Consider the following 72,089-nt stretch of genomic DNA (forward strand, 5'->3'; position numbering starts at 1 on the left):
AGTTATTTCGGTATTTATGAAAAAGGTTTGAATCTTATTCTTTTTATATAAATCATCTAATAGAATTATAGCAACAAATCTAACATTAACACATTAATTTTCATAGGTTCCACTTCCGGAACAAATCATCACTCAAAACCTGATGCAGGTTGATTCTAAATTTAAATTCTTTACAAATTAATTTCTTTGCTTAACTTTCTAAATAACAAAATTATATCTTCCACTTCATAGAAAATTGTAGTTCGCGAATATGGAAGGCTTCTAACAAAAAAACTGACGGCATTCCAACTCAACCTGCTATCTTACCACTACAAAGACCTTGCAACTTCTGTGGTGCGAAAAAGTTTTACCTTGAGCCTAATAGCTTTTGTTGTATGGGTGGACAAGTCTCTTTGGTTTCCAGTAACTGTCCTCCAGAACTTGACTGGTTATATACTTCTAACTCTGAGGAAGCAAAAGAATTTCGTACGTATGTTCGAACATATAACAATTGCTTTGCTTTCACATCTTTTGGAGTCAAATATGACAAGGAATTGTGTCGGAGAAATAAAGGAATCTATACATTCAGGATACAAGGTCAAGTTTATCACTTCATTAATGAGCTTACATCTTCTGATGAAAATCTTAGTCATCTACAGCTCTACTTTTATGACACTGATCATGAAATCCAAAACAGAATGAAATCTTCCGAAAAGCTAAATCCTGTTATTCTTGAAAGGCTCATAAAGATTTCACATCTGAATCCATATTCAATCTTCTTCAAGAGATTAGAACACATAGATCCTTTGAACTCTGTACAAATTATTATTAGATCTGATGTATCATTAGATCAGAGAGTCTAGAATCAACCTTCAACCTCACAAGTGGCAGCAATTTGGTCTGAAAATGATGTCTTAACCAAAGAAATCTCAAGAGATATTGTTGTTCATCAAATTTCTGGTCATTGTGAAAAAGTTCAATGGTATTTTGGATGTTATGACCCATTACAATATCCATTGTTATTTCCATATGGTGAATCTGGATGGCATTATGGTATTGAGAGAGTTGACAAAAACCAAACAAAAATCACATGCCATCAACAAACTATTCTTAGTGTTCATCAAGCTACTACTGCTTCAGACCTTCTCATAAAAAAAGCCCAAGGTAAATAAATCCTCTCCTTATCAATTAAATAGTATTAAAAATTATTTACTCCTAACTAAAAAAAATTTATTTCAATGTTTCAGAAACAAAAGAATAAGAAAACTACCATTTCTTGTCGTGAATACTACTGCTACAAGCTTCAAATACGACCCAATGATTCTTCAATCTTACTCCGCTCTGGTCGTCTCTTTCAGCAGTATTGTGTTGATATGTATGTCAAGATTGAAACATCTAGACTTCAATTCTTTTGAAACAAACAAAGAGAAATTAGGGCTGATTTGTATCAAGGAATCATAGACAGTGTCACAACGGGTGAAGGTAGAGGTTCAAAGATTGGTCACAGGGTTATACTACCACCGTCATTCATAGGTAGTCCAAGAGATCTTAGACGTCGATATGTTGATGCAATGGCTTTGGTCCAACGATTTGGCAAACCTGATATCTTTCTTACAATGACTTGTAATCCAACATGGCCAGAGATTAAAGCTGAGTTAAGACCTAATGAAGAAGCTCAAAATAGACCAGATTTAACCTCTCGCATTTTTAGAGCAAAAATGGAACAACTGAAGGATGACATCATAAAACATCAAATCTTTGGGAAAGTCATTGCATATGTTTACGTCATTGAATTTCAAAAGAGAGGTCTTCCACATATGCATCTATTGTTAATTCTAGCACCTGAACAAAAGCCTTTATCTCCTGATACTTATGATTCAATCGTATCTGCTGAACTTCCTGATCAAAAAAAACATCCTCATTTGTTTTCTATGGTGGTGAAACACATGATGCATGGACCTTGTGGTGAAATGAATCCAAACAACATTTGCATGAAGAATGGAAAATGCAAAAATCATTATCCCAAAAATTTTGAACCTATAACAAGATCTTCCAAAGACTCATACCCAATATACAAGCGTCGTGCTGATGGTAATCAAGTGAAAATCAGAGGGCAAATTTTGGATAACCGTTGGGTAGTTCCGTACAATCCATATCTTCTTGCCAAATATGATTGCCACATTAATGTGGAAATTTGTTCAACAATCAAAGCTGTCAAATATTTGTACAAGTATATTTACAAAGGCCATGATAAAATTGCATTCCATATTGTTCAAGAAAATCAATCAGAAATCATAGATGAAATCCAACAATTTCAATCCGCAAGATGGATTTCACCTCCAGAGGCAATGTGGAGAATTTATGCATTCTCTTTGAATGACATATACCCATCAGTAATCCATCTTCAAATCCACCTTGAACACCAACAATTTGTTACTTTCAATCCTTCAGATGACCTAAATTCTGTGTTAAATGATCCCATCCGTTCGAAAACAATGTTGACTAAATTCTTTTTAATGAACAAGTCAAATGAGAAGGCGAAGCTTGGAAAATATTTATATAAGGAATTCCCTGAACATTTTGTTTGGTGGCAACAAGATAGAATGTGGACTAAGCGAAAAAAGGGCAATGTTATTGGGCGCATTGTCACAGCACATCCTGCACAAGGTGAAAGATATTACCTTAGGTTACTTCTAAACAACATCAGAGGCCCTACATCATTTGAATCCTTGAGAACCATAAATGGAAGAAAAGCAAAAACTTTTCGAGAAGCTGCCCTTCTCTATGGTCTTTTACAATCAGACAACAATCTTGAACAATGCTTGGAGGAAGCAATCTCTTACCAAATGCCTTACTCTCTAAGAAGATTGTTTGCAACCATTCTCATTCATTGTGCTCCTAATAATCCAAAGCAGTTGTGGGAAAAATTCAAAGACTACATGGCAGAGGATTATGCCAAAACAACAAATCTTTCAAAACAAGAAATTTTCAAAAAAGTTCTACAGAGCATCAATTCAACTCTTCAATCAATGGGCAAAGATATCAAAGATTTCAATATTTGCTCTGACAACATGCTCTCATCTGATAATCAAGAGACTTGTCGTGAAATTGAAGAAGAAATGAACATTGTTGTTTCTGAAGCTGATTACCAGTCTATCTCTCTATTATCCTTGGAACAAAAAGTAGCATTTGACAAAATCTTAAATAGGGTCTTCTCAGGAAATCAAGGGTGTTTTTTCATAGATGGTCCTGGAGGCACTGGTAAGACCTTTTTATACAAGGCATTGTTGGCAGCAATTAGATCCAAGAATTACATTGCTCTTGCAACAGCAACATCTGGAGTAGCAGCTTCTATTCTCCCAGGAGGCCGCACAGCCCATTCTCGTTTCAAAATACCTATAGATGTTGATACATATAAATCTTGCAACATAGGTAAACAAACTGGGCTTGCAAATCTTTTGAGAACTGCAAAACTAATCATTTGGGATGAGGCACCTATGGCCAAGAGGCAAAACATTGAGGCATTAAATGATATGCTGAAGGATATCAATGAGTCAGAGTTACTCTTTGGAGGCAAAGTTGTAGTTTTGGGTGGTGATTTTTGACAAATACCACCAGTCATTCCCAAAGGAACAAAATATGATTCAATTGATGCTAGCTTGGTCAATTCAAAATTATGGAAATCTGTTGAGAAAATAAAGTTGACTGAAAATATGCGAGCAAGGCATGATCCTTGTTTCAGTAATTACTTATTGCGCATTGGCAATGGATCTGAATCGGTCAATGATCAAAACAAAATCAAAATACCAGCATCTATGATAATTTCTAACAATTTTTCAAATGCTGAAAATTCTATCAAAGACTTGATTCAAACTGTCTTTCCAAATCTCAAGAACTACTCAGAAGATCCAATTTCAATGATTAATTCTGTTGTGCTCACTCCAAAAAATGATTGTGTACAAGAAATAAATGCTTTGTTGATCAAACAATTTCCAACAAAAGGTAGATTATATACAAGCATCGACAAGACAATCGATCCAAATGATCAAGGACAATATGAAGACTTCTTGAATTCTCTTGAACCAAATGGTCTCCCACCTCATCATTTAGAATTGAAAATCAATAGTCCGATCATGACTTTAAGAAACATAGATCCTTCAATAGGCTTGTGCAATGGAACGCGACTTATTTGTTGAGATCTCAAAGATTTCATCATTTGTGCTGAAATTGCTGTTGGGGATCGGAAAGGGCAAATGGTTTTCATACCACGAATACCATTGCAACCCTCAGATCATCAAAAATACCCAGTTCAGTTTACTAGAACACAATTCCCAGTAAAGTTATGTTTTGCCATGACAATAAATAAAGCGCAAGGCCAAACATTACAAAAAGTAGGTCTTTACCTACGAGAGCCAGTATTCTCCCATGGACAACTTTATGTTGCTCTATCACGAGCTACAACTGCTGCAGATGTTAAAGTTCTCATTCCGCCAACAAATCAACATGCTTTGGATAACAATACCACAAAAAATGTTGTTTATGAAGAACTACTAACACTTGCAGGCTGTATATAATTCATTTTTTTGTTGTAAATTTTTGGTAAATTTCCTCTTATGTAGTGTAATTTTAATTTTATTTGTATTTATTATAATTATCTATTATCGTTGTATTAAGTTCTTGTTAAATTGTTTCTTACAACAAATTTTGCAGGATGAATGAAGAAATAACACCTATCAAGAAAATAACTAGCACAACTAAACAATGGACAGCAAAGATTCGTGTTTTGGAAAAGTGGAATCCACGAATCCTAAAAACAGGCTCAACAAGATATCAAAGGCTCATTTTGGCTGATGCAGAGGTTACACTTTCAAATTCTTGTTTTATAATACATACCATATTTACCATATTCATTTTTTACGTTCTTAACAATAACATTTTTCATTGAATTCATAATTACATAATTCATTGCCTCATTAACTTCTGTTTTACATACCACTTGTATAGGGTACACAAGTTCAAGCTATACTTTATGAAAATCAAATAGAACAATTCCAAGATACCTTCAAAGTTTTTAACTCATACTATGTCTCAAATGCTGTTGTCAAGTTGCTACAAGAAAAATACCGTATCACACCACAATCATGGCAATGGCAATGGACAATCACTGCTAGCACACTTATTCGAGATGTTGAAAACAGTAATGAAGATAACAATGCCCCAACATATCACTTTGTACCATTCAATGAATTCTCTGACCATCTTGGCAATGAAACATCATCCATAGGTAATTTTCTTAGATCAACATAAATAATTATCAAGTTACTTTTTCATTAGATACTCTTATTGTTTTTGTATCTATAACAGATATTCTTGCAGCAGTTATTCAAATTAAGCCACCAAAAACAATCACAACAGAAAATGGAACCACAACTGCACAAGAAATTGTACTCATTAATGAAGAGTAAGTATTTTGTATACCTGCGTTTAGTATAACTTGATTTCAATACTAACAAATTCTCTTAATTGTAGCAAGTTAATGCCAATAGTTTTAACTTTGTGGGGTCAATTTGTCACTAATGAAGGAGAGAGATTGCAAGCCATTGCTCAATCATTCCCAACTCTAATTGCAATCAGGTTTAAAGTCTCATCGTTTCGCGGTAATTATAATCTTACCACATTATACTAAATATTAAAAATATATAAAACATATTTTTTTTAATTTATTTTTTACAGGACAATCATTATCAACAAAACCAACATCAGCTTTTGTGCTCAACCCCAACTTCAAAGCTGCACACCAACTTCACAATTGGTACCATCTAATTCAAATACTTTAACTCAAATAATAATTTCTCACAAACACTAATATCAAAATAAATTGATGCAGGTGCATCCAAAATGAAGAAGTCATTAGAACTTTACCTTCTCCACTTGAAACTCATGTTCGAAACATCACAACTCCAAGTCCTAAAGTAGATAAAATCATTTCCATCAGCAGCATTCCATCTTCTCCAGATGCGGTAAGCTTCATACATATTCTTCTACTCTTTAAGCATCTTAAATATATCATTAGTAACCATTGCTAATCACCTGTTACTAGAAAATGTACTGGGTCAAAGCAACTATGTCCATCACCTCACTTGATCAATCTTTTTGGTACATGAGCTGCAACAATTGTTACAAATCCATAAATGCAAAATATCAAACTATTTTCAACTGTTTCCACTGTAAAAAAAAAGAGGTCATTGCAGAACCGAGGTAACAACAAACTAACCCTACACCTTTTAATATAACTAATGTTTTATATTTAATAAAACTAACATATAACTTACTACAAACAAACAGAGTCAAATTCCAAGTTGAACTCAAAGATAATTCAGGTTCAATAATGGCAACAATATTCCAGGATCATGCAGAAAAGTTCTTTTCAATTTCATCTACTAACCTAATGAAGCATACAACACAGGTCAAATAAATTAACATGCTTCATCTTCAAATTCACTATTTTTCTTCCCAATTTTAAAAATATTCTACATATATTATGCAGGATGGAAAAGTTTCAAATGAGGCCCTTCCAAAATTAAATGTGCCAGAATATCACATTATTCAACTAAAGCCTCGCCAATATCAGTTTCGTGGACAAGTAATGCTTCAACATGTCATCACATCAGTGAACAATGATGATGCAGAACCCTCTATCATAACTCTTGCTTCAAAACCACATCAACAATCTATCCAAATAGAACCCAAGGCAAAGAAAGAACTATTTCCATCAACTGTTGGTACAAATGTTGCTTCTGATATTTCAACTGCTGCTGTTGGTACAAATTCTGCTTCTGATATATCTGCCGCAACAAGTGTACCCTCTACAAAATCTCTCTAGAAAAAACACTCTAGACTATAATATTTTTGTAATAGGTTACTACAATGTGACATATTTTTGGTTTGATTTGGTATGGCTCAAGTGGTTTGGTTTGTAACATATTTTTGTTGTTGCCTGTTTGCAACTACAATGTGCTAGACACAACTCAATATTACTTTTGGTTTGGTTTGGTTCTTACTGCTCATGAAAGTAAATTATCCAATATTACTTATAATGGGTACTAACCCACTTACTACTACAACTTTTATTCTCTTCCTGCATGAATAGTTTGAACTTAATTTTTATAGTACTATTTTGAAAATCAAAAAAATATGATGTGTGTTGATTCTTATGATGTGTGGAGATAATAATATGATGTGTGTGATGTAGACCTCAATGCATGCTAAGTCCTTGTCTTCCTCCCATATCTACAGATTTATACAAATAAGTAACATGAATGCAAGATTCCCCTCATTTGTTGTCACATTTAATAGTCCATAATGTTTTTTATTTAATTCCATTTCATTTTTTCCATCTGTGGTTCATCCATTCATCCAAAATACCAAATTTATTAACAAAATTATATTATTATCTCCTTTTATTAATGGGCATTTTAATGGGCATCAGTTAGCGTGCTTTGCACGCAACCCCCTCACTAGTATATATATGTGTGTGTGTGTGTTGTGTAAAATCCAACACGACTCAAACAAAGCCCTAGGGCTACCCTTCTAATTTATTTATTTAATAAAAAATGCAAATTGTATCCAAATTATGATGTTGCCCACACACCATAATCCATGAACTATAAGACAAGACTAATATAAAGAGAGAGGGAGAACCATAAAATGCTGCAACATTACCACATGCAACTGCAAGAACAAGAAAAACCCATACCCTAACCAAACCCAGTAGTGTGTTTCCCTGTAAATGGCAAATCTCTTTCGTCCTCTTTGAAAACATACATGCCCGAACCAACACCAGAGCCAGAGCAGGAGGGAGAAGAAGCATAGAGAGAGAGAGAGCGAGTCTCCTCCTTCTGGGTCCCGCCGTTGTTGGCTAACCAATTCGAACATCAAGATGGCATTGATAATGAGATCCGAAATGATTGTGTTCGAACGTCCGCCAACGGAGAGACCCGATCCGAAATGAGATTCGAAATAATAATGAGATCTTCCCGTTTCTGTTTGTTTCCAGGGAAAAAAAATGTCATTGATGTTTGGAAGAATGGAACAAATGAGGCAAAGAGAATCCCAAGACAAATTTAGTTCTCTTCTCTGTGATGCTTAATGTTAAATTTTTTATTTTGTGTTTATATATATGCAGGGAAGGTAAATGTAATTTATGCTGAAGGGTAGTATTGGAATTTGTAGAATAATTATGGATGACATCAACAAAATTTATTTGATTTTGGACGGATGGGTAAAAAAATGTCTTTGTATATTAGTTTCAAAAATAGGGAGATCAGTATTATTTTTGAAACTACAAGAGAGTTACCTGTAATTAAGGTAAATCTCTGGAGAGGTCAGTGTAATTTACCCAATTATTAATAAAAACAATAAACATTAAATTTTAAAATAAAATATTTTTTTTTTCTCATAATGCACTCAAATCACTTATATGTTTTCTTTATATTCAATTTTTTTTTTTCTTTTCCAAATTTCAATTATTTTATCTTCATCTTTATCATTACTCCAAAACTCTAATTCACTTCACCAAACTCATAATACTGCCTTGCCACAAGATGTGCAACCTTATTTTGGCCTATTTTGGCAAGTTGGTAAACCTCTGGGGAGGTCAGTGTCATTTACCCAATTATTAATAAAAACAGTACACATTAAATTTTAAAATAAAATATTTTTTTCTCATAATACACTCAAATCACTTATACGTTTTCTTTATATTCAATTTTTTTTATTTTCTTTTTCAAATTCCAATTATTTTATCTTTATCTTTACCATTACTCCAAAACTTCAATTCACTCCACCAAAACTCATAACACTGCCTTATTATGTCCTATTTTGGCAAGTTGGTTAAAAGCAACTTCTTAATTTTTTTAATTTTTTCAAGTCACATAACTTCTTTACTTTTTTATATATATATTTTTTTAAAAAAATTAAAATAAAAAAACTAAAAAACTAATTTTTAACGATTTTTCCAAATTGTAATGACCAAACAGTTGCTTCAGTTCCAAAATGTCTGAAGCGAGCAGCGCTATCCGACGATAAATCATCCGCTCACCAGTAAGCATTGCAATCCAACTTTAATAATATTTATTTGACATTATTATATATTAGTATTATCATATTGAAAGAGAATGAGGAGATAGAAATGAAAAGAGACGTGTGTTTTGTCATCCTTCTTCGTGGTTCTCCTTTGTCAATACCATCGTTCTCTCTGTTTGTGAATAAAAGAAATAATTGCAATGAGAAATTTGTTTAAAATTTTTTTAAAAACTGTAATTTGATATTTTTGATTTGTTTATTATTTACTTGTACCTTGAAAGGTAATTTGAAAAAAAAATAAATAAATAAAATAAGATATATTGAAAGTAGTCTATAATTCTAAATAACTTATTAGAGTGCATTAAAAAATTAATGGTACTTAATAAAAATAATATATATATATATATATATATTTTGGTAATGTAAATAGAATCACCGGTGAGACTATGTTGATTGGTGGACTAGGGTCCCAAACTATTCTCATCTATGGGATAAGCTTCCTTTATACCTCATTTTTTCATACCTTTCCATGCCTTTTTTTTCTTTTCTTTTCTTTTTTCTTTTTTTTTTTGTTAGTAGGTTTCAATGTGAACCCCGTCTATCTCATAGGTTTCATAATAAAAGTTATCTATACAAAAAATCAATTTCATCAGAAAATTATAAATATAAAAATAAAGAGAAAATTGTTGAAAAGTCCAATATAACATTTGTTTAAGGCATTAGGTCCAGGAGATACTTTTTGTTAGTGAGAAATCTACCTTTTGTGAAATAATTTGATTAGAAATCTTTTTGTTGTTTTGAAGGACATTTGATTTCTAATTTTGCCCCTTAACTTATTCAAATATTTTTTATCTGTTAAATTTTTTTAAATCTATATGTTCAAATATTTTTATCTGTTGAATTTTTTAAACTTATTTTTCCTTATCTGTTGAATTTTTTTAACCTATATGTTGAAATATTTTTTTATTTGTTAATTTTTTCAATCTATTTTCTTATCTATTCAACAAAACAATCATAATCTTCAATTTTTTTTATCTGTTGAAATAAAGTCTGGTCTGTTACAAATTTTTATCTGTACAAATTGATTTCAAAACCCACTTTTCTCTCTCTATTTGTTTGTCTCTCTTTTTATCTGTTGGTATCTCTCTCTCTCTCTATCTCTTTTATTTATTGTCACGGGTTGCATTTCCAATCAACTTCAACACCTAGAAACAAATAAAACAAAATATTTTAGAGAGAGAGTGTGTGTTTTTCAATTCAACTGCTAAAAAAGTAGAGGAAAATGGGAAACCAAGAAAATTTCTCAATAACTATTGTTGAAACTTCTCAATAACCAGTAGAAAATAGAGGAAATACAAGAACATCATAGGCTATGTTTGGTACAGCTCTAGAACTAACATTCTAGAGCTTAATTTGAACACAGCGTTTGTTTACGAATTTCAAAACTTAATTCTAAGTTCACTTTTGCAAATGCGGTCGAAAGCGAAAAAATTTGGACTAACCAGATGTCCCATCGGTCGTCCGACTGGTTGACCTGAACAGTACAATTTTTTTTTTAATTTTTTTAATTTTTATTTTTTTGCAATTGACATATGTTAATTTTTATATATTCGAAAAAAATATTTTCTGAATTTTTAATTTTTTTTATGTGTTTTAATATAATTTTGAGTTGTATGTTTGGTTATGAGTTGTAAGTTTTTGTATCAAATATCATATGTCACATCAAAAATTTCTCACTCTTTTCAAAACTCTTTCACCAAACAAATTTTCCACACTCAAATCATAATTCCAAAACTCACAAACTCAAAATATAACTCCTACTCTCAAATTATAGTTAGAAAGCTCTACCAAACACAACCTATGTTTTTTTTTTCAAATTAATCAAACATAACTAACACAAGCAAGTATTCAAAAGTGTAAATCGATAATCCCCCAAAATTCAACACAAATTACCAATAACAAAAAACCAAATGCCTCAAACAAAACTCTAAGTCTTAATAAAAAACAAAATAGATAAATCTAACCAAATCAAAACACAGATCTAAACCAAATAGTTATATATGATCATGTATATATATGTATACACACAAATAGATAGAAGAGGAGAAGAGAAGATAGATAGAAGAGAGAAAAGAGAAGAGAGAAGAGAGAGACGGATTAGAGATGTGTGAGGTGAAGAAAGGGGCGGCGGTGATAGTGTAAAACTCACTAGGGTTAGGGTTCTCACGACGAACTTCCAAGCGCCTCAGTCCATGCTGGGGGCAAAGGTGCCAAAGGTATGATAGGGACATTGAAGGTAGAGAAGATGTGGCGAGTCTAGCCGACTTGAGAAAGAGAGAGAGAGAGAAAGAGATTGATTTTGAGTAGAGAGAGAGTGTCTAAGTCAGAAATAAAACACATATAGTGGTAAAGGATATTTTGATCATTTTATGATAACTTTGTCGTCCTTATGGACATAACAAATGAACGCCTTTGAACAAGGAAAATTAAAAAATTGAATTTTTCACTCAGGCACCCAAAAATAAATTGTATTTTATTTTATTAAATAGATAGTAAATATAATTAAATTTAAACTATTTATTTCATACAACAAAATATAATTTGTTTCCATGCTTATGATTGTCGGATTCTAATTTTTTGCATAAAATTTAGTCTACAAAATACACAATTCAAATTATTATTACAAATCCAAATTAAAATCATAAAAATGGTATGATAAGATATGAAAAAGATGAGATGAGGTATGCTCATCCACCGTTGATCTTTCAGAATTCAGAGTTAAAAAAAAAAAAAAAAACTGAAGGGGGGTCAATGTCAAGGAGAAACAAAACACACATTGTTATCAACGTTTCAGTAACATCCCCTTTTCCGCCATCCTCCTCTCCAACCCCAACCTACCCAACAGATCTCCCCATTACTCTCTCTCTCTCTCTCTCTCTCTCTCTCTCTGTGTGAAAATGGCAGAAGATAGAGAATCCACGTCTACTGCAGGGGGTGGTCAAGATGACCCTGTCAACGATCCCGAAGATCCTGCTAAGTCCCCTCCTAATTCCCCCAATTCTTCCACTCGCAAGGTCAATTAAACCTACTCTCTCTCTCTCTATATATATATATATATATACACACACACACACACACACACACACTCAAACGAAAGCCCCGACTTTCGTGGATCTGTTTTGTTTTCAATACTCTGATTATCAAGAACTTGTCTTCTTTCAATTCGGTTAAGAATTATGCATATTTTTGCAATTTTTTTCATGTCGGAGTTTGTTACTTTGCATTTTACTCTTTTACGATGTTGGTGTTCACTCTAATTACGTTAATTGCTAACGTGGCATGGCTTAACGAGTTCATTCATATTGTTGAATCGATTAAATTTCCAATTAAATTATTGAATTTTGGGAGTTACGACAAATTCTAGAGTTATTAGGTTTATCAATTTGATATTTTTTGAATTCATTATGTTGCATGAAAGCTCAGTGGGACTGTAGAGTCGGTTGAAAGGGTTTAGGAAATTGCTGATTTATTGTATTTACTATTATTACATGGTCATTTTAAAGGGAAACCCTTTGTGAACCGTATGCACATTGTTTTTCATTTTTGTCGTACATGTTACGTATTTTTCTGGTGGAATTATGATAATTTGTGGTTCAAAAACGAAGTTATGCACTTTGGAGTAATGTTATGCATTTTTTTTTTCTAAAATTTTTTTACCACAAAATAGGTAACATTATCCAAAAATATGTAACACTACCACAATGATGTGTAACTTCATTTCTAACTCGCAAATTGTCGTAACATTTGTCACAAAAATACATAACATGTACTACAAAAATGCAGTTGAGGTGATTTCTCATTTCCCTGAGAATAGTGAATTAGAGTGGAGTCGTAGAGAAAGGTGAGCAATGAATGTTAGAGACTCTCAACCTATTGGTCTTGTTAGGGATGTGTATACATTGTTGCTTAAATGCTAGGTTGAAATTATGGAAGGTGATGGCCTGTCCACCCTGGAGATTAGTCAGGTTTTGATCCGGAAACCCCAGTACCATTCAAAAAAAAAAAAAAAAAAAAAAATTATGAAAGGTGATGACAAATTTATAGGGTGTCCTTTTTGAGAAATTTGTGCACTCTATATTCATTTATTTAGTTTTGGTTGATAGGAATGTGCAATTCACTAGTAGCAGGTAAGGCAACCCACAAAAAATGTTGTGTAAGTAGAAAGAACAAGCATACTACCTACATAAAACCAGAGTCTTATTCCTTCAGAAAATTGGCAAAAGAATTGTTGCATATTGAGGATTTATGTATTACCCAAAATGTGGTCAGATAGACCTTTATATTCTTTAATTTGGGAAAACATGCACCCCCCCCCCCCCCCCCCACACACACACACACACACAAAAAAAAAAAAAAAACCGAAGAAGAAAAAAAAGAAAAAAAGAAAAGAAAAGGATGAATTGGTCAAATCCAAAAAACCTTTAAAGAAATTAAAAGTTTGGAGACAAACATAATTTATGCCTAGAGAGGATGAATAGGTCAAATCCATACAAATAATGCCAATTAAAATTAAACCAGCATGTATATATATCCATCAACTAATCAAATTAACCACACAAATCGCATAAAAAAAGATATGAGTGCGCCATTTATGAGAAAACTCTTGCAGACAGCAATCTGTAATGTAAAACCACGGGCATCTCATCAGTCAAAGACAAAACATTAAATCAAGGGTTTAGAATAGGACTCAAGTAAAGCGAATTGCAACAAACTTGGATGCACTTTTAAACTTACATCTTGTTTTCAAAGAACACTTCTTTGTTTTTCACTCCACCCATAGATTCAACTTTTGTTGGCCCTCTCTTAAATATGGTTTGTTCTTTCATGAATTGCTCTGATCTTCGAAATGAGGCTCCAACCACACCAACAAGAATCAATCTCCACATAAACACCCCAATCTCTGCTAGACGAGGTTTCGATTGCAATCTACCACTGAATCAATGATATTGCAAGGATGCAGTGTGATTATGTAGGGTTTTGCAGAGCACAAAAAAGAGACTAGTTTTGAAAACAATATATCAAATCAGAACAACTTCTTTGAATTTTCTATGGTCAAGAACTTGCAATTAAGTAGAATTTTGAGCAGGCTAAGGTACCAAACCAGTCTCTATGCATATCTTAAAAAAACATTAGGGTTGCCTGATTAATCCAAAAGCCGCCCAAGCAGCCTTCAGACTTCTAGTAGATGTTTTTTTGATAACCAACTTAGGGGCCACTTGTGTGTCCATTGGATGCCCTTCAAGTAGGGCTTTCATATTGTATGTTTCGGAATGCTTTCAAGCCATTAAGTACCAAATACTTAAAGAACTAAAATGTGGGAAAACCTAGATGAATTAAACCAAGAAAAAAATCTTGTAGACTAATGCAATGTCTTCAATAAAAAATATACCTTTAGCATGTGGAGCGAAGATTGCACAACCTCAAGATCTTCAATCAACGACTCATGGATGCAATGACAATGTTTTCCTAGACAACCTACCCTAAGTTTTGCCTATGAAAATTGTCAACATACATTTTGTAATGGAAACTAAAAAGACTCCCCTTCTGAAAAGTCATCCTTCCCCCTCGCTCAAAATAAGAGAGAGGAGAGAGAAAGATAAAAGAAAAGACGAGAAATATGGTATAAGCATAAATCATACAAAAGATAAAATCTATCATTTGTATTGCCTCTCATAACACCTTTTCAAGACTGGTTCATACCACCCCAATCCTCTCAATAGAAATATCTCTCTATGAGTTGTTTGTTTCATGTGGCCATCATCTTGACTAGGGTATTATTGTGGGACCTATCTGGATCTTGTATAATACTAAAATTAGGATGGTCATATGCATGTGATCGGGTAGTTGGAAATCTTCTTGCTTTGGCTAGGGCTGCTAAGGAGCAGTGTGGTAGCAGCTTGAGCTCAACTTGACTCCGCACAATTAATTGAGTGAGCTCGAACTCGAAAAGAAGTGGAGTTGTAATACGAGTTTGTAACCTAAAATATGCACATCAAGAGAGAGAAGCAAAGGTTGTGGACAATAGAATAAAAGAATGTTTATGTTATTATTAAAACTCCATTATTCAAATACATAAATTTGTAATTTTGACAGAAAGCTAAACACCAAAAAATATAAAAATGAATGAATCTGAAAAGTGCACGAGTACGATGACAGTATCAATTCAAGGTAAGAATAAGCCACTAAAGGAGCCAACCTGATTAACTGAACCCAAACCCTTTCTCGTTTTTTAAGGTGCTATTTCAGCTATACATTCAGGAGACTATGGTTAATAAAACATTATAATTTTATTTTTTACACTGTTGTGTTCCTGGACAACCAAATAAAAGATTAATACCTACAGTGCAAGAGATTATTTTCCCACCAAACCCTTCCATCAACATTCTCATAAGAAGAATCATAATGATATTTTATGCAATAGTGCAGAAGTTCTAATTATAGATAATCAGAAGAGCTCACTTTAACAAATGATATGGCAAGCCAACCAATACTATTCAGAATGGTTTGCTAGCCTGCTGCCATCAGTGACGGCAATTTAACAGGAGAGTGTCTTTTTGAGCAGATCTGTGACTGATGCAGACATAACCTGTGAAATGGCTGTGCCTTCACCCACCCCTTCTTTTGTCTTGCTTTTTTCATTCTTGTGTAACTACAACGTTAATGGACAAATACTTTATATTCATACACTATTAGTAGTACAACAAAAAATTATTAGGTGATCGATTTGGTTTATTTGCATGTAGTATGTCCTGTACGGAATCCACTTTTATTCATGTCATATGGTATTGACTATAGTATTTGATCAGGCTTGCTATGCTGTTCTCCAAAGTTGGGTTTCAAAGAAGTTCATGACTGGATGGTAATCAGCTTTAGCAATGATTAAGTGATTTTTTCTTTAATTTAATTTAGTTTAATTTTTTTATTGTAAACTTTGTTTTATACTGTGAAATGGCAGTGTGGTTCTCTTTCCTGTAGCTGTGACATTTCTTGTCACATGGTGGTTTATTCAGTTTGTTGATGGTTTCTTCAGTCCCATATATGAAAGGCTTGGCATTAATATATTTGGTAAGTCATTAAATCCATGTAAATTGTTCTTCATTTTATGATCTTTGCTGGGCCAACATACTTTTACGTCTTGTTCTCAACTAGAAATTGTGCGTCTAGTAGAATGACCTAAAAACAAAATGAATTGCTACACAAGTATGAGTACCAAAGAAAGTCTATGATGCGGGCATTCTTTAGAAGTTTTAATGTGTTTGAGTCGGTAAATTTACCTTCAATGGAAGGGTTGAGTAAGAGGCTAAGAAACATGATACGGATACGGGACATGAATGTGACACAATATGAGCACGTTGACATAACAATTTTCTATGGCAACTAATGAATATATGGTTTTATATGTGTACATGAAAATAATAACTATTATTATTTTTGGTTACAAATACTTTAAAATTATTGATCAAAATAGTAAGAATCTTTTCTTCTTTTTTTTTGTCTTTTTCGCATATTGGAAAAGAAGTGTAAACAAAAAGTCCTAGTATCTAATTTAGAAAGCTCTATTTATGCATAAATTGAAAGTTTGGGGCTTTATAATTCTTAAAATTAAGAAGTTTAAAGAATAAGAGATTAATGGTAAAAGTCAACATTTTTTTTTCCATTAGATTCCAAATTATTTCCTTCTATGTTACATGGACTTAGGTATAGGTGTTGGGGTGCAGGTATGTGTCCAAGTGTTAGATTCATCTAATTTTTTTGTTCAAGAACACAGGGATATGACAAATATTTATTTCTTAGTGATCTTATTTTATTTTAACCTCCCTTAAGGTTTGGAAAAAATTACATCAAGTTCCACAAGTTTGACATAATTACACTTTGTTCCCTTGATGTTTAAATTCACATAAAACTTTCCTCTCTTACTATCAGTCATCAGTTACTAGTTAGTCATATGAATGAAAAATTATTCTGTCATCTCTTTTAAAATGAAATATATATGTTACAATTGATTGTCCTTGTGTTTCCCTACCATCTGCTTTATTTCATTTGCTTCACTATTACTAAAAAGGAGGTTAGTGTAATTACGCTACGCTTGTGGGGCTTGTATTTTTTTCAAACCTCAAGCAAGGTCAGTGTAGTTTACGCTTTTATTTTAAAGGATAAAATGGGGTTTGCAAGGTGTCATGAAGAATTTCCAAGCATAATATTGGTGTTTTATGCATAGCTATATGGAAAACTCAAAACTATTAGACAAATTTGTTGGTTGAATGTCCAAATACACATGTCGGACACATATCTCATATCCTGATCAAAATATCAAGTGTCCAACATGGGTACTTTAGAAAAGTCCATGTAATACAGATTTTCTTCTGTGTTACATGGACTCTTCTATTTCCCCCACAATACCCGTGTCCACCGGATATGACATGGATAAGGGTGTGAGATATGTGTCCGACGCTCGCACCCAATTTAGACACTCAGATCCTTTAATTTGTAACAATACATGAAGAAAAAAGAAACTTGCATTTGTTAGTAAAACAATATTTTTAGGCTCCCACGTGAATTAGATATAGAAATTTCATATTTTTTTCTAAATCATATTTAATTTCTAATATATTTCTACATAATTTAAATCATCTCATCCGAGAATATTATATAATATGCAATATATATATGCATATGACGTGTCCCCGTATCCATATCCAATTTTGGATACATACCCCAAGATCCTAAGATTTAAATTTATGAAGGTCTGACGCTTGGATACACACCCGCACCCGACACTCATACCCGAGTCCATGTAACATAGATTTTCTTTACACTTGTAATGTGTTTTATGTGTCTATAATTAATGGACACGTGTATACCTAAGTGTTCGAAGCGTGTTTGGTTCTAAAACTAATTAAAGAAAATAATAGGATACATTTGATTCGTGTCCAACTCAAAACGTGTTGGTCTTTGACACTGACACAACACTTACTTTGAAGTGTCCGTGCTTCTTTTGTCGGAGGACAAATATTACTAGGGTAAAACGGAAAAGGGTAACTGTAGGGTTAAACTTGAATTATGTAACACATGAATTTCTCATTAACTCGTCAGCATTATTATTTGAAGAGCTAGGTTCAAAGGTTCTATGTGAAAATTATGAAGCATAGTCTAGATCATGAATATGTAGCATGGGTTCTTTTCCTTTATATTTGTAACTAATTACATATTTTTGGTTGCACTCTCAACCATAATAGCTTAAAAAATTCAAATGGTCTATTATTAGATTTGAAATCAAATCAGCTAGGTTATGGTGTGGTGTTTGTTAAAATTTTAGGTCTGCTCTTTTGTCTATGTATCCTCACATAGGATATCATTGAGTGAAAGTTAGCACATGCCATCAGATAAGTTGCACTGCAGACCTTTTATGCGGTACCTTCCATTTGTGAAATAGATTGCTCTGTGTCCAAGGGCTTGGCTGTTACAACTGCTGCTGTTGATGTCGAGTTTTGTTTCTCTGTTTACTTAAGAGCATATATCCATGATGTTCATCTAATCCTTCTTTAGTCAGTTTGAAGGTTTTCCTATTTTAAAGGCCCATTGGGTTCTGCACTATGGAATGCTATTTCTCTAAATGGTATTTCGAGTTAGACTACTGGGTACTCTGGTTTCTGAAATTCATTTGGGGGGACTCTAAACTTCTGATTGACTGATTGATCAATCTGACAATGTGAAGTGTTCAAATGTTTTGACTGAAAACTTGCAAGTTTGTTAATGGCTAGCAGTTGAATGCAGAGTATTCTGAAATAAATTAAAGAGGTTGGGATAATGCATTTTGGAATCTTCTGGACTATGTAATATGACTTTCCGATTTTCATAAGAAATGATTTGCTATCTACAGGGATGGTTTAGTCACTATATACTTTCATGGATTATTTATCATTTTAACCTTTCCATTTTTTTTATTCTTATAATCTTGCCTTTCCTGGTGCAGGCCTTGGATTTGTAACATCATTAGTTGTTGTATTCTTTATTGGTATATTTGCCTCATCATGGGTGGGTGGCACTGTTTTCTGGGTCGGTGAATGGTTTATAAAGCGAATGCCCTTGGTAAAACACATATACTCGGCCTCCAAGCAAATTAGTGCTGCTATTTCTCCAGGTAGTGTTTTCTGCCTTTGATTTCATAATCCAATGATTACCTAACACTTACATGTTTGATACAATTTAGGAAAGCCACATGCAGTTGCATGCAGGTCACTTACGGTATCCATTTTTCTACATTATAATCACTAATCAAGGTAGCAATAATGTCCTTATGTAAAGTGCTATCACAGGAGAAATAGATGGATTTCTGTTAAATTTACACCAACAATGTAAAATGGTGATGTTTTTTACCTGTTAATTTATGGTTGGTTTTTGTCAGCATCATTATTCATTTCTGTTCAACATGTTTGTGCTTATCACTTGTTTTTAGTTTTAAAATCAACATCCTCATCTTGGATATGTTCATTTCTGATTATTATTATTACTTAAATTAATTATTGATTTAAATATTGAGAGATGGTTTTTCATTAGTAAGGGGCAGGTCAATCTGGAACATTGAGAATGTCACAACATATAAATAAGGAGGTTCTGAAGAAACAGAGGGAAGTAAAGTGTTTTAAATATCTTGAATCATTTTTATTTATTTATTTTTAAATATTAGGATGTTGGGTTGTTTAGATGTTTGGTCTTGAAGTGATGGCATTACACTGGAAAAAGAAACTACTTGCCGTAGACTTAACTCCGCAGGGCCTTCCTCCACCCAAGGAATTGTGGGACCTTTTCTGGAGGCACCTGGAAAGTGGTTATGTTCTGGTATTGAAGGTCATCTTGTTTTAGTTCATCTTCAAACACAATTTCTGGGTCATCTGTCTGAGATCATTTGGATGGTATTTGGGTAGCAAAGGGGAGAAATTCAATTCTACTATATTAATATCAGTGAACTTGTGTTACTGATCGAAATCAAAGAAAATGAATGAACAAGTATTAAACAAATAAGTATCATCCAGAGATTGCTTAGTCAAAGGAGTCAACATAGGAACTCATGTTTGGATAGTTCTAAAAGGACGTCTCTCTTTAAATTTGTAATGTAGTTCAAATATTAAGAAATATATAAACACTGTCATGAGATTCATATCTGTATGTGTGTGTGTTTCACACTTTCAAGTCAAAATGAATTCTGAAACTTGTTCTTTTCTTAGAGTTCCTAGATTTCAAGCATTGTTCCTGGCTAGGCATTACTTGTTTTAAACATTGAAAAAACTTTTCTGTATGCTAGTTGACTCAGTAATGGGTGCCCTCTTTTTTGTTACAGACCAAAATACCACAGCTTTTAAAGAGGTTGCAATCATCCGCCATCCTCGTATTGGTGAATATGCATTTGGTTTTATCACATCATCAGTTGTTCTTCAGGTATCTGAAATTTTATTCCTAGAACATTGTTTCAATTTATTGGCCATGTGAAGCATTTTTTTTTTTTTGGTTTGTGTGGGTGTGGGTGTGGGTGTGGGTGGGGTGTAGGGGGGGGTACATGTCAAGAGTTCTATAATTAGTCTCTCTTGCCATCTGATTATATAGGGTAAAAGAGAGTGATTTGGTCATCATTCTCTGAACTGGCGTTGTGCTAAGGTCATGGAGTCATTAATCTCCTTCTCTTGCATTGGCATGCTTTGGTGTTATGTTTCATGTTATCGTTGCTCTTTGTGATCTCTAGTTTGGTGCTAGAGGCATTCTGAAGTTGGTTACAGGTGTACAAGAAATGGGCAAGCTGCTGCTACTGACTGCCTATTTTCTTATGTAGAGTCTGAGTGTATGATATTAGAAGGTCCTTTAAAGCATCTAGCTTGGCTTTACTAGTAAAAGATGTGTCCTGTTATTTAGTTATCAGTTAGATCATTCTTTCCTTCCAAATCCTTTTGTAGATTTCCTAGGATAGTTTGGGGGCTCGGTTTTTGTCTGTTCTGGTGCACAGTGCATGTTTTCTACCCCATTTTGGTAGTCTATGATGGATTCCTTGCTCATCCAATATTAACCCTAGACTCAAAATCTTTTGTTTAATTTGGTCCTTACATTCAAATTGGACATTAGAATTCACGACTTTTTAACACACATCAATCATATGAGTATATAGAAAAAATTTACGGTAATTTGAACCTTAGTAGCAGGAATCGTCTCAGATGGTAACGACTCTGAGGAAGAAGCACAATTTTGCACTTCTGAGGAAGAATCGCAGCAGAATCGCGAATCTAAGGAGAGGGAAACACGAATCTGGTGCGAGAAGGAAACACTCTTGAGATGGCAAGGAGAGAACCCGGTCGCTGGCTTAAATCCTCTGTTCGACAACTTCAATCTCGTGCCCTTTGATTTCCCCTTCGAAGCCCTAGTCTTCGTCCCTCTCTTTGAAGCCCTAGGTTGTCGTCTCTCTCTCTTCTCTCACTCTCGATCTCCTCTTCGTCTCTGTTTGCTTCTCTCTCTCTTCGTCTGTTTGCTTCCCTTGCTTCTCTCTCGATCTATTTTCTTCTCTCTCCCTCCCTCTCCGTTTTCATATTTGACTTTGTTTTATATAATATAATTTATCACATATATATAATATAATTTATTATAAACAATATAATTTTTATGTCTAAAATAAAAAATTATTTATTTTATCATATATAATATAATTTTTATTTATTATTTCTTTTTTATTTTTTTAACAGAATTTATTATTTCTTAACTTTTTAACATATAATAAATAAAATAAATCATCTAATTGTTTAAAAGAAATCTATTTAAATCATATATAATAAAAAAATTATAAAATAAAACATCTAATTTTTATTTTTTTATTTATTTTAACATTATTTATTATTCCTTATTTATTATAATAAATAAAATATAATTAATAAAAATAATACATAAGCACTCCTAATCTACGACTCCTCTAAGTGGTCACGTTCCCCCGCTCCCGCTTTGTGCAACTAAGATTTGAACGGAAGGATTAAATTGGAACTAAACTTAAAGTCTAGGGTTAACATAGTCTAAATTGAAATAATAAGGACCAAAGTGAAATATGTGCCAAAATATAGTGGTGAAAAGTGATAATTAAACCAAGTAAGGAAGTATATCCCCCCCCCCCCCCCCGGGACTCTTTACTGTAGAAATGTGCTGCACTTGTCTCATTACGAAGATATCTGTTAATAATTAGCATTTGACATTGTTTTTGCTCGTCTTTGTTGTGATTGTCAATTGTTCAAATGCAGGGAAATAATGGGGATGAAGAATTATGCAGTGTTTATGTCCCAACAAATCATTTATACATTGGCGACATATTTCTTGTTAATTCCAGGGAGATCATAAGACCAAATTTGTCCATTGGAGAAGGCATAGGTCAGTTGCTGCTTAGCCTACACTTACTATGCTTGCCTATATGTCTGCTGTTGCCCAAGATGCCTTCTTTTAAAATGTCGTACCTTTGTCAGTTTAAAATTTGATGGTCTGCTAGATCAGCTACTTTATGATGCATTTGAGCCACATGAAAATTTTATTTTATACCAAGTTAGATGTATAATTCTTTATCGTGTTCTTGTGATATTTTATTGACATTTTCTTTCTCCTTTTTTTCCCCCGCTTGCAATCCAGAGATCATTGTTTCTGTGGGGATGACAATGCCTCAGATGATTGCTCCAATTGAAAGGATTCCTCGTCAGAATGATCAGATACCTCTAAACAGAATGATGTAAAGAGGAGACTTTGTTTAGCACGTGCAGTGAAATTTCTTTGATTTCGCATCCAGTTGATCACATTCTTGTAGATTTTGAAGACATACATTTGGAAAGAATGGTTGGTTGAAAGGGTGTAGTTAGTTGTGAGGCTTTGTGTAGTTCTAATATGGTTGAAGCATATTACTTATTTGGGGAATATAGTTCTCTCTCTTCAGCAACAACTTTATTTTAGTCACACTGCCTTATGTATGTTCATGTAATCACTTTTGTAGAAGGAAGTGCAGATATTGTAGAATCATATTCAATATTCAATGTTCTACTGCTCTCTCTCTCTGCGGAAAGTGCTTGTTCATCCGGTTTGAAACCAGTTGGTTCCCCAGTTTTAGAATTCTGGTGATTGCCATCGAATGGCATTTTTCAGATAAGCCAACTACTTCGTTCTTGGAATGGTTTTTCACATGTAGATAAAACAGATGCTAAGATTCAGATCCCATCACTAATCAGGAGGGATACAGAAAAACTGGGTTATAGGCACACCAGACACTCAGAGCAACACCCAAGTGTTTCCTTTAAGGCATGTTTGATATCGTTTTTCATATTTTCAAAAACAAAAAAACATCACCCATCTTAAAAACAAAACAAAACCGAGAAACGTCAGAGAGTTCAAAAATAGCTATCGTTTCCATTTTTGTTCATAAACTATTTTTCAAAATTTTAAAGGCAGTTTTTTGTGTGTTCACTAAAAAGTGGGTTATCAAAAGAAATAATTTTTAGAAACAGTTCACGAGACAAGTTATACAGGTTGTATAGAAAACGAAGACAAAAACGGAAAAACCAAAATGTTTTAGCTACACATGGGATGCTTTGATACATGGTTAGTGGTCTTCAGGAACTGTCATCATGTATTGTTTTCTAAGACAAAATGAACTATTTTTGTATTGGGCAAATTACAAACACCCCCTCGAGATTTGGTAAAAATACAAATTTCCCCCTGAGATTTGAGAAATTACAAATTGTCCTCGAAGGATCAAATTTTCATAACAAATTAGGAGAAATTAGGGGGGAATCTGTATGAAAATAAAAACTTCAGGGGACAATTTGTTATGAAAATATAAACCTCAAGAGGCGGGATGTAATTTCTCAAACCTCAAGGGAAAATCTATATTTTCACCAAATCTCGAGGGGCTATTTGTAATTTGCCCTTTTTAGGTTTTAATTAATTTGTTTTCTCAAATTGAAAACAAATGGCTGGAGTATCTTAGATGGCTAGATCGTGCGGCTGTTTACGACAAGGTCAAAATTTCAAGCCCTTCCTCTAGCGTCTATCAAAATAATTTTTATTTTTTGACATTGGGTACAATAAAAAATAAGAGTCTAAAAGAAAAAATTTCTATAATCAACCGAAAACAAGTTTATTTTGGTTGAAAACGGAAGCAGATGTGGAATTTGCAACTTCCAGCATATATTTTGGATACATTTTGTGTAGGAAATGCCTCAATGATACTCTCTAATGTTCCTACTTGAATAGCCAATTTGGCTTTGCAGTCTGAGTTTTGGCAAAAGGCCTAGCAGCTATGGTGTAATTAAGTTGACTATGTATGCTGCTTTTCTTTTCTAATGAAAGTCATAACTTCTAATAAAAATAAAAATAAAAAACAAAACGACCAAAATATGTTAAATGAAAGTATTTTAGTATCAGATTGTTCCACATTAACAATTAATGATTCTTTTTTTTGGCAAAGAGAGAAATTAATTGATAGAGATAAAAATTACAAGAGTTAAGCGTTCATACAAAATCAAACAACCCCAAAAGAAAATTACCCAAGTAGTAATACAAACAAAAGCTAAATAAAATTGCTAAGCTTCCACAGCTAAAAGCCTCTTCATCCATTATCAAAAGGGAAGTAAGTATTGCTTTCCGTATGATTTCTTGAAAAAACAGCAAAACTAGCCAAACGGAGGAGTTTGCAAGATCAACCAGCTACTATCTAGCAACATTATGCAGATATTAAAAGAGCGAACTAAAATGCAGAAATCAAAAAACGTAGGGGCTGCAATAGCTTGCAATTCTTTACTATTCTCCAGCTGTTGAAAGAAAGATTGAGAGTTAATAGTGATATTAACATTTACAAAAGACTGCTCTTGGGCCCATTTGAGTCTCATGTTGTTACCTATTCTCCCTTGTAATTATTCATATACATTCCAGTGTGTTCCGAGGTGTCATTTTGTATCTTTGGGTGTTGGAGTGAATTCGGGAATAGTGGGAATGCTTTAAGGTTGTTTTGTCTCACTTTTAAGTTGAGACCGCTCGAGCGGTTCTTTTGCCGCTCAAGCGGTAACGTCGACCTTCCAGTATCTCATTTTGCAGTTTGAATTTCTACGAGTTTGTATTCTTCACTCGAGCGAAGGTTTCGTTGCTCGGGTAGTCTTTTGCAGGGAGGAGAGAGATTCTAGGAGTTTGAATTGTTCACTCGAGCACAGGTTTGATTGCTCAAGCAGTCTGTCCGCAGTCTGCTCCGAAAAATGTGTCCAATCACTTAAAAGTTGGACCCTTACACCATTTTCTTTCACTCTTCACTCTCTCTCCCTCTACATTTCACTTTTCCTCTTTTCTCTCATCTCTCTCTAGAAACCCTTCCACCTATAGCGATCCCAGTTTTGACCCCACTCTTGTGGTATTCTGGACTCGGGTTTAATGCTCTCATATTGTTGTTTACCTTTTTCCTCCCTTGTATCTCTTTGAAATCGGACTTTGGGTTGTTGTGGTTGTGTTTGGAACAGGTTGGTTGATTGTTTTTCCCAAACCTTGTTGTCTAGATTTTTGGTCATCCGCTCGAGCAGCCATTCTTGCGCTCGAGCAGGCTCTGTATATTTTGGTCCTCCACTCGAGTGGCCTTTCTTGCACTCGAGTGGGATGTGCAAACTCTCAATACTTTACACGTCTACAAAAGTACTGTAGGGATGTTTTTTACGCTCGTGCAGTATTTCCTACGCTCGAGCGGGTGGACGCTCGAGCGGGTGGACGCTCGAGCGGCCTTTCTTTCGCTCGAACGGGTTGTCTGTTGTTTGCATAAATATTGGATGTGTGTATTCTGTGCTCAAGCGGGCCACTTTTGTGCTCAAGCGGGCCACTTTTGTGCTCAAGCGGAACCAAACTTTGTATCTGACACTGGAGCATCAACTCTCCCGCTTGAGTAGACTGCGCATATATCAGATCGCGAAAAGCACTTTTTACATTACTTTTTCAGATCTATTTGCTCCAAAATCCTAAAGTGAGACCTTCTCTCTCCCTCTCTCTACATTTTCATCTAGTTCTACTAATTTCCTCTCCCTAATCTCTTTGTTAAAAAGTAGGGCATCTCAAGATCTACATTTTGAACCGAATAAAGTTGGGTTTGAACGTCTTTGGAGTTCCACCTTTGCTTTGCCCGTCTTCTCTTCTTGAGGTAGGGATTTTTTACACTTTGTTATGGGTTTTAACTTAGTTATTTGTGATTGTGTAACAATGGTAGTATTTGGGAGTAAATTGAGGAAACCTAGGGTTTGGGTGAAATGTAAAATAGGGATTTTTGGTGGAAATGAAACAAATGAACATGGGGTTTGAAAATGAAGTCTTGTTGTGTCAAAATGGGTGATTTTGATACTTGGGTCAATATTTTGAAAAGGTGGATTTTTTCCCTAAAAGGACTATCATACTTATTTTCTATAAATAGTTGAAATTGGTGTTATAAACATGGAATTGAGTGAGTATTGGAATTGATGGTGGAATTGACTATGAAATGCCTCACATCCTTGGAAATTTTGATTAAATTATCTGCTTTGAGATTGCATATCTATTTAGAAATATCTATATTGGACTATCGGTAGAGGATAGTTTTGATTGTTGTAGAAATTACTTGTAGATTAGGTAAATTGAAACTAGTCCATGGTTGATTATCATTGAATATGATCACGTTGTGAATATATTGTATATGTATGATTATTTGGGAGGAGAAAGAGGATGTACTCCCTATGTGTGATTATGTGCCTAAATATATTGCATATGTATGATTGTTTGGGAGAAGAAAGGGGATGGACTCCATTATAATTAAGTTGGCCAAAGTGTCCTGAGTGAAAGTCCCGAAATTTATACATGGGTGCCGATCCCGCAGACGAAATATCCGTAAAATGGTAGTTGAAAGTGTTTGTGTGTTAATTGTGAAATTGGTGAACCTTTGAGTTGTAGTCTCATTTGGGTTATTGAGAAATGATGAAATTGGCTCATGTATTTAAATGAATTGATGGAAAATGAAATGGAATATGAATTTGATGTTTTTACGAATATATATATAAGATTGTAAATGTTTTACCCTCAACATTGTATATGCACATTGCACTTATATCTTTGTTAAATTTCACATATTGTGTTAGATTATTCCCATTGGGTTGTGGCTCACCTTATTTGGGAAAAATATTTTCAGGAAATGATGGTATACCTCCGCCAAGGCAACAACATTGGAGAAATTTTTGGGAAGCAAGAGCTTTTTATTTTGTTATATTTTTTGTATAGCCTAGAGCTAAATTTGTATGAGCTAGTCTCTTTTGTTGTAACCAAGCCAAGACTTAGAAATGTGTAAGGGCATTTATTTATGTTAAACTCTTTTGTATTATCATCTTCATATAATGAGAAAACTTTACACTCTGATTGATGTAATTGTTAGTTATGCTTTGGATCATATTTACTGTATTATTTTGGGGGCATTACACCACCCACCTCATTTATTTCTTTGATCTACCCAAATCCATTGGGTTTTTGACCCTAGTGCCTTCATTATTATTGGAGAGCTTATCAAGAGCAATATTATGTGCGATGGAGATCACATTTCGACGCCGTTGATTTTAAAGTCTTTCTCACATTTTCATCCCAAATCTTGAGATATGGAATTCTTTGAGTTATATATATGATTTTAGCATGTCTAGTCTATTTTTTCCATGGCTTTGAATGTAGGGTTTGGGTTTTGTAGTGTGGGTTTCGAAAATGTTGAAGAAAATTACTTTCTTGTGAGAATGTTCAAATTAAAAATGTTTTATGAACTTGTAAAACTCTTGGAAGTACCTTGTGAGGAAATTCTATGAAGAATGAAAGAAAAACCTTTTTGGATCAAACCCTAGTTTTGACGAAATTTGGGAAAAAGTGGATTTTGTGAGATATCCATGAAATTGTTGTTAAATTCCTCATGAAATTGATAGAAACCTCCTTATGTTGATTGTGTAGTTGAGATATCCATGGGATGGAAAAATGTTGTTGAAAAATGTTGATATTCTTGAAATAGTATAAGTTGGACTATGAAATGAATATTGATTGTGAACATGAAATGACATAAATGTCACATGGGTTTGTATTTTGTCATGATTTGGAGAACTATTGAACAATAGAAGTTCACTTTGAATAAGTGTTGAGAATCATGAAAATATTGCACAAATGAGATACATATATGTAATTACCTTGCATTTCACTCGTTTGCATCGTTTTGAATATTGTTCATTTACTACTATGGCTTGGAAATTAATTCATTTTTTGAGAAAACAACTGTTGGAATTGAATTGTTTTGGGATGAATACGTTTGGTAAGTCCGAATAGGGGGGTGTAGTTGGTATTGTTCAAGTTGGGCTTTAGTATCTAGGGTGAAAAACCGCAAACACAGGCGGATGAGGTACCACATGCCTTCCAGTTAGGAGCTGGAAAAGTAGGGGACTGGTAGTGCTTGTTATGTCTACATGCAAACACCAGTCTAGAGATTACCTGAGTCGTATTTACCACTCCATTGTTATTATTTAAATTTCATGGAGAAAATGAACTTTTCGAAAGAAACATTACATGTGATTCCAAAGAAAATAGAAAATTTTGACATTTGAACATGACATGGCATTGCATTCATGCATATGAGACTACTTAAATATATATACATTGTTAAGATATCTCTATTGGGCTTTGTGCTCACCCCTAGTTGATTTGTACATGAAAAGATGTGGTGATTCTACCTATTTGAAGGTGTGGAACGTCTTGAGAGCAAGAGGCTCTCTTCCTTTTTTGATCTTATGGCAAGCCAAGAGCTTAGTGTGTATGGGTTTGACAACCTTTTGTGTAACCAAGCTTAAGCCTTGAAACTTGTAGGCCTTGGGCATTTACTTTGTTGTTATTTCTTTTACTTTTATATTGTTACACATGTTATGGATTCATCCTTTTAGGAGATTGAATATTTATTGCACATGAACACTTTTGTATGTCTCTCTTATGAATGAAATACATATTGAGAGAATTGATTAATCATAGTAGGATTTGTTTACTGGAAGGAATCATCATATCTATTTTATGTCTATTATTTGGGGGCGTCACAATAATTCTTCTCTATGTAGAGGTTTTCTCCTCCTTGCATAGAGTTTATTTTTCTTACTATGTGGAGATTCATATCCTCTCTGCGTGGAGGGTCTCTTTATCCCTTTAGGAATCTGTTTTGTACTTTGATGTATTTTAATTGATGACTTATTGTCAGATGTGCAATATTTTAAACCTCATGTTTCCTCTCCCCCCCCCCCTCCCTCCCAAAAAAAAAAAAAAAAAAAAAAAAAAACATAAGGTTTATGAGAACACTCACCTCTATCACTATCTACACACTTCAAAACCCTTAATACCTACACATCCGTAAAACCTTCAAAACACTCTAGCAGCTAGTCTTTCAGCGGCTTCTAGCGGGCGACAACTCTTCGACAGTACACAATTTTTTGACAATTGTAATAAATAAAAGCTTTTCTACAATTCCAATACCATGAGATGAATAGACCATCACAATGTAAGCTCATAGGAGGTTCAAAGTTTAGATGATGCTCGTAGCTTGAAGGAGTTAACCTTATAATGATAAGTTTTTAAAAATATATATATATATATATATATTAAATAGTGAACATGGTTCCACTTATTTTTAGTATTAAACTCCTGAATATATGCCAAAAATATGTCAACAAAGGGCCGAATTAAAGGTATTGGTTCGGCAATGTCTAACTAAACATTATTCATATGTTCGGCACTTTGGATTCGAACGTTTTTATTCATATGTTGAACAATTTGGATGTGACCTTAATGCATACTTTTGTTTTGATTATGCGACGAACTTTAAATTTATTTGTTAATTAAACTAGTTGATGTATACTATATTTGTTTGTAAAACTTTGATGGGTTAAACTTGTTCACAGACACATAACTTTTCATTTTTATAATGTTCGGTAACTCAAGTCCAAAAATGTATAAATTGTTCGGTAACGCAGGTCCAGACATGGATAATTTGTTTGGCAACACAGGTCCAAACATGAGCAATTTGTTTAGCAACATAGGTTCAAACATGGCGGCGGAGGAATCGACGGCGGCGAAAGGTCGACGATGAGAGATTAGCTGTGACAAAGATCGACAGCGCAGCTCGATCGACAGTGAGAGGAGGATTGGTGAGTTCAACTGTTAAGAATTCTCTAACAAATATTTAACAAATGACTAGGATCACGAGGACCGCAATATTTGTGTTCTAAAGAATTCTCTAACAAATACTGATGATTTGTAAGTTTGGACTGTTGTAATCAATGGATCTTGGAAAGCTCACGATTGTAGTGCTGGTGTGGCCTGGATTTGCTATAATGAAGAACAAGTAAAAGTAGTGCAAAATGCATTTCTCTAAACATTCCGATAACCTCCTTCCATCGGCCAAAATTACATAGGCCTTTTTTGGGGTAACTAAAATTACATAGGCCATGAATCAAAGATGTATAAGTGACAACATTTTGACAAATGCTTTGTTCTTTCATCTTAGAAAAGAGTTTGAGAACATCGTCCACCATTCTATCCTTGCAAAGATTATCAATAATCATGGTATACACTACGATATCATATTTACAACTTCCCATTCCCATTATCCGAAGTAGAGTAGTTGCCCTGCTAGCGTTCCCCGTTCTGAGAGCCCATTAACAACAGTTCCATGCATAGTCACGTTGGGTTCAATTTCTCTCATTCTCATTAATTTCCTAAATAATTCCACAACTTCAGGAGTATTATCTCCCAAAATAAGTCCATTGACGAGAGTTGTGAAGGTAAGGTAATTGCCTTAGGCATAAAACTACATTTAAAGAGGGAACCAAAAAGAGAACGTGAAATGGACTCGATTAAGGCAGAGTAACAATTGAAAGTGAAGAGATCGACCCCTAAAAAATGCAACTTGCCAATAATAAGAGAAACAGTGAAGCCATAATGATCATACCTATATTTCACCTAGTTTCATACACTTTTTCCTTTTTCCTTTCCAAATCCCTCCTTAAATCCCCCAACCAAACACAACATAAAGCTTTGTTGAAGTGAGAAATGGGAGGGAAATGTTGCATTTAGAGCATGCAATTGAAGAAATGAACAGCATCATGGAGTCGTTTATTGGGTATTATAGAAGAAGCAAGAGGAGAAATGGGGCTAGTAGAGAGAGAAGGAAGCAAAAGAAATATGGATGGAGGATTCCAACATACTAGGTGGGTGTGTGCCGATCCTATAACAAGGAGATACACAATCAATTTGTCTAAAATGTAAGAGAAAAAGTCAAAAAAAACAAAAAAGAAAAAAAAACTAATTACCCAACCCCATACACTTGCAAGAACAGACCACGTAAAATATACGTCAGGCCTAAACCTACAAGATAATTTATGCATAAGAAAAGTATAATAACGTTGAACACATCACCACCTAATATTAACACGAACCTCCACCTAAAGTTGAACTTCACCACCTGCCTAAACACCAAACCGACCAACTGACAAAAACAAACACTACATTTAGCAAACATATATATACATCCATAGCTCTGGCACAGGGCCACGCAATGCAATTCTTTGTTCAAAACTCAACAAGCCCACTCACAACCCAGGTTCAGTCCTGGATGCCCAGCCCAGACCACAAGCTAAAGCAAAATTTAGAAGGGGCTGCACTGCAGAAGGGCAAGTAAACATCAGTGACCCATCTATAACCTAGCAAAAATGGTCCACACAGCACACAAACATGTGTATCACAGAGAGAGAGAGAGAGAGAGAGAGTCATAACCCATCCACAGGTAACCAGGACAAAGAGGGAGGGAGGGAAGAATAGAGTGAAGAAAAAGAGAAACTAGGAGAACAAAAGGTTGAGATATAACAAGCAAAGAACTGTGAATACTTCACAAATTCATTGATTGAACAAGCTAATGTTGGATTTACGAAGAGAATACATGTAATTTAACCGACACTACAACATACATACAACAATGACACTGCATTGGATCTCTCAATGACAAGAAAATACTCCCTCTCCCCCCTCCACCTCTAAAAATCTACCGTATCTGCAAACAACAGATTCCCTTAGACATCAAAAGCAAACTTGGGACTGAATGGTACAAAGCACATAAAGACGAGAAGAGTCCAAGATTAAGTACAAAACCAAAGAGCATTCCACCAATACAAAAGCAATAAAACCAGGTTACAAGAAAATGCAATATTAAAAACGATCACAACTGGAACATAAATAAAATTCCCTTTTTCCCCACTTGTTACTCGTTACTTCCCTTTTTTTTCTGATACGAGGGTCCGTCCTAAATGGTCTGCAATTGGGAAAAGGAGATCCGGATCATTGAACCGTCAAGTGAGCTGGCATGTTTGCACACAAGGGCTTCAGTGGCCTGCTCTTCATTTTCGAATAGGACAAGGGCCTGCTTTTTACCATTCATCTCAAAGAGCTTGGTATTGACAATGGTGCCATGCTCTTCTAGGTGGGCCACAATCTCCTCCTCGGTGACATCTTGGGGGAGGGTGGACAGGTGGATCATTTTGGTTGGGGAGCAGCAGTAACGATAATTCTTTGCGGCATTGCGGTTGAAGCGATTGAGATTTGAGTTCGAGTACTCATGTGTATCCACACCAGTTGTAATGTTTGGATGCTTTGAAAAGTTTACCTCCAATCGTTTTCCAAACAGCATGGCTCCCTATGAAAGAATTTAGATTAATTTTATTACCGTCCAATGAAAAGGAAAGTTCCACAAAAGTATTTCAAGTTCAAATTATCGAATAACAGGTCAACTCCGCTCAATAAAGCCTATCACAGTAAATAAGCAATCAAGCACACTTAGATCTTAAAGAATATTGTTTGATCAAGAAATAACACCTTCAAGTCTAGTGTGTTCAAACACAAACCAACATAATGAAACAAGCCTGAGCTAGTCAATAACACAAGCCAAATTCTAACATGCCATCACAGTCTAGTTACAAAACTGAATTATATCCCACAAAATCAAGCATCATGACTGCAACTATAAACTAGGAGGGAAACTGAAAAAAAAAAAATTAAATGAATGTTAAGAGGAGCCAACCTTCAAGAAGTGTACTGCTAATTCAGCCTGGAAGCCATCACCCATCTGAACTAGCGCATGATCTGGTTTATTGCGGAGAAGTTTAATTCTTACAATGTTTCCATAAATGGAGAACAGATTGAAAAGTTTATCCTCGTCTATGCTCTGAAATGAAAATTACAAAAGATTAAATAAAATAATTAATATGTTACCAACATTAACGGTGGGGCAGAACCAAACCATTGAGATCAGAGAATTGGCTGCGCCCATTGAATGCAAAAAGAAAAGGAAAAGGAGAAGTTTGTGGAGAGAGAGAGAGAGAGCTTACATCAGGATTTAGGTTAGATACAAGAACAGTGCACCTGTCATTTGTCCCGCTTATTCCAGGAGGCAAGCCTCCTCCAAAAGCAGCTGCAATGGCAGCAGCAGAATTGCCCATCTACATGAGGAACAAAATAAAATCAAGTTACATGACACATCCAATGAACAAGATAAAAGCTAACGATTATTTGAAGTTAATTATGATTGATTAAGACAAAAATAGAACATCCCAAGCAGAAAAGGGAAGGGGGGGGGGGGGGGGGGGGGGGTTGGAGGGAAATGGAAGAAGATGAAGAAAACCCAAATCAGTGCCACCATCCAACAAGCCTCGTGCACTAAAAATCTCCTAGTAAAATATCCCAGTCCACCCATTTTTATTTATTTTTTAATCAAACTCCTTGCTGCAATTTGACAATGAATACCATCAAATAGAGCTAAATGCAGGCAGGAGATTAACGTCGGAAGTGTGAAATAGTTATCCCAAACTAGGCAATCATAACAAATGCTGTATGATGCAACTCTTTGAAATGCAGGGTTTGTAACAAAGAAGAGAAGTCAGCCTGTAGATGTCCAAATAATCCCCGAAAGATGCAAAAAGAAAACAAATTTCCCAAACTTCACAGAAGGGGCCAACAACATGAGAGCAATCAGTACCCACCTGCTGAAATCCAACTGAAACACAGAAGGAAATATACAGATTAGAATGTGGTTAAACATCACAAAGAAATATTTAAATAGAGGCAGCAGATAATTGTTCAACTGCCAAATTAAGTACCTGCCCTGGCTCCAGGAAACATGCTTCCTGCATCTCCATACCCAGGCTGGTCCTCCATGCAGTAAACATAAATTTTAATATCCGAGGTCAAAGTAGAGTATAAGACATACTACATCATCCATGATTCATTAAAAAAAAACCAAAAACATAGGCACTTACTTGTGAGGATCTTCCCTTCTGTTCTGAAGGCAGAGATGGGTTTGTAAAATCCCTAAACAAAATCAACATCATTATTACAATAATGCAATTAGAATAAATGAATTCAAAAGAAAAACCTTAAGGCCCCGTTTGATTGTTCGGATTGGATATAAGGGTTTGAGGAGGATATGTAATACCTAAGGATAATGATGGGATATAACATGTTGTAGGATATGAGCTGGATTATATATATTGTGGGGTCACTTATATTATGTTTGATTAAGATAAGATGTAGGATGGGATAATGGAGAGTAATTATTTTTGACATTTGGATGAAAGATTCCCTATATCCGATGGTGGGAGATATACAATACCATGGGGTGTTGGTATTGCATATCCCCCCATTTTGCATCATATACTATCCAGACTCCCTATATCCGGAGCAACCAAACAAGGGATATAGGGAGACAATAAAATATGTGGGACCCACCTCATATTATATCCGGTCCCACCCTCATATCTACCACTTATATACAGTAAACAAATGGGGCCTAAGTAAAAGAAAACTGAAAAATCATGCAGCTAATAACACACCTTGAACGTTCATTATTGTAGTTCACTTGTAACTCATCGAGGCTGAATAATAAAAGTGAATGATAAATACAATATCCACCATAACATATAGAAAAGGAGGAAAACCCAAGCAATTATGCATATGCACATGCCCCCAAGAAATAAAAAATAAGTTTTGAAGGTTTGAAGCCTACTTCGAAAACTGAATGTCCAGCTGACAGCAACCATCATAAATATTGCGCCCCTACAAAGCAGTTCCTAGAGTCAAAAACTTTTGCGAAGAAGCTGAACCAGCAAACAGAGCTAAAACAATCTGTCCACTTCGAATAAACTTGCAGAATACAGTATGTACTACAGACCTGAAGAGAGTTTCTTGCCAAGACAGCACTTTGGCGTAATTGATACTGTATAAGGGCTTGAAAACCTACACAATTTGCACATAAAAGGATAAAAATAGCTGACAAATAAAATATAAACGGTTTATGAAACATTTTGGGGGATGGATGGCATCTTGAATTATTTTAAGGTACATATGATATACAATGAAATACTCTCATAATTTTAGCCCAAAAAAGTATTCAAAGGTAACGAACTAGAGCCATTGCACATGCAAATATTAGTGAAGTTTCCTGACAGAAATAAATGTCATATCTCATACCCTCATAGGTTGTTAAAAAAGAATTGAAATTAAGCAAAAAGAGAGAAGAGAGAGAAAGAAAACTTGAAGAATCTGACCAGCTGACTTCTGAAATGTGACGATCTTCTCCACAAATCCATGAGGAGAAAACACTTGATGCAGAACTTCCACGGTTATAGGATATAGCATGTGATGAATTGTAACTAAGAGAATTCGATTAGGCTGTGTATCCAAAATGTGCGCGACAGCAGACCAGCATAGAGACAGGAGAGAGAGAAAGAGAGAAGAGAATGAATAGAGAAGAATAGATGGAGAAAAGGAGAAAGAACTACTGATATAATAAAAAAGTAATTTCCCACAAACAAATAGAAACCACTAAAACAAAATATAGACAAACAGAAAAAGAAAAAGAAAACTTTATACAGATATATATGGGAGAGAACAAGAAAGAAATTTATTTAGTAGTCAATTGGTAATCTGCTTTTATGGTTAGCCACATGTGACACCACTAAATTATTATCATCAAAATATATGCATACCTACCATCTAATATTGCAGCCCAAATCTAGATCTGCCCATTCTTCCTGAACTCTATATTTTAGAATTCTGCTGGACCATATGAGAGCATTTGGAGAAAACAACTACCAATGCTTACAATTAAATAAATGTATTGTTGAACTTCTACGAGCTCTGTGTATGTGGGTCCATCAATATAATAAATTAGTTTAGCACATAATTTCCAAAGAAACATATCTCAAGTTGTTAAGAAATGTCACCCAATACACATGGAGCCGGGAAAAGATTTGACATCACAGTGACAGATACATAAGAAGCAGGTAACTTATAAGAACCACATTGTTTTGTGATGGGATAGTGGTGTTGACAGCCATCTCATTATTGATGATGCATATGCACCGGATTTGATGCAGGACACATGATAAGATGATGACTATTTACATCATTTGGTGCCACATTGACACTACAAGATTATATATTATCCTGTTATGATATTATTCATTTGAATAAAGAATGGTCCTAATAATCAAATTTGAATCGTACTAATTTACCATGATGGTAGGATAGGTTTACAAGGTATATAAGTAAGTTTTTGTGGTTTACTTATTCAAATAAAAAAACAATCATGGCTGAAACAGTCCTAAGCCTCAAAGATGAATAAAAGATTCAAGAAAAATTGAAAGAGGCAAAGTGCACTCTTCAGTTTTGTCTAACTTCCTCTATCAATATCTCTGTCTCTTTTATTCTCCTCTCATATTTCTCTCTCCCAAATATTTTTCTCGTCTCTTCTTGTTGTCTCGTCACATATCTCCCTTATCTCATTTATTCATTTTCCCTCACCACTTATCTATCTCTCTCTCTCTCTCTCTCTCTCTCTCTCTCTCTCTCTCTCTCATATCCATTTTCAGAGCATGAAATTTAAATTAACAGAAATATACAGGCATAACCAGATAGTAAAGTATATTGAATGAAAATAATTTCAGTCCAACCAAATGATGCAAAAGGTTGTTAGTATGGACAAGGGGATTTCAAAAGAATCAGGACACATGCACATGGGGATATGGCAAAATATAATTTTTATATTTTTTTTTTTACTTGCTATGTATATAAATATTACATCCATAAACAATCAAAATTAGTAAAAACTAACACTAATTTAACACACACACACACAAAAAATAAATAAATAAATAAATTTAAATTTAAAATTACCCAGAGCCTAGATGAATGTATTGTGTTAGGGCTCTAACCTTTAGGGATTGTTAGAAGCCAGTCTCTCTCAACTTCATAATTATGGTTAGATTTGTGTTGGTTTGATATGAGTTATATATATATTTTTTTAAATCCAACCCTCATGTTTCCAACTATTATAATATGACCTCCGAAAGTAGCTTGGGAAAATTAAATTTAGAGTCCATAGTGTCCCAAAGCGAGTCCCCACCATGTCCGGTGAAAAAATATTTATTAAAAAAATGACACCACGTGGCATGTCAGACATGTATCCCTACCGTTTTATGTCTCATATGTGTCCGACACGACTACGGCACCTATTTGGAAGTGCCGATGCTTCACAGATGTTAGTTGATGGTTGTATTTTTTTTTATTTTTTATTTTTTGCCAAGTACATCATATAAAGAGTACACCAAAAGGGGTGGGGCATAACCTTAGTAAAAAATTGTACAGAATCTATAAAAGTTCAACACAAAAAGCTCTCCAATAAAATCTACAAGAGCAAAAGAGGATTCATGAAAAATATGACACCAAAGATTATGCAATAACAATGCTTGAGCTTTTGCACCCATAACTCCATTGCTTCAAAATTAAGTGTGTTCCTTACTCTCCACAAGAACCACATGATACACAAAGGTGCCACCATCCATGTTTTCTTCTTCCTCTTCATCCTGCATCCACCTTCCCAACACTCCAATGGCCCCGTTTGGTAGAGCAGTGGGAGAGTGATTATAACTTATAGCCTAATAGCTTATAACTTATAACTGTGAACATAAACTGATTTTTTACTTATAAATTAATCTTCTCCTCTCCCACTCAAAGAATAAGTTGATTTTTGACTTACAAAAAGCTATAAGGTGTATTGTTAAGCTGAACCAAACACATCAAAATAGCTTAAATTAAGCTAAAAGCTGAAATAAGCTGGAAATAAACCCTATCAAACAGGGCCAATAACTTACAAAAGAAAGCTAACAACATCACGAAATGAATATCAAGAACAGCCATAAGACGACTCCTTAACTCCTTGGCAAGATTGCAATAAATCAATAAATGATATATTGTCTCCTTTTCTCTACAATACATGAAGAAAAAGATGAGGGTTGGATAGAGTATAACCTGTAAAGTAGTCATCCAAACAAACAACACCACCTTAGTTTCTACAACCTCACATGTTGTACAATATTTGACCAACTCTTCCTAATGTCTATCCACAAATCCACCTCATATGATAGTCAAACTTCCCAATGTCCACCCCCTCTAATTCACTCCAAACTTATAATCACTCACTCTTCTCCATTATGGGTCTTTCTCTTCGACATATCTCCGCAACCATTTATCCAAAAAAGCTTTATTGAATTGGAATCAATTTCATGAACAAAGCATGAATCTATCCCGTACAGCCCCTGGTAATCTTAAATTCCAACTCAATCTAGAAAATGAAGAAAAAGATGGGTTGTAATAATTTTTCTACTATTCGCCTACATCATGTCATACCCTAATAAATTTCTCTTTAACATTGACTCCTTTTTCTCTTACACTATTCTCAAAATTTTTATTGAGTTAATAAACTATAAAAGCCTTCAATGATTTGGGGACTGCAAGGTTCAGAACTACGAGGGAAAATTCCATAACAGCTTTCTTAGTAGAGCAATGTTCATTACCACAATGTTTCCAATGGCAAGGCCCCCTTTCTCTTTGGGGAGAGAAAAGTGCCTCCCACTTTGCCAAATGGTCTTTTTTTCACTCACTCCGTCCTTCCGAAAGAAAGTCCCTTGTCATTTCTCAATTTTATTTGCATCCACAACTGGAATCTTAAACAAAGACAAGTAATAGATATACAAATAATACACAACACAGACTGCACCGAAGTGAACCTACTTCCTCCAGAGAACAATTTTCTCTTCTAACCTTCCAACCTCGTTCCCATCTTTCTAACACTGGAGCTCAAAAAGACTACTATAGGGTTGTCATCCCCCAACGGGAGGCCCAAGTACTTAAACGGAAAATTCTTGAAGGCAATACTAAGGGGTTGTTTGGAGTGTCCTAAATAAGTGCACTTTTTGTCTTTTTGAACTAAAAAATTGAGGAAGAAAATATAGATGTTTGGATTAACTTTTTGACTTTTTATGGAAAAATGTGTAATAAAAAATTATAAAAATTGGTTTGTAAGAGAAAATTAGAATTGGGAGTTCTGCAGCCGTAATTGTTGACTTTTGGTGAATAGTGTTAACTTTTTAACTTTTTGAGTAACTTTTTGGCTTTTTGACTTGTTCTGGACTTGCCAAACTTGGCCTAACACATAAAATGCCATTATTAATGTAAAAATCAGCATTGCTAACCGTCAAAAATAAGCTTTCCAAAAAAAAAAAGAACTGCTTTCAAACCACCATTTTACCAACAATTGTTGATCTCACACCGCTAAGTACAAAGTACTAACCTCATCACCCCGGCCTTGAGTATTCTGCTCCACAGTTGTTAGCTCTTGATGTGATGAGAATTGTACATAAACATTTCTGCCCCTAGATGTCACAATAAAAAATTTGATCAAGCAAAACCAAAAAATAATAATAATAATTTGTTGCTTCAACAGCTATTTAGAAATATTCACAAAAAGGTGGAATATAGTTACTGCAGATCCAGAACAAAAAATAAATAAATGTTTATTACATCATGATACCTTATGCTTGGCTGAACACCTGTGTAGAATTGCAATGCATTGACAGCTGAAGGAACATCTTGCATTTGGAGGAGTGCCTGCATGCATGAAAGTATACACTACATCTAAGTTCTTGTTTTTAGCATTAGTTTCAAACATATAAAGATCTCTCTACCAATAATAATAAAAACAAAAAAGACCTGATTTTTGGCACGAAGCATCACGAGCTTGGTGATGACCCCAAATGGCTGGAATAGCTGAAGCAAGTCATTCTAGTAAAACATCGTAAACTGTGTCAGTAGATGTATACATATTAAAGAAATGCACACACACACAAACAAATATGATCTAACACACTGTAAAACACAATCTCCTGCTGGAAAAGCATCAAAAAATAGTACAAACATATTAAAGAAATGCACATACACACACAAACAAATATAGCTAGGATCTAGCACAATGTAAAACACAATCTCCTGCCGGAAAAGCATCAAAAAAATAGTACACCAGCTAATCACCATATGATCAGAACTTTCTATTTTTTTTAGCAATCATTCATGTTTATTTGGAATCAATAAATGCCTCAACCTACACAAGTATTTCTCATTCTTTCTTATGAGATCCCTTTTTTTGAAGTCTATACAATTTATCGCAAGCTAATCACCATATGAGAAGAATTTTCTATTTTTTTTTAGCAATCTTTCATGTTTATTTGGAATCAATAAATGCCTCAACCTACGCAAGTATTTCTCATTCTTTCTTATGAGATCCCTTTTTTTGAAGTCTAGACAATTTATCGCATTTTCACTGCAAGACAATTTTGTTACGATTATGGATGTCTACAGACTTTACACAATAAACCTAGCAATATTCACATTAATTAATTTTCTTGTGTTGAGTTCCTTTTCATACTCATTACTTCTTTCTTACCTGTGACAAGAAAAAATTACTTCTACAAATTTGGAATTCTAGTTTTCTTATTTTTGTTTTCAGTAGACATGTTCAGTTCTTAATTCAATTTTTTTTATTTACTGTTCTGCATTCACCTTTGATGACATAACAAATATTCCATCCATTAAAATTACACATACATGCACTGAGGCAAAGGTCTGACTCCTGAACCCATGTTGTGTGTACCATGCTGCAGCAACTGCAACTAGAATGCATCCCCTCCACCAAGCGAGGGGTCTTCTCCTCTTGTGTCAAAATAAGGCAGTAGTGCATAAGGTTCACTTATCGAAAGTAATCTTCAGGAAACAAAAGCAAGCTTACCCTACACGATTCATGATAGGAGAGGAAGTGAATCAGCCTTAGAGTTTCCTTTCTTGCTTCAAATGGTTAAAGAATTCAATACAGCGGACCTACTTTCCCCTTCTCTCGCTCTCCTCCAATTCTCCTCTCTCCCCTTAATCAATAAGGTCTGGGAGGAATGAGAAAGCGTCTTAGATGATACATGCAGGGTAAGTGACAAAGGCGGATATTAACTCCTCTAGGAACCAGCAATGCGTAAACCAAGACCAATCAATATCTGAACTAAACGGGTTCAAACTTCTCCTAGAATAATTTCCAGTGCAAAATGAAATTTACAAGATGAGTAATTCAAAGGAAAATTATAAATATCTGACAGGATTTTTTCATTTTAGTAGTTGACAAAACAAATAGGATTGATTATGTATCACAATTCCATCATACTAATCTCCAAAGTGTGAATGTCTCTATATCTATTTTCTTGCTTAAAGTCGAGAGTGAGGTTAACCATTCATTAAGCTCAAGCTGGCAAGCCTATGCCCCCAGTGATCTGCTTCACCCAAGAAATTGAACTAACTGGCAGGTCAGTATACAAACAGAGGTCTCCCTTGTAATAGGAATGAAAAATGACCCAACCTAACAAAGTAGAGCCTTTGAGCCTGCCTAAGCAAAGATCAGCACTCGAAGCCTTGAGTTGAGGAGCAGCCCAAAAAGGGGAAGTTGTGGAGACGGCAAATAGCATTCGAGTCAATACTATAATGTGCTATCTAAAGTCCCCCACCTCAACACGCTCGCTCACTTCTTGAGAAACTTGATTGGAACTAAGGAGAGGCAAATATTACACCACTTCATTGGAAGAACAATTTGGTATAATGACCAAGATTTCAATATATGATTTTTTCTTGACCGAGTAGGTGTTTGGCATGTACTAAAAAAGTGCACTTTTTTGCATACATACACTTATTTGAATCATATCAATAAACATCTTCTCTCTACTTTTCTACTCACTTTCTCTACTTTTCCACACATTATTTTATAAAAAGTCAAAAAGTGAACATCCCAAACCACCCCTGAGCCTCTTTTCACTCACACCCAAGCCCCACTGAGGACAGCTACTGGACCTGAATAAGTAAGGCCTGTGATCCCCGCCTTTAGAAAAACCAGTATGTAAGTAAATATATTTTTTCTGTAACCAAATTTCAAAATGGTAATAAAGCATCCTTCACACATTCTTGAAGTCCCATTCCTATCAACTTAACACACCCCAAAGGCTATCTTTGGGTGAAGGGAATCAAAGAGAAGGAATGGGAATCTGATTACCAGAAATCTCATTGCTATATTAATGTGTCTATATTTTTCAAGTGTTTGGCATAAGTAGGAATTCTCTATTGAAAATTGATAAAAATTTAAATATCGTAGGTCCGCCTACTTTTTTCTTCTTCTTCTTTTTCAACACTCAAATAGTGCTCATTATTCCAGGAATGTAAGATTACCGTTGGAGAGTGGGGATCATAATTTGGGAATGTGAATCCAGCTTGAGTAGGTAATCAAGAATCATTTCCCCATTCCCATCCGTTCCAAAAAAGTGGAATCATGAGGACCCGAATTACATTCTCGTTCCCCTCAAGATTCCTGTCATCCAAACTGAGCGCAAGGATTTTACGATTTGATTGTGGTTCCTGTAAGATGCTTCCACCTTCTTGCAGGTTTTTTTCAGAATAAGTTTGACAGGAGACGAATGTGTTTCTAAGCTCAAACAAAAAGACTTAAACAAGTAAGGCCAAGATGCAGAGGAGGATATACTCATGTTTCTTTTTCTCAGACTAGCAGAACCAAAAAGGAAAACTTTCACAGGGCTTAGTCATTTAGGGAGAGCACAATTCAGGAGCATAACGTAAAAGAAGAATCAAAAGTCATTATCGGTAAATACAAAAGCTTAAAACACTGTCTACTTACATATTTACAACACACACACATACATAGAGGGAAAGAAGGTACCTCAGCAATTTCATGCCCTACATTGCGCACATGAATGACTTTGGAAGGCTCAGTCATCTTTAAAATACCCTGAAATTAACCCAAAAAATATGATGATGATCATAGCATACCAACGACATCAAATCTAAAAGACATCCTCAAAAAAACAAAGGGATGGAATAGAAACAAAGCAGAAGATTTTTCTTTTACTGAAAACAACAACGACGAGTTCTTTCAAAAGATGAGAGTGCACTAAATATAAATAGCAATCAAACCAAAAATCAAAGCTGTGTTTTCCTTTTGTTCTCAAAACTGAAAATTAAAACATCAGCTAAACCACGAAAATCCAATCTATACCCCAAATCTAATGCAATCTACCGAACAAATTCAAAAACGAACTAGAAAAGCTCAAGAAAAAGATCCATCCTTGAACCTCAAAACCCTAGATTCATGTGAAGTGAGCAGTGAATCGAAAAATCGATGAGAGAAGAGGACCTGAAAGGAGCAGAGTGAGCTTACCTAGAGAGAGAGAGGGGGGGAGGAGAGAGATAAGAGAATTCGCCGGGGAGAGAGGGAGGGAGAGAGCGAGCCTGATGTGCTATATCTAAATCTATATATAATATCTATCTATACGTCTATCGAATCGATGACACGTACTTCGGTGGCAAATAAACAAAAGTACTCTGCCCTAAATTTGATTCGCCTCCTCTCCAGTACTATCCAATCCAGTCGTCATCGTGCATTTTCTTGCCAATCCTTTGTCCAGTTGTTGGACCCATCAATCAGCAATAAAGTGATAGTCGCAATTTATAAAGGTGACAAATGTGATAAGATTAGGTGATAGTTGTGGTCAATAAAGGTGACAATTAGATAAATATCATATTAGTTATTCAGATGATCGATCAACATACACAAAACGTGACATCTCTCTTCTTTTTAAATTTCTAATTGTCCAGTGTTTTAATTGTATGAAGAGTGCAAGAGGTGCTAGAGAGAAAAATGCAAGAGAGAAGGCAGATCCCCTAATTTTGGACTTAATGATGCATTTTGTTGTTTATTGTTTTGTTTTCTGTGGCGAAATTTATTTTTAAACTAGTTATTGACTCTTGTAATGTACGTTTTATTTTATTTTTTAAAATATTTAATGATATAATATGTGTATTATAAAAAAATAATATTAATTTTAATAAGAATAAATTATATTGACACTCCTTGAGATTTAATTTAATATAGATACTCTTTCTACCTTTTAAAAATTATAACCCCCTTCTCATGATTTGAAGTCACATTACAAATAGCCTCTTCTATTAGGGTGTGTTTGATTGGACGGACTGGATAAGGGGGATTAGAATCTATCGGACTTGAGTCCTAGGACTGTGAATCTCCCGGACTATTTAGTTGGATTGGATATATATCCTGTGTTAGTTTTTTCATGGGACTAGATGTCTGGAAATGACTATTTTTAGTGAATCTAACGTTTGGTTGGACGGATTAGATAGGATAAATGAATACAAGACTATTTTACCATTTTTCAATTGTTTACTAAGTAATAGCAATATTAAACATATCTTTAATATTTTAATTATTTTTAGCTAGATTAAATAAAATTTTATTTTATTTTATTTTTTACACAATTAAATAAATTTATTTTTTTAAAATAAATAAATAAATAAATAAAATATCAATAAAAATTTATAATATTTTTTTAATTAAAATTTTAAATAAATTTGTTTTTAAAAATAATAATAATTAAACAATGAAATTAAATAAAACATCTATTAACATTTAAATAATGAAATTAAATAAAATATAAACAAAATTTTAAAATAAGACATCAATAAAATATCTATAAAAAATTATTTAAAAATAAATAAATAAAACATCAATAAAAAGTTAAATAAAATTATTTTATTTTTAAATTGAGACATTTAAATTTTATTGAATTTTACTAAATATAATACATAATTAAATAGTAGATGGTCAAAATGGTCATTTCACCACCTAATCCCAACAGTAAATAATCCCCTCAAAATTATCCCACAACCCCCCTAGGATAATATAATCCCCCATATGGAGGATAAGGAGTCCGGCTGAACTCCATGTCCGACGGACTAAAAAAAAAAACAAATATCGAATTGGATTTACTATACGGATTACAATCCGCACAGTAAATAATCCCCCTCTTATTCCCCAATCAAACACACCAGTTGACCGTTAAATAAACTACTAGTTTTGTTGATGTCAACCATTAATCTTTTTTAAAAATCAATTTTACCCTCACTTGTTCTCCTCTGTTTATGTATTTTCTTCTCCTCTTCTTGCAAGCACATGACAAATAGCACCCATTTTATGAACCAGCCAACACAAATATAATTTTATCAATATATATATATATGCATCAACACAACCAACAGAACAACTAAAAAGAAGGGTTATTGCACAATACTATAGAAGAGTTATGATATTTGTAGTGTTGCAAATGTCATAATTAAATATTTTAATTATAATTAAAAACAAAATAATGTGTCATAATTAAATATCATACATAATTTTTTCGGTCATAACTAAAATGATAATCACAATGAATCATAATTAATACACAATGTAGATTATAACCAAAGACTTATAAAAAATTTCTTTTATTTATATTTCATTTTCAAAAAACTCTATAATACACGTACCATTTTCAACCAAAAAAAAATATTTAAAAAAAAAGAGAGAAATTAAGACAATTAAATAATATAAGAGAAGTAAGATAGTTCTTTCTTTCATAGCCACCGACATGTTTTTCAAACCCAACCCAGAAAACATATCTCAATCTCAGGCGATTAATTAATAATTTAATATATATGTGGATGTGTGTAAAAATTTATATATACACCAAAGAACTGAACAAAACATAATTGAATTTCAAGACCTTCTTACTAGTTAAAATTCTGAAGCTCAAAAGAGAATATTGATATAAAAGAGTAAAATCGTTTTATCTTTCCAAGCAAATATATGTGTTTGAGAGAAAACAAAGATACAATTCAAAACTTGCTAGCTATATGAACCAGAGGCGATTTGAACATAGCAACTTAATCTTAAAAGGTTTTACCACCCAAAGCTTAACCAAGCAAGTGATGGCCTACACAAATTCCAAAAGCAGAGCCTTTTCCAATTATTTCCTTGTTTCTAGTGCTCAAGAAAAATTATGTTTGAAGCAATTAATCAAGTATATAAATTCTACATGTGAATTGATGTGACCACGATTACACCCGTTTGTGAAATTGTCTTTGGAAGCCGGAGGAGCTCCACACCCGGTCCCTAATGCTGTGTTTGGTTGGTGGATTTGAGGAGGGATTTGAAAAGAGAAATGGAAAAGGAAGGTGAAATGTGAATAAAACATACCTATATTTCACATAATTTCACACACCTTTTCCTTTTCCTTTTCTCTTTTCAAATCCCTCCCCAAATCCCTCAACCAAACACAACGTAAATCTCTCATGTTCCCTCCTTAATCAAATCAATCATTGGGCACCGTGAGTCACTATGGCCTGTGAATCATCATCGACAGCTCTCTCTTACCACCGTCTTGCTATTAATAATGGCCATTGTCTCCTCCTCTTTTCAATAGTGGAATTGAAATTGTTGTGGATATGAAAATTGATGATCATGGGTGTTGATGAGTTTGGTAGTGGTTGTGGAAAAGAGCATGGTTGTGGGGTGGAGATTGGGTACTAATTTGGTGGTGATGGGTTTAGCAATTGTGATAGAGGTGAACATGGTGTTAGTGGTAGAGATTTGGGAGTTGATGTGTTTGGTGGCAGTGAGGCAAAAGTTGTAGACTTTTGGTGGATTATGTTGTTTGAGCGACGAGAGAATCGATGGTGAGTTGTAACTTTGGAAAGAAGAGCCAAGTATTAGGTAAGGGTAATAAGGTAATTATATATTTTTTATTACTTAAAAGGCAAACATTGACGAGGGGTGCAGTGTAAGGTGGAGGGAGAATCTGTATTAAACATAAACCTCAAGAGGTGTCAGTGTAATTTACCTTTTTAATAATATTGACACTATCATTCTATAAAAGTATTACTTGAATACTTATATATATTAATTTTAATTAAATTATTTGTGTATTTTGATAATTTTAATTCTAGCGTATTATAAAAGTGTAATTATTATATAATAATTTTGTGTGATATATATTAAATTATAAGATAGTAAAACAAATACTCATTTTGATATTAAAAATAATTGTTAAATTAGAAGAAGAATTAGTAACATAAAATTAAAATTAAAATATAATTTATTAATAGTAATTCTAACTATTTAATTTTCTTTTATATTTATTTAGATTATCATATAATGATTTTATATGATATATATTAAATTATAAGATTGTAAAATAAATACTCTTAATTAAATTAAAATATCAACTATATAAAATAATAAACAAGAAATAATCTTATAACAACATTTAAACCCAAAAAGAAAAAATAAATGAAAAACATCCAAATGATAGATACATCTTACTGTGTGAAATAATTAATCATCTGTAATATGATGTCAAAACATGAAAGAGTTTACTGTTCAGCAATTGAAAAAACAATGCAAGTGGTAAATCCAAATTTTAGAAGTTCTTCGAGAGTATTATTGTTATGTATATTTTTCTTCTAATGAGTTGTAATTATATAAAATAATGTATAAAAGATTTTGTACAATTATAGTTTCTCTAATAGAATACATATAAAGTTGGTATTGGATTTGTGGATTATCTGAATTTAGGATGAAAAAGTAGATAAAAAAGAAGTATTTCTCAAATACAGTCTATATAAAATAGGTAAAGTTATAATAATTTAAATTGGGTTTACGTTTGTTTAAAACTCTATATGTAAATGGAAAATGCATGCTTGATGTGACTTTTTTAAAAGAAAAAATAAAATAAGTCTTTAGAATGTGCCGCCTAAGATAGGAAAAAACGCTACTCATATGTATATATATGATCTAAGGTTGTTTGGAATGATCTAAAATAAGCATATTTTTTGACTTTTTATAAAAAGATGTGTAAAAAAATAGAAAGGTGATGTAACCCAAAAAATAAAAAGTATACTATTTTATATTGTGTTTAGTTGGGGAATTTAGGAAAGGATTTGGAAAGGGAAAGGAAACATATTTGTGAAATTAGTTGAAATGTAAGTATATTTTGTTCACATTTTACTTACATTTTCCCTTTCTCTTTTAAAATTCTTCTCAAAATTTCCTAACCAAACACAGCCTTAGTACATCCCACACAAGAGGGGAAAAAAAAACACTTTTAGTTGATTTTTAATCTTTAAAAAATTATTTTTCCACAAAACAAAAACAGAATAAAAGCTTGTTTGGTTTACAATGATTTTATAAAAATGAAATTTTCATTTTTCATATATATATATATTTAGTAGATTTTTTTAAATATTTTAAGCATTATTTTTTTTTTATAATGCACCTAATCTAGATACTAATAAAAAAATATAGGGCAAATTAGTTGTGTGAGTAATTTTTTGACCACACTGCCAACTCAGTATTTAGTTGGAAAGCACTGGCAGAATAGATGACACTTGTCTGACCTGCAACAGAAAGAGAAGATTCCGGCGGTGGTTTTTCCACCCGGGAGCACTTCGACGATCAAGTCAGTATATCTCTCAAAGATAAATAATGCTAAACTCACTGTTCTGAGTATCAAATTGCGTACCTTAGACCCATGGGAGTGCCTCTCTTTTATAGTAAACACAAACCTAGTCCCAATAGAAGCCTAGCTTCAATGGATTCAGGATTACTACTAATCATGGACTCCGAGTAGAATTAAGATAAACTCTCTAAGAGTCTTATCTTTACCCAAACTGAAGTCTTCTCCCATTTTAGGACTCTTGTCCCTTATCCACTTATCTCGGATTCCGATATCTTCAGAGATAATCTCGGCATTATTTAGATAACCTCGGCGTCATGACCAGGACACGTGGCACCTCAGCTGACATGTCGGAGTCACCTTGGCTACGTGTTGGTACTCAGAAAATATCTCCCCACAACTGCCCCCTAGGTTCTATTACCTCGGCATTCTGAGGTGATGGAACCTATATTGGTACTTCCTTCAAGAACGTCAGCTTAGAGTATCTCAGCTGAGATCGTCATTTAGGCTGACATGCCTTTTACAGAACAAGAGTTCCTAAGTGCTCTTTCATGCGTATGAGCTGTCATATACAATCATTCAACCATTTAAGCCACGCGTTTTCCCCTTATTGGATCGTACTTGTGACGTGCCTGTAAGCCGTTTCGTGCATGCGTGCTCCGCCCGACGAATCCGTCTTTCCAAGCTCATCAATTTTATTTTGCCGTCGTTTCAAGTTTTGACAAAACTTTTCCCCCTCCCGTCTTTTCACTTTACATTTGTTTCTGAAGCTCTCTTTCTCTCTAGTTTTTTCTTCTAAGTCTGCCGTTGTTCAAGCTTTTTTAGCTTCGCAGCTCGCTCCGTTTTACCACCTCCGGCAAGATTTTCACCGATCTTCCACCTTTGCAACCGTCGTCCGACATCGGCAATCCTCATTTCGGCTTTTCTTTTTCTGGTAAGCCTCTGTTCCTCCTGGTTTTTCTTATTCTTGTTCTGTCAAAAAGTTTTGCTTCACTTTTAGTCGCCATTACTGTTTTACTCAAGTTTTTGATTCATGAATCTCGTATCTTGAGTGTGTTTATTTCACGACTTTGTTCTTTGCCCATGTCTTGAATACTCGCACTGCTCACAACTTTTCTGCACTTTTGCCACTGTTCCTGACCTTATATCATTTGTACTTACAATGTTCTTGATAGTCCATCTTTGTTCTTGATTCTAAAACACGTTCTTGTTTTCTGTCTTATGTGTCTTTTCTAGATTTGTGCCTTCAATCTTTGCTTCCATAGACTTAGGTTTGGGATTTGTTTGTAGATCCTAAAAAATTTAGGAAAAACTGGAACGATTCCCCTAGCCTCTGTGTATTTTGAGGTTTTAGCCAGGGTCCTTTAAACCCTACAATACTCTTTCCTTCTGAAATTCAATATGTGGAAACATAGGGTAGGCACGCCGACAAAACTAGATCACTTTAGGCGTGAGTTTGAAATTTCGTCCGACGTCCATCTGAGGTTGGCTGGGGATGATGACTCCATCATGCCTACAACTGACTCTATGCCCTTCCCTGTGGTAGCCTTTATTGAGTGTAGACTTTAGCTCCCACTTAACACCTTTTTTTGTGAGATACTCCACTATTATAAGTTGAACCCGATGCAACTCGCCATCAATTCCTATCGAATAATCAATGGTATCATAGCCTTAGCTCGACAAGAAAACGCTAGGATTATGTAGACACCCCATTTTTGACCGTCCTCAAGACTTGGATGTCACCACTTGAACACTCGGTGATCATCCATGTTTGTGTTCATCTTGAGTTCCCGGAGGTCTCGGCTACGCGCCTTGCCTCAGGATCTCTCGACTCGACTGTTTTGTGTCTGGTTTTGCACCAAACACTTGTGCTTTGCCTTGGAGGGGCAGGGAATGGCTTGTGGGCCATCCCCACACTCCACCGGCCATGGCTTGAGGCCACAGGCTGTGTTTTGTTGCCACCAACCAAATGTTTGGCCGGCCGGCACTGTAGATGGCCGGCCGGCTATCTTTTTTTGGTCAATTGCATTTTTGGCCGGCCGACTACTGTGCATCTGCTTTTGCAGATATTTTTGTGCAGCTGGCATACACTTTCACCCCCTCCATACACGTGTATGGAGGGATTGCCCTATTGTTAGCTTCCTTTGGAAGCTTTACAAGGCCATTTGTCTACAAAAGAGAGGCTTCTCTCTCTTGTTGGGGGGTTAGACAATTTAGACAGCATTTTCAGAGGGTTTTGAGTTTTAGGGTTAGGGTTCATATATCCTCCATCTCTATATATCTCTCTCTCTCTCTCTCTTGTGTTTTGTGTGCGTTTTTGTCTTAGTTTTGCACACAAACACCCACCATCACACCTTTTCTTGGAGCTGAGGCCCTTGAGGGTTGTTTTTGGAGTTGTGGAGCTGGTTTGAGCTTGAAGAACCAGCTGGTTCACCATTGGTGAAGAGGGTCTACAAGGGTAAGAAACTTGTCCCTTTTTCCCCCATTTTTGCATTACATTTTTGCCTACCTTGCATCTATTTTTGAGCTTTGTGTATAACATATAAAAGTTCTGATTTTTAGTGCTCTAAATAGTTTGTCAAGGTTGTTTTAAGCTTTGGGGTTGTTTGACCCCTCTTAAGCCTTGAAAGGCTCCATTTTGTGCCATTTCGGTTGAGCTCCGGGACCATTGTGTTTGGGCCTCCTCACCACTGAAATCTTGAGGGATTTCAGAGGTGGGGATGGTGCCTTGAGGTCCTAGGAAGGAGAGGGCCACCCCCTCTCCTTGTTTTCCTTGAAAATGGTCATTTTTGCCTCTTTAGTGAGCATCTAGTCTAAGTGTGTGTTGGCCATACCTCAGTTGATTTTCATGCTTATTATGTCATAATATGCCTCTGTTTTTAATTGATTTTGGTACACCATGCTTGCTTAGCATACATGCCTTGTAATGCCATATTGTAGCCTTAACATACATCTAGGTTTTAACCCTTGTTCAAGCATGCTTTTGGCCTAGCTTTGTGAAGCTTTCGTACTTATTTTGCCATGTTTAAGGTCTGTTTTTGGTTGTTTTGGTCAACCATAACATGTATTGCATAGCTCTTTTGTATTGTTAGCTTGTAGGCTTTAAGTATGTGAAATGTTAAGCATGCATTGTTTGATTTATTTCAGTGGTTTGGCACCACTTATAGCATCATTTCAGTCCACTTAGCATGCTTGTATGCTTGCATTTCATGGCCCCTTTGATGCTCCAAGAGGTTGTGTCCTATGCTCCATGTTTGGTCACTGTGTATGCTTCTATGTGTAAGTCATTTAGATGCCATCTAAGTGGTCTTTTGGCTTTGTTTTAGCATGCTAAAACTCTGATTTTGGTCACCTAATTCATGCCATGTGTGGTTGCATTAAGTGTAGTTCAATCCCCCTTGGGCTTGCCTTGAATCTTGGGCCAATGTCACATGCCATACTTACCTTGTTTATTTGGTTTAGCACCATTCTTAACATGATTTTCAAAGCTTATGATGCATGCCATTTGTCCATGATTGCATCCTCTTAAGTGTGCTTGAGAGTTACTTTTGATGTTTAAAGTTTTAAGTCATGTTTGCATGCATGCTTATATATGTAGACATTTGGCTCATGACACATCGTTGCACGCTTTTGTGTTGTTGCATTGGGCATGCTTTGTATCCAACATGTTGTCCATATTTCACCTTGCATGTGTGCATGTTGTTGTTACACTTTGCATGCTTGGTTAGTTGCATCTTTGCATTACTTGCTTGCATGCCCATATTGCACACTTAGGCTCACATGCTTAGGATTGCATTGCATTGCATTGGCATGCATGTTTCACCTCTTGATCAAGCCATGATAGAGGTTGAAAGCCCCTTGGTTTGTTTATGTTCATTGCATTCCATTTGAGATCGAAATGCACACTTGATTCTTTGGGCCATCATGCATGGAAATGCACAATTGGTGGTCCAAGAATCGAGAATCATATCCCTTTGAGTCATGAATATGATAAGGGGTGTGGTTGGTGCATACATTGCTTGAAACGCATTGCCATGCCTTGCCTGCCCTCTGCTGCTGTCAAAAACAGGTTCAGCAGGAAGATTTGGCCGGCCGGCAGTGTGACCGGCAAAGAATTTTTGGCCGAGCACATAATGCTTAGTCGATGACCACTTCAAAATGGCCGGTGATGATCCCACTCAGTCGGTGGTGTTCCACAACACTCAGAGAAGTAACCTTGGGAGTTGTGCAATTTTCAGAGAAGCAGAATAGTCAAAGCAGAGGCAACTTGTGCATGGCAGTGACTTTCCGAGCGGAGCCGAGCACGCATTGCATTGGGGCCCTCTTCCCAAGGCTATTTACTGCTTTCATTAGATTAGTCAAATTTGTTAATTAATTAATTGATTTGTAATATTTAATTAGCTTGTAGGTTAATTAACTTGTATTATTCTCTCGGTCCCTCCAAGCGAGGCCAAATCTGTAATAAGTGTGGGTGCGTGTGTACATGTCTTCCAACCCCCATTTCTTTCTCCCTTTTACTTACCTGCTTTTGATGGTTAGTATTAGGACATGTTTACTTTAGCATACCTTATGCTATGCATGCGTGCATCATTCATCAGTATTGCATGCACCAGGCTCGGCGAATCATACTAACTACATAAGTATTTCAAATCTAACTTGAATACATGCTACTTGTGCATTTTCACATGTCATTTATAGACTAGCCGAGTCTACTCTAGTGACATTCTGTATGTGTTGCATTAGCCACTTAACATGGACTTGGATCATGCATTGATTGCTAACATGTTTTTGTTTTGACTCGGAGTACTAAGTAAGTATTTATGCTTTAGCATACCACATGCGTGTGAGTGTTGCCATAACAACATGATTACCATGAGACTAGATGCTTATGTGATATAAACTGCTTGAATACCTGTGGGTGAAGGTTGGATTGTTCGAGTTGGAACAACTCGTTGAAGTCCATGCTTTAGCCTACTTGCGAGTAGCAAATTTCAAATTGTTTTTCAAACAAACGGATATGCAATGCTTCATTCCAATTCAGGTGATTTGGTCTATACTTGTTTGTCGTGCGCATAACGTAGTAATTCTAGGCTAATAAACGGAATAAGAACACATAAACGTTTTCAAAATCGGATATCACAGTTAGTAGAGGCCGATCTTCGGATCGGGCGAGAGGGGGTGCTCAAAGCTGACCTTCCCCAATCGTACCCAAGCTCCCGAGCTGAGGCAACTTTGGTGATGACGGACACGTGGCCTTTGGCACCGAGTCAGGGTTTCCTAAATTCCCCCATAAAAAATATTTAGGTGGCGACTCTATATCTGGCAAAACAGTCCATGTTTGGCATTTCTTTCAAAAATCTGTTTCTCAAAACGATTTGCCGGATTTGGACTCTTTGGTTCAGATTAAGAACCGTGACAATTTGAGAGTCTGAACTGTAGTAAGCCCAAAACGAACAGAATAGGGGAACGGGACTCGTCCTCCCGGGGCGTTCGGGGACGTCTACAGATTACCTTAGCCGATATCCAATACTGCTACACCATGTGTGGCCTCAAGAAAGATACAGGCTACGTTTACTACCTTAAGCCAAGGTCCACAGAGTAGAAAATTGTTGTCGACCTCCCTAACTCCAACAAGGGAGTTGGGGATGACTATTTTATTACCTCAGGGAACTAGGAGTTCGCTCCAGACGAGAACCTCCATCTCTACCCTCTTTCTCAATTAGTTTTTGTAAAGAGCAATGGTAAAAGCCCTGTGTTCATACTTACTTGTTTTTAAAGTCTTTAATACTTTATTTGTTTCTAACGTCTGTTTTTCTTGCAGCTCTTCCTCAGCCACCAAAGGACTTCTGTCAATCTTTCTTTCCCAGCAAACACTTGAAGAAACTTTTGGACCTGCCAGTCCACAAACGAAAGGCTCCTCTTCTACTTAATTTCATTCCTATGTACAGGTCAGCTCTTCCTGATGTTCCCCAGAATAAGAAGAATAAGAGTATGTCTCCCCCTTCTGCCACAACTCCCCTAGCTACCTCCATATCTCGGCCAGATCAAGGATGAACTTCTGATCCAACAGAGCAGCCATCAACCTCGGCTCCATACCTGATCCCACCATCTCAACGACAACGTCGGCGACGACTCATTCTTGCTGCCGAGATGAGTCGTCAGAAAGCAGTTGCCAAAGATCTCTTGACCAACATTCCAGATTCAGTTGATGCTCAACCAGCACCAACCCAGCCTCCAAAGCCAAAGCAAAAAAGGATCAAGAAGGCTCAGCCAAAGGCAAGGGTGACTCAGGTTGAGACTGAGGATACCTTACCCATTTCTAAATTGGCTGAGAGTGAGAAGACCACCTCTGTCCCCGTGAAGAGGCTTGCTGAAGCACAATCGGCTGGATCGACCAGACCAAAGAGGCCGAGGTCATCTTCTGCAACCACCTCGGAGTCTCAAAAGTATGATGCCCCCTGGGTTCCCAAAATCACATTGGATGATAAGCCAGTCATGGCTGGGGATAGCGCCGATGATGTCAACGTTGGCGTTGCTCTCAGCACTGCCGTTCTTCTTCCCGGTGATCTCGACCGAAACGCTGAGTTGAGCGAGTTCAAAAACTATGCTCTAATGCTCCAGCGATCTGTTCAAGTAAGTGTCTTTACTTGGTAATTTTTCTTTCTATCTCTATACTTGGAAAAAAATTTTATTTTAATAACTTCTGCTCTATTCATGTTCCTTCAGGCAATGCAGCACGCCCATTCCTTCTCAGTACAATCTTTTAAGAACCGGAAGGAGCTAGCCGACAAGCGGAAGGAGGTCTCCAGTCTGTAGAAGATTAATAAAAACCTTCAATCAAAGATGAAGACTTTGGAAGATCAAGCCGATACCGCTATTAAAGCTCAAAACGACGCCGAAGAAAAGGCGAAATCCGCTGAGGCCATTAGGAAGGTTCTTGAGGCCCAAAAGAAGGAGGCCGAGGAGAAAACGGCCCAGGCCTAAAAAGAACTGTAAGAAGCCTTGGCCACGAAGGACGCCGAGCTCAAGGCAGCCGATGAGAAGGCATATGCAGAGGGGGCAGCTGATGTCACAGCTGACTATAAAAGGCAAGTGAAGCAAGCATGCAACAAGGGTTTTACCCATGGTTAGATGTCTCTTCTAAAAAAGCTTGAGTCCCCGAGGACTCGCCCCTCAGGAACGCCGACGTCATCCCTCTTCCATTCCCTCCAACTCCAAGCCAATCCGATGACGAATCTTAGTCTGAGGAGGAGACTTTGGTGAGGAAACCAAAGGAGGCTGCTGGGACTAAGTCCCCTTCTCTGAATGAGCAAGTCCTGGACTTGACTCAAGATGAGGAGGGTGAGGAGGTTCCGAAAGATGCTGCAACTGAGAAAGCATCAGCCGATGTGTCCCTCGCCGACAAGAGCCTTGATGAGACCCTTCAAGAGATTGATGCCGAGCTTGCGGTGGAAAAGGCTGCCGAGGTGTCTTCCCAGCAGTCGTCTGAACTTCAAACCCAACCACCTGCTGTTGCTGAGGAGTCTTAGGCTTATGTTTTTCTCTTCCTTTCTTGTACTTTGTTTTTTCTTTTTGAAGTAATGTAAACTCTTTATATCGCCGATATGCCTTTAATACAATTCTTTTGTTTTGAATGCTTGCATGTTTGCCTTGTATGCTTCCATACTTCGAATATTTTGTATGTCTTTAATATATACTTCAATCCTTGTGCAACCTTCTCGGGGTGACACACCTCGGTTATATAAATTGATGATTTACCTCGGCAAGTACCTAAGTACCTTTCTTGGCCTAAGCTTGGTTTCACCTTATAAATTACTTCATAAAATTTCAACAAGTGTTTAACCTTAGTCTTCAACTTGTAAACTTTTCTCAAGTTTCAACAAGTGTTAAATATCATCTCGGTTTAACTTCAACTTGTAAATTTTTCTCAAGTTTCAACAAGTGTTAAGCATTATGTTTCCTCTCTCAGCCCCCTAATGTGAACCTAAGTTCCACTTGGGTTCTCATTATACATGTATTTCAGAAACAACGTTATGTATCTTTATCAGTCACAAGTGTATAAACATATAGACAAGTGAAAGTTTTATTTATTTACTTCGGCAAATGACAAAAGAACAAAAATTCTAATGATAGAAAAATTTCAAATTGCAAGTGTTCCAAGGCCTTGGCAACTCTTTACCCTCGTTATCTTCAAGCCGATATGCACCATTGCCCAGTACCGAGATGATTCTGTAGGGTCCTTCCCAATTTGAGCCAAGCTTCCTCTCTCTGGATCCTTCTTGTTGCTGACAACTTTCCACAGGACGAGGTCACCGATTTGAAACTCCCTTGGGTTGACCCTTTTATTGTAAGCTCTGGTAAGCTGCTGCTGGTATGCTGCGAGCTGTATTGCAGCTTTCTCCCTTCTTTCTTCCAGTAAATCCAGATCTCGGGCCAATAATATGTTATTGGTCCCATTCTCCACTCCCTGGGTTCTGATCCCTGGGATGTCGACTTCCAAGGGAATGACTGTTTTTGTGCCATAAGCCATGGCAAATGGGGATTCTCCTGTTGATCTTCTCGGCGTAGTCCGATATGCCCAGAGTACATTGGGCAACTCGTCTACCCACTTTCCTTTTGCTGCCTGCAGCCTCTTCTTTATCCCATCCAAGATTACTTTGTTGGATGTTTCCGCTTGTCCATTACTTTGGGGAAAGCTTGGTGTTGAAAAGTAGTTCTTGATCTTAAACTTTGCACAGAAGCTCTTAATTAGCTTACTGTTAAATTGTGTTTCATTGTCTGCAACTATTGCTCTTGGGATCCCAAACCTGGTAATGATATTTTTCCCAATGAATTTATTCACATCCACATCTCGGATCTTGGCAAGGGGTTTAGCTTCTATCCATTTAGTGAAGTAATCTGTGGCCACCAGCAGATACTTCCTTTGTCCAGTTGCTTAGGACAGTTGCCTAACGAGATCCATGCCCTATTGGGCAAACGGCCAAAGACTGGATACTGGGTTTAGGTCTGCTGCTGGTTGGTGTAACAGAGGTGCAAACCTTTGACATTTTTCACACTTCTTGTCATAGGTCTCTGCATCTTTCTGCATGTAGGGCCACCAATATCCTTGGGTAATGGCCCTATGAGCTAGTGATCTGCCCCTAGCGTGGCTTCCACAAATTCCTTCATGTATTTCATATAAAAAATCTTCAACTTGTGAGGAATGTACACACCTTAAAAAGGGTCTAGTGAAGGATCTTCTGTAGAGATGTCCTTTTGCTGTCAGGCTGAATCTTGTCGACTTCAGTCTGATCTTGTGTGCCTCTTTGTGGTCATCTGGCAGCTTTCCTTGTTTCAGGAATGCAACAATTGCATCCATCCAGCTTGGTCTCATGTCCACACACATTGCTTCATGCTCTGTGGTTATTGGCTCGATGCTCGGGCCCGACAAGTATTCGACCATTATTGTCCTTGCTTTTCCAGGTTGCACTGCGCTAGCTAAGTTGGCCAATGCATCGGCGTGACTGTTATCATCTCGGCTAACCTGAAGTAGTCGGCAGTTTTGAAACAAGGCTGCCAACATGATGACCTCCTTTGCGTAGGCCGACATCCTTTCATCTCGGGCTACAAACTTGTCTGTTGCCTGGTTAACTATAAGTTGTGAGTCACAAAAGACTATTACCTCATCTGCTTGTACTGCTGCTGCCAATTTCAGTCCTGCAATGAGTGCTTCGTACTCTGCCTTATTGTTTGAGGCCTTGAACCCCAAACGAATCGATTGTTCTAGTACCTGCCCCTCTGGAGATATCAATACTACTCCTGCCCCCGCTCCCTGCCGGTTTGAACTCCCATCAACGAATAGTTGAAAGGAGTCGCCGATGTAAATGCTGCAGGGTCTGCGTTTTTCCTCTTTCCTTTGTTTTGTCGCCTTTGGCTGGGCTCATCCTTGTTTGTTTGGGCAACGTTCATCCTGGCTCAACGGAGTCCGATATTTGATGGATTCCAGCGTGAACTCGGCCACGAAGTCGGCCAAAACTTGGCATTTGATTGCCGTTCTGGTCTGAACTCCAGGTCGTACTGGCCTAGGGCGACTACCCATCTGGCTATTCTTCCTGTCAGGTCTTCTTGTTGTAGTAAGGATTTTAAGGGGTGCTCAGTTAGCACCATAATTTCATGGGCTTGGAAGTAATGGTTCAGTTTCTTTGAAGCCATTACTAAAGCCAGCGCCAATTTCTCTAGGGGTAAATACCTTGTTTTTGCATCAGCCAGGGTTTTGCTTACATAGTAAACAGCCCTTTGTTCCTCTTTTTCTTCTCGGACTACTACTGCACTTATCGCATGTTCTGAAACTGCTAAGTATAAAAACAGCTCCTCTCTAGGTTCTGGATTTGAAAGAACTGGAGCTGTGGTCAGATACTTCTTTAGGACGGCCAAGGCGACTTCGCATTCTTCGGTCCACAGGAAGTCTATGGCTTTCTTCACTAAGTTAAAGAAAGGTCTGCACTTGTCTGAGCTTCGGCTGATGAACCTATTCAGGGCTGCGGCCCTTCCAGTCAACATCTGTATCTGTTTTGCCGACGTCGGGCTCTTCAACTCTAGGGTGGCCTTGATCTGATTTGGGCTGGCCTCAATGCCCTTTCTGGTCACCAGGTATCCCAAGAACTTACCACATCTAACTCTAAATGCACACTTCAATGCATTGAGTCAGAGCCAATAGGTTTTAAGGATTTCAGAGCCTTCTTTTAGGTCAGCCAGATGACCCTCAGGTTCCTTGGTCTTTACGACCATGTCGTCGATGTAAACTTCTATCGTTCGGCCGATCAAGTGTCTGAACATCTTGGTTACCAGTCTTTGGTAAGTTGCTCCTGCGTTTTTCAACCCAAAAGGCATCACTTTGTAGCAATACAGCCCTTTTAGGGTGATAAACGCAGTCTTCTCTTCATCTGGAGGGTACATAGCTATCTGCTGATACCCCTTGTAGGCATCCAGGAAGCTTATCCTTCCATGCCCTGGCGTGGCATCCACTAGCTGGTCAATCTTGGGTAGAGAAAAGCTGTAACAACCCTCATACTGTTTACCGATTAATGACTGATTGATTACCGATAACCATCGATTACCGTTAAACTGAATTGATTATGACTGATAATTGAACTGATTAAAAATACTGAACTGACTGACTGAAAACTGGAACTGAATTGACTGAGTATGTACGTTTGAATTGCATTCTATCTGTTGATTGTTTATTTGATCTGTTCGTATTTTAGTGTTTAAACTGCTAATTGAAGGCCTTATCGGCGGTCGAATCCGGAATTGATTAATGTTTTATGATCGTCAGGTACGGATGGTTATACTGTATTTAGTGATGCTTCTCATAAGGGTTTGGGGTGTGTTTTAATGCAGAATGGGAGAGTAATTGCCTATGCTTCCCGTCAACTGAGACCGCATGAAAAGAACTACCCGACCCATGATCTGGAACTTGCTGCAGTAGTATTTGCACTGAAAATCTGGCGTCACTATCTGTACGGGGTGACATGTGAAGTATACACCGACCACAAGAGTTTAAAATATTTCTTCACACAGAAAGAACTGAACATGAGACAGCGGAGATGGCTAGAACTGATTAAAGATTATGACCTACAGATATTGTACCATCCGGGAAAAGCCAATACCGTTGCCGACGCATTGAGCCGAAAATCGATTGGAAACTTAGCCTGTTTGCTTACCGGACAGAAAGAGTTGCTTTGTGACCTTGAAAAATCAGAAATCAAAATTGTCTTACGAGAACAAGGTGGAACCTTGGCTGCTATTTCTGCTCAACCGGCACTGATTGAAGAAATTAAAGAGAAACAGCAACTGGATGACTTCTTGAAGAAGGTCATCGAAGAAAGAGAATCTAAACCGAGACCGGGATTCAAATTTGAGAACAATGTACTGAAATTTCAAGACAGACTGTGTGTACCAAATGATACTGAACTGAAAAGAAGAGTTCTGCAAGAGGGCCACAATTCAAAATTTTCTATCCATCCGGGGAATACGAAAATGTACCAAGACCTGAAATTGAATTTCTGGTGGCCGGGAATGAAGAAAGAAATTGCTAATTTTGTATCGAAATGTCTTCATTGCCAACAAGTTAAAGCCGAACATCAACAACCTGTCGGATTATTGCAACCCCTACTCATACCAGAGTGGAAATGGGAGCATATCACGATGGATTTTATCGTTGGGTTACCTCGCTCCAGAAAAGGTATGGATTCAATTTGGGTTATTGTTGATAGACTAACCAAATCTGCTCACTTCTTACCTGTCAAGACAATCTATAATGCGGACAAATTGGCTGTTATCTATATTGATGAAATTGTGAGACTGCATGGAGTGCTTGTGTCTATTGTGTCTGACAGGGATTCGAAGTTTACATCGAGGTTTTGGCAAAGTCTACAAACTGCATTGGGTACTGATTTGAGGCTGAGTAGTGCCTATCATCCTCAGACAGATGGCCAGTCAGAAAGGACCATCCAAACTCTGGAGGATTTACTGAGAATGTGTGTCCTTGATTTTCAGGGGGACTGGGGAAGTCATCTGCCATTAGTTGAATTCGCCTACAATAACAGCTACCATTCGAGTATTGGTATGGCGCCTTTCGAGGCATTGTATGGCAGAAAATGTAGATCTCCGATTTGCTGGGCAGAAATTGGAGATGGGCCTTTGCTTGGCCCCGAGATGGTTTATGAAACAACTGAGAAAGTGAAACTGATACAACAAAGATTGAAAACTGCACAGAGCAGACAGAAGAGTTATGCTGACGTTAGAAGACGAGACAGAGAGTATGAAGTGGGTGATCACGTATTTATAAAAGTGACACCGATGAAAGGCCAGACTCGTTTTGGAGTCAAAGGCAAGTTAGCACCGAGATATGTCGGACCATATGAGATTATTGAGAAAATCAATCCGGTGGCGTATCAAGTTGCGCTCCCTCCTGAAATGGAGCATATGCATAATGTTTTCCACATTTCGATGTTAAGAGATTATCTCCGGGATCCCTTCCATGTAATAGAGCCTACCCACGTAGTGTTGAGTGATGACTACACTTACGAGGAACGACCTATACAGATTGTAAACAGACGGATCAAGAAACTGAGGAACAAAGAGATCCCGCTAGTGAAAGTCGACTGACAGAACCATGGTGGCATGTATGCCACTTGGGAAAGGGAAGATGACATGGCTAAAAGATATCCTGAACTGTTTCCACTGAATCCTGTTTTCTTCCAGAATGAAGGTAACTTGAGTTTAGAGGACTAAACTCTTTATAAGGAGGGGAGACTGTAACAACCCTTATACTGTTTACCGATTAATGACTGATTGATTACCGATAACCATCGATTACCGTTAAACTGAATTGATTATGACTGATAATTGAACTGATTAAAAATACTGAACTGACTGACTGAAAACTGGAATTGAATTGACTGAGTATGTACGTTTGAATTGCATTCTATCTGTTGATTGTTTATTTGATCTGTTCGTATTTTAGTGTTTAAACTGCTAATTGAATGCCTTATTGGCGGCCGAATCCGGAATTGATTAATGTTTTATGATCGTCATAATTAATGTGATTTTATGGTATAATTATCTGAAAACTGATTAGGTATGATTAAATTAGATTAAAATGAGTTAGTTGCATAGGTTGGCCTTATTTACCAAACTAGCCTTAAGTGCCCACTACCTATACACCTTTGAGCTCATTGCACTTGAACAACATAACTTCATCAGCCATTTCCCTTGTCATTGCCGACTAGAGAGAGAGAGTAAGAGGAAAAGAGTGATTCAACTTGAGTCATCTTTAGAATTGCTTGGAATTGGAGGAATTGAAAGGAGTTCTTGCTAGATTGAACCTCAAGACTAGTAATTAAGGAACCTAGGTATGAATTTCATCCTTTTGGTTTGTCTTTAAGTTGATTCTTGCATGGTCCATGTTTAATTGTAGAGATAAGCCTTGTTTTAGTTCATACATGTTGATATAGAGCTCATTTCATGTATGCATGTTTGAATTGATGAGTTTGAGTTGAATCCATGGTGAAATGGAACATGCATGTTCATAATTTTGTAATGGTCCATGTTTTCAACTTGTTTTTGGATCAATTGGCTCCTTAGAGCATCAGATTGGAACTTCCAAATGATTTGAATTCATGCATGTTTGCGTGTTCATATTGTTCATGAAATTGGTTTGAAATTGAGTTTGAATTAAACACCCTTGGGCCTTGATTTCTCAAAATTGAGCTTTGAACTAGGATATTCTATGTGTTTATAAATGTTTTCCAGAAAATGGGCCCAAGAGGATTGGTCTTGATGCATTTGAATGTGAGTTTGAGCTTGGAGGTGCAATCTGGAATTCCCAGATTCTGCACTTCCGCTTGAGCGGGGGAAGTGCCGCTCGAGCGTGGAATCCAAGCATCCAGTATCTCTGCACTGTTTTACAGTCCGCTCGAGCGGAGGATTGGGCGCTCGAGTGGAGTCATGTCTCAAGCTCGAGCGGGCGTTGAGCGGAGATTTCACCCATCCAGTACTTTTACAGTACGCTCGAGCGGGAAAGTTGACGCTCGAGCGTGTACCTTTGTTGCATAACCGCTCGAGCGGGGAAACCTGCGCTCGAGCGGGACTCTATTTTTCTGCAAATCTTGAAACAATCTTCTGATCACATCTTTGCATCCTCATTCCATTCTAGGCATTCTTAGGCCTAGTTTTAGACATCTTGTTGAGGATAGATGTAGAACACACCGAGGCATTAGGGGTTAAATTATGTTATCTCCCAACTGTGTAGCTTAGTGTGTGTTCAATCTGTTAACTGTGTAGGGTTGGCGACTGGGGAGGCGCGCTCTAGCATACTGTAGCCCAAACTCTGTGAGTAACAACTGTGTAAAGATATGTTCAAAATGATTATTTTCTGAACAATTGAACTGTACTGCTTTCTGAACTGTTACTGTTAATTGAATGAATGTATGTCCTCTATTTTGAACTGTATTGTGGCATCCTTAGCAACTACTGTTACTGACTGTTACTGTTATAGAGATCTCTGTCGGTTCCCTCGTGGAACCACTACTGTTTACTGATTGATGGCCATCAATACTATTCGGTCTTTAAGACCTACTGTTTACTGCTATGCTAATGGATGTACCACATATGATTGATTAACTGTTCTGACTGAAAGACTGAAGTATTGTTAATGAACTGATTTCAATACTGTAAGGACATTTCATTCTTAACCCCTTTACGCATTATGTTATTCACTGGGCTTTAGCTCACTGTTTATATATATATATAGGTGCTCAGCCACCAGATCGGAGCTAGGAGCGCGGGTTAGACTCCAGTTTTGTCAAGCCAACCTTTGTGCCTCACTGCGAGGTTCCGAATTGCCATGCTATGGCTTTGGGGTGTCTTGTTTTTCCCCCGTCTGTCTCCGTACTGTTTGGTTTACTGTATAGACTGTCAGCTACTAACTGTACTTTTATCAAGGGATTTGGTCCCTGTACTGTGTGACTGTAAATTTTGTGTGAATGCTTGAAAAATCTTTTTGGCATACAGACTGTCACAGCTCAATGGACATTATTTATTTACTGTTTTGGCTTCCGCCAGGACCTGTACTCTGTTTTACTATACTACTGTTCTGCAGGCCTTCGGTAATCTCGGATTACTGGCCGGTTACGGTGCTAAACCCATAGGGCCGGGTTTGGGTCGTGACAAAAGCTGTCTTTGGGACAGTCCTTGTTCAGGCTGGTAAAGTTCACGCAGACCCTCCATTTACCATTCTTCTTTTTTACCACCACTATATTGGACAGCCATGTCGGGTAGTAAACTTCCCTAATGGCCCTGGCCTCCAGAAGTCTGTCTACTTCTTTCTTTACTGGTTCGACGTGCATCAACGTCGGTCTTCTTGCTCGTTGGATTACAGGTTTGGCCGACCTGTCAACGTTCAGTTTATGGCAAGTGACCTCGGGGTCAATGCCAGGCATTTCGTAAGGCGTCCAAACAAACACCTCAACGCTCTCAAAATAACTTCCAACTCTTTTTCCTCTTCTTCGGCTAAGCACGAGCCAAGAAGAATGAAACATTCTTCATCCCCCTCCTGGACGAGGATTTTCTTCAGTGCTTCTTCACTCTTCTCGGTTGGCTCCTTGCCGACGTCTTCCAGGACTCCCACGTCCTCATCTTCAATTTCTGCCCTTTCTGGCTCTTGAATGCTGTAGGTAGATTTCATTGCTGCCATGGAGCAATTCTTCGCCTGCAGCTAATCTCCTCTGACCTCATCTATCCCATGTTCTGTTGGGAACCGCAATAGTTGATGCAATGTTGAGGGGACAGCCCCCATCGCATGCAACCATGGCCTTCCCAAGATGATATTGTAAGGGGAGGGCGTGTCGATTACAGTGAATTCCGTCTTTACCTTCTTCATGCCAGCCTGCACTTCTAAGCTTACTGCTCCTAGTGGCGATGTCGGCGTTCCATTGAACCCGACCATTGGGCCATTAGATTGTTCCATATCGTCTGGGTGAAGACCGAGCTCCTGGTAAAATCTGACATACATGATGTCACAGGAGCTGCCTTGGTCAATGAGGATGCGCTTTACTTGGCACTCCCCAACCTAGAGAAATACTACCAAGGCATCGTTATGCGGGTGTTGGACCACCTCAAGGTCGGCTTCGGTAAATGACACTACTGGTCCCAGGTATTCCTCTTCCCGATGTCTCTTCTCCCCGACTTGGTAGACAAGTTGTAGGTGCTTTACCTTCTGGGTCTCCCCCCGAATTTCGTTCTCGTTGACCTTCGAGTGAATTACATTAATTACCCGAGCTCCTCCTACCTGAGGTTGCTATGCTGAGGGGGCGGAGCTGCTGGTGCCTGAGGCAGTCTTGCCTATTCTTCTCTTGTCCTGGCCTCATCGACAAGGTCTTTCAGATGGCCTTGCCTCACCAGGTCTTTTAAGTGTGCTTTTAGGGCTCTGCAACCCTGAGTCATGTGTCCATCTTCGTTATGGTAAGCACAATGCCTACCAAGGTTCCTTCCCATAAACTCTCCTGGCGCCCTAGCTGGTGCTCTGAAATAGGGCTGGGACCGGATTTTGTCCAGGACTTTGTGAATTGGGATTCGGAACACAGTTGCCACTGCCTGCGTAGCCCTCAGTTCTGTCTCTTGCTTGCTGGATCCATTGTTACCTCGACCTCGCTTCGGCGAGCCGTTTCCTTTCTCTTGCTTAGTCCCCGATGTATCTTCCTCGGCTCTGGCGTATTTTTCAATTCTGGCCATGAGCTCTTCCATGCTTTTTGGCAGTGTCTTTGCCAAAGACTTTCGCAGTGGGCAGTCGTCTTTTAGGCCATTCTTGAAAGATACGACCGCCACCTCTTGGTTGCACTCGGGTATTCGGTTGAACACCTCATAGTACCTTTTTGCATAGGCCCTAAGGCCTTTATCCTTACTGATCTTCAGAGCCATCAATGCGTCCACCCTTAATGGCTATAGCTTGTTCGTTATGAACCTGGCCACGAACATATCCTCCAGGCCTTCCCAGGTCTTCACACTTCCCTTTGGCAGTTTGTGAAACCAATCTGATGCAATCTCTTCAAAGGATGAAGGGAACACTTTGCAGAGCAACGGCTCGTTTTCACTATACAATGCCATTGAGTTCAACTATAATCCGATGTAGAAGTTAGGGTCTGACTTACCATCATATATTTAGAACCTCGGCATACTAAATCTCTTCAGCGCCTCAAATTTGTCCAACTTCACTAAGAATGGTGTTCTTGGTTTAACAGTAGATGTTACCTCGACCTGATCTTGCTTCCTCTTGAGGTAATCTCTCAAGTCCTCTTTGGTCCGACCAGGAGCTCGGTTATCTCCTGACTTCAGTTTTTTCGGAGCACTGCTCTCGGCTTCGTTGCGAGCCCTTTTCGACCTTTCTTCGTTATGTGTGTCGAAGCACAGCACCTGCCCCTGAACATGCCGATGTTCTTTGGGGTCAGCCTCCTTGGTGTGATGCGTCCTCCGTGATTCCTCCCTCATTGACTCTCCTCGCTCGACCTCCCTTGAAGGCTGGTGAGAGTGTCTTTCACTCCTGGTGTGCTGGGGGGCTATTGGGATCGTTTTCTGCCCTTCCTTCTGGGCATCGGCCGCTGAAATCGGCGTGTCCTGCAGTGGATATGGCGGCTGCATGACATTATTTTGCATCATGAAATTGACGACCGATTGCAGGTCCGCCAATTTGTTCGCCATCTCTTTTACTTTTTCGTCCTTCCGAAGGCATCTGTCCCTCCATACCTGGAGGTCATCCTCGTTGTAGTACCCGCTTCGATCTGGCTTCTTTGGTACGTCGCCATCCTGGCCGACATCTTTCTTGCTATGATTCTGGTCATGAGTTTCTGTGTTGCGGTTGTCTCCTTCGACGTCAAGGTCGATAGGTCTGCCACTCCCAGCAGGAGTGTCGTCCCCAATCTTTTCCTTCTGTCCGTTGTTGGCCATCTATTCTCCTTTCTTTCCCACAGACGGCGCCAAATTGTGTGAGTGATTTTCTGCCCACACTGCCAACTCAGTATTCAGCTAGAAAGCACTGGCAGAATAGATGACACCTGTCTGACTTGCAACAGAAAGAGAAGATTCCGGCGGTGGTTCTTCCACCCGAGGGCACTCCGATGATCAAGTCAGTATATCTCTCAAAGATAAATAATGCTAAACTGACTGTTCTGAGTATCAAATTGCGTACCTTAGACCCACGAGGGTGTCTCTCTTTTATAGTAAACACAAACCTAGTCCCAATAGAAGCCTAGTTTTAATGGACTCATGATTACTGCTAATCATGGACTCCTAGTAGGATTAAGATAAACTCTCTAAAAGTCTTGTCTTTACCCAAACTGAAGTCTTCTCCCATTTTAGGACTCTTGTCCCTTATTCGCTTATCTCAGATTTCGGTATCTTCGGAGATAATCTCGGCATTATCGAGATAACCTCGGCGTCATGACTAGGACATGTGGCACCTCGGCTGACACGTCGACGTCACCTTGGCCACGTGTTGGTTCTCAGAAAATATATCCCCACATTAGTGAAACATTAATTTTCAAATTTTGATAGTAAAAGAGGTTTAATATGTTTTTTCTTATTAGTTAAGGTTCCTCAATTAGAAATTTTTTGGCGCATCACAGAGATAAATTTTCTCTATGACAAGTTGAAACAAGTTGAAATTTCTTTGTGAAATTAAAATTTCTGTTTGAAGATCTAAAGTTTCCCTATACCAAAATTTCTTTGTGAAAATGCTAAGTGACCCCAACTATTATAAAAATATTGAATGTCATTTATCTTATAAAATGATAAAATGATAATATCAGGTACTTTAAACTAAAATTCTCAAAAATACAATATTTATGAATTTAAAAAAAAAATCACTAAATACCAAAAATATAAAAGTTCAACACATTTTCATATTCTTGTATATTTATTAGTTTTTTCATATTTTTTTACAAATATTTTAATTTTAAGGTGCATCTAAATTAAGTACATCTAAAAAATAAAAATAAAAAATTAATTAAAATATTAAAATTCTAAAACTAAAAAAAAATATATAAAAAATTAATCAAAACCAAACAAGGTGCAAGGTTTTTTTAAAAAAAATTTAATTGAATTTTAATTTTGAAAATGCACTTTTTTTGCTCAGCTAAAAAATACAAATAAATAATAATAATAATTATTAAAATGAAAATAATATCAAACAGGACCATATGTTTATTTTGCAAGGGATAGATTATCAGATTTTAGTTTTTAAGCATGGTTATTGTGGGGACATAACTTTTGAATGATAACACATGGCCGAGGTGTCACCGAAGTGTCAGCCAGGGATGCCACGTGTCCTGGTCATGACGTCGAGATGATCTCGGTTAGGCCGAGATTATCTGTGAGAATACCAAAATCTGGGATAAGCGGATAAGGGACAAGAGTCCTAGAATGGAAGGAGACTTCAGTTTGGGTAAAGATAAGACTCTTAGAGAGTTTATCCCAATCCTACTGGGAGTCCAAGATTAGCAGTAATCCTAAGTCCATTGAAGCTAGGCTTCTATTAGGATCAGGTTTATGTTGGCTATAAAAGAGAGGCACCCCCATGGGTCTAAGGTATACTTTTTATATTCTAAATAAGTGAGTTAAGCACTTTTGCTATCTTTGAGAGATAACTGACTTGATCGTTGGAGTACCCCTGGATGAACGAACCACTACCGGAATCTCTTCTTTTTGTGATAGGTCGTTCGGGCTTAATCTATTCTGTCAGTGTTTCTCCAACTAAGTTCTAGTTTGGCAGTGTGGTATGAAATCGACACATACAGTTATACGAGTCCAGAAATTAAATTAAATTTTCAAACTTGATGATATGGAAATCAATTAAGATGTTTAAGGTAACACTATCTTATGCATTCTCTAATCATCAATAACTCATATTAGTTATACATCATTAAGTTTAGAAAATAAATTTAAAAATAGACTTATATATCATTTTTCCTAGTTTTTATATGAAAAAAATATGATAATTTATACTTTTCCTTCAAAAGTATAACAAACTCATATAAACATTTTGTATAACCAATCAAATTAAAATTTTAAAATTTTAGCCCAATTAAGAGGAGCCTCTACTTTTATAAGGGAGCCTCCACTTTTACTCGGTTTACACATTTAGTAAAAATAATTAATTACAATTTTATTTTCAAATAAATTTACTAAAATATTTGTATCTTTTTCATTCTAAATCCTAAACTCTAAACGCTAAATCAATCCTTCAACCACACCTACCCTCATTAGCCAATAATCTCTTCCTTACAATGATAACCCCTCGATTTTAAACTAAGGGCTACTCAGACCAAATTTTACTATCTTCCCTAAAATCAACTGATGTTAGAGATGATTTTATTGTATATTGTACTTCTTAACAGTCACAGAGAATGAAGTTATGTACCAACCTAAAGCATAGGTATACATACAAATTCCCACTCTAAATTATTTAATTAGCTCTTGTTTATCATAATTCTAACTTCGCATTTTCATCATAATTTCCTCTCTCCAATGCATGCCCTCCCCCCCAAAAAAAAAGTGTTGTTATTAGCACATCAACAATTATTTTGGACCTCCTATTTCTTTGTACCCCCACTTATAAATTTTAAAATCCTTAAAAAAAATTTCTCCCCTCAAATAATACTAAAATTATTTGTGTGAAAACAATTCACCCATTCAATTAAATGCACACTCCCCACACCCCAAAAAACCTCTCTTCCAAAAATCCTAACAAAATCCACGAATGTGATTACTATTTCATCTTTACATACTTGTTCATGACCTTACAATGAGAAAATAAATGTAGGTTTTTAATCTTCAATTCTTAGAGTATATCAGCAAGAAATTGGGTTGGGTTTTTTTGCTTGAGAAAAAAGAAGAAAAGCCAAGTGTGATTACTGTGAATTACCCTAACAAGACTGGCTTGGGTTGTGATCTCTACCACCTCATCATTTTCTTTGGTTTAGCCATTGTCAGAGTTGGTTATCTGTTCCCAAACAAATAAGAAATGCTTGGTTACTTGTTCCCAAACAAATAAACAATATTCAGGCTTATGTTCCTAAATTTCGGTCATATGTTTGGGAGTTTAGTTCCGAAAAAATGACGAACAATTTTTATTATTTTTGTCATTTTTTTCAAGAAACTTATCCGTACAAGGCCAATCTCCTCTGAGCTAAGAACACCATCAAAGTTATGAACCTCTTCCGAGCTTTTATTGTTGTACTTCTCTCATCATGGAGTTGTGGTTGCCCGAAAAACTTCCACTCATTGACGTTGCCGAAGAAGTGAAGGTAATCAAATGGTTGCCACTGTTACCACCAGAATATTGTCACTAAAGGGTTTTCAAGGTTTTGAGGGTGGGTAGGTTTTGAAGGTGGGATTTGGTAAAGATGGATGGGTGGTGATGAATGTGGGTGCTCTCATAAATCCTAATTCATGATGTAGTGGGTGTGTGAGTTTAATTGTGAGATGAAGTATCCCAAAATTATTGATCTCATTTTTAGTAATTTTATTTGAAATTATTATTATAATAAAAAAAGCTAAAAAATAAGAGGTCTAAAATAATTGATGAGATGCTAATAGTAACACTCAAAAAAAATATTTCCCATGGGTTACATCACCATTACCATGTAGAGTGAAAAAATGAAGGCGAGTTTTTTCTTCATGGATTAAGGTGGAAATACTATGGTGACAACAAGATTATGTTGCTTAGTGTCATAATCATAAATGAGATTGGATTGTCATTGGTGGTAAAGGCAGTGACAATGATCGAGGCAACAATAGTGTCATAAAATTAATCAAGTTCTTAATTTGATTTGTTAAAAATTTATTTGAGATTAATTAATTAAATAAATAAGTTAAATTTAAATATAATTTAGAATTTATTAAGTTTTCAGGTTAAACTTAAACAATCTGCTACCTAGTTCGATTTTATTATATGCACAATAACAAAATTAAGTTACTCATACTCGTCTTCTAATCAACTCAATTAAAAATTAATTGAGATTTTTGAAAAATAAATAAATTAAATTTAAACATATTTTAAATATATTAAGATTTTAAATCAAGTTAAACAATTTTAATCCTCAATTTTCCTAAGCAAAATTCATAACGATAGTGACTATCATGTGTAAGCCAAGTCTCCTAATAGGAGATTTAATGTGGCTCACATACACATTAATATTATAAATTATACATTATGTATTATTTGTATATTTATCTTTGTTATGTATTTATCCTTGCTTTATTATTTATATTAAGATATGGTGATAATTATAAAGGTTGCCTAAATACTAAAAACTCTACTAATGGTTTGGTTAATACCTATCAAGTTTCCACTAATCGATAACTTGGCTAAGGCTTATCAAGTTAACCGATAACTTGGCTAAGGCTTATCAAGTTTCACTAACTGATAAGTTTCCTTGATGGAAGGAAATCTAATAACGAAGTTTATCTGATAAGGATCCCTAGCCTAGCAGCTATAGATAAGCGTACAATTTTTCACCAATGAGGCACCTAAGTTCTGCATAAGTTAGAAGACACTTATTCCTAAAGTGTGAGAGTGAGCAATATAATATTGAGCGATTAAGAAAG

At 36.3% G+C, this 72,089-nt stretch overlaps 4 protein-coding genes across 12 annotated transcripts; 3 read left to right on the forward strand and 1 right to left on the reverse strand.

Annotated features, from left to right (window-relative positions):
* Positions 1 to 374: 374 nt before the first annotated feature.
* On the forward strand, positions 375 to 3,584 carry LOC114290675 (uncharacterized). Its single transcript, XM_082876333.1, has 3 exons — positions 375 to 794; positions 1,227 to 1,354; positions 1,406 to 3,584. Exons 1-3 carry the CDS (start codon positions 375 to 377, stop codon positions 3,582 to 3,584), a joined length of 2,727 nt encoding a protein of 908 aa, XP_082732459.1.
* A 1,501-nt stretch (positions 3,585 to 5,085) lies between these two features.
* LOC114308948 (uncharacterized) lies at positions 5,086 to 6,862 on the forward strand. The gene is made up of 5 exons (XM_082876334.1): positions 5,086 to 5,263; positions 5,344 to 5,440; positions 5,713 to 5,791; positions 5,867 to 5,999; positions 6,527 to 6,862. Exons 2-5 carry the CDS (start codon positions 5,398 to 5,400, stop codon positions 6,860 to 6,862), a joined length of 591 nt encoding a protein of 196 aa, XP_082732460.1. The 5' UTR covers positions 5,086 to 5,263; positions 5,344 to 5,397.
* Positions 6,863 to 11,830: 4,968 nt separating this feature from the next.
* LOC114290656 (protein LIKE COV 2) lies at positions 11,831 to 23,191 on the forward strand. Its single transcript, XM_028234595.2, has 7 exons — positions 11,831 to 12,137; positions 15,930 to 15,982; positions 16,079 to 16,188; positions 19,097 to 19,264; positions 20,462 to 20,559; positions 22,389 to 22,515; positions 22,768 to 23,191. Exons 1-7 carry the CDS (start codon positions 12,021 to 12,023, stop codon positions 22,866 to 22,868), a joined length of 774 nt encoding a protein of 257 aa, XP_028090396.1. The 5' UTR covers positions 11,831 to 12,020; the 3' UTR covers positions 22,869 to 23,191.
* An 8,849-nt stretch (positions 23,192 to 32,040) lies between these two features.
* Positions 32,041 to 44,263, reverse strand: LOC114301048 (polypyrimidine tract-binding protein homolog 3). 9 transcript variants are annotated; one of them, XM_082874424.1, is made up of 16 exons: positions 43,820 to 44,091; positions 43,322 to 43,390; positions 41,167 to 41,348; positions 40,276 to 40,347; positions 40,097 to 40,173; positions 39,857 to 39,938; positions 35,772 to 35,895; positions 35,396 to 35,460; positions 35,231 to 35,280; positions 35,058 to 35,099; positions 34,485 to 34,536; positions 34,326 to 34,371; positions 34,209 to 34,222; positions 33,558 to 33,668; positions 33,251 to 33,394; positions 32,041 to 32,866 (listed from the first exon to the last, which is right to left on the reverse strand). In XM_082874424.1, the coding sequence occupies exons 4-16, from the start codon at positions 40,294 to 40,296 to the stop codon at positions 32,477 to 32,479; spliced, it is 1,218 nt and encodes a 405-aa protein (XP_082730550.1). In that variant the 5' UTR covers positions 40,297 to 40,347; positions 41,167 to 41,348; positions 43,322 to 43,390; positions 43,820 to 44,091; the 3' UTR covers positions 32,041 to 32,476. The 9 variants fall into 9 exon arrangements, with proteins under 9 accessions (XP_082730550.1, XP_082730548.1, XP_082730551.1 ...); XM_082874422.1 differs by having other exon boundaries at positions 34,326 to 34,377; XM_082874425.1 differs by having other exon boundaries at positions 41,441 to 43,390; positions 43,820 to 43,886.
* Positions 44,264 to 72,089: the final 27,826 nt, after the last annotated feature.

This window comes from Camellia sinensis, chromosome 6 (genome assembly GCF_055761805.1).
Source record: "Camellia sinensis isolate YWXY chromosome 6, ASM5576180v1, whole genome shotgun sequence".
Taxonomy (NCBI): Eukaryota; Viridiplantae; Streptophyta; class Magnoliopsida; order Ericales; family Theaceae; genus Camellia; species Camellia sinensis.

Bases quoted from the DNA above. Each gene is read 5' to 3' on its own strand.
- LOC114290675 (XM_082876333.1), top strand. From the start codon at position 375: ATGGGTGGACAAGTCTCTTTGGTTTCCAGTAACTGTCCTCCAGAACTT. The intron at 795-1,226 runs GTACAAATTATT...TCAATGTTTCAG, and splicing joins ACATAGATCCTTTGAACTCT to AAACAAAAGAATAAGAAAAC. The intron at 1,355-1,405 runs GTATGTCAAGAT...AAACAAACAAAG, and splicing joins CAGCAGTATTGTGTTGATAT to AGAAATTAGGGCTGATTTGT.
- LOC114308948 (XM_082876334.1), top strand. From the start codon at position 5,398: ATGGAACCACAACTGCACAAGAAATTGTACTCATTAATGAAGA. The intron at 5,441-5,712 runs GTAAGTATTTTG...TATTTTTTACAG, and splicing joins ATTGTACTCATTAATGAAGA to GACAATCATTATCAACAAAA. The intron at 6,000-6,526 runs GTAAGCTTCATA...TATATTATGCAG, and splicing joins TTCCATCTTCTCCAGATGCG to GATGGAAAAGTTTCAAATGA.
- LOC114301048 (XM_028245947.2), bottom strand. From the start codon at position 43,378: ATGACTGAGCCTTCCAAAGTCATTCATGTGCGCAATGTAGGGCATGAA. The intron at 35,100-35,230 runs GTAGGCTTCAAA...TTTATTATTCAG, and splicing joins CTGGACATTCAGTTTTCGAA to CCTCGATGAGTTACAAGTGA. The intron at 33,395-33,557 runs GTAAGCTCTCTC...TTTTCATTTCAG, and splicing joins TATCTAACCTAAATCCTGAT to AGCATAGACGAGGATAAACT.
- LOC114290656 (XM_028234595.2), top strand. From the start codon at position 12,021: ATGGCAGAAGATAGAGAATCCACGTCTACTGCAGGGGGTGGTCAAGAT. The intron at 15,983-16,078 runs GTAATCAGCTTT...GTGAAATGGCAG, and splicing joins AAGAAGTTCATGACTGGATG to TGTGGTTCTCTTTCCTGTAG. The intron at 19,265-20,461 runs GTAGTGTTTTCT...TTTTTGTTACAG, and splicing joins TAGTGCTGCTATTTCTCCAG to ACCAAAATACCACAGCTTTT.